The 72,089-nt window shown below is 40.0% G+C and overlaps 2 protein-coding genes across 2 annotated transcripts; one reads left to right on the top strand and one right to left on the bottom strand.

The window, feature by feature from the left end:
- Positions 1–15,298: 15,298 nt before the first annotated feature.
- Positions 15,299–17,428, bottom strand: tpbgb (trophoblast glycoprotein b). The gene has a single exon (XM_047362009.1). It carries the CDS (start codon positions 16,968–16,970, stop codon positions 15,864–15,866), a length of 1,107 nt encoding a protein of 368 aa, XP_047217965.1. The 5' UTR covers positions 16,971–17,428; the 3' UTR covers positions 15,299–15,863.
- A 10,780-nt stretch (positions 17,429–28,208) lies between these two features.
- Positions 28,209–52,580, top strand: ibtk (inhibitor of Bruton agammaglobulinemia tyrosine kinase). The gene is made up of 29 exons (XM_047361103.1): positions 28,209–28,370; positions 29,078–29,964; positions 31,025–31,121; positions 31,349–31,473; positions 33,910–34,020; positions 35,829–35,999; positions 36,102–36,219; positions 36,539–36,719; positions 36,820–36,943; positions 37,203–37,380; positions 37,926–38,079; positions 39,431–39,815; positions 39,994–40,250; positions 40,338–40,424; positions 40,512–40,594; positions 41,178–41,215; positions 41,326–41,422; positions 41,536–41,637; positions 42,633–42,750; positions 43,021–43,081; positions 43,416–43,543; positions 44,453–44,565; positions 44,733–44,878; positions 45,148–45,278; positions 45,457–45,555; positions 45,710–45,865; positions 47,897–48,097; positions 50,675–50,807; positions 51,195–52,580. The coding sequence occupies exons 2-29, from the start codon at positions 29,641–29,643 to the stop codon at positions 51,318–51,320; spliced, it is 4,044 nt and encodes a 1,347-aa protein (XP_047217059.1). The 5' UTR covers positions 28,209–28,370; positions 29,078–29,640; the 3' UTR covers positions 51,321–52,580.
- The last annotated feature ends 19,509 nt before the right edge of the window (positions 52,581–72,089 follow it).

Genomic DNA, 72,089 nt, shown 5'->3' with positions numbered 1-72,089 from the left:
TCCTTGGGAGTCACTGGTAGGAAGTAGTTTTAGTTAATTAAGAGATAAAAGTTAAGAGTAAAAGAATGCAAGCTAGCGGGGAAGAAAAGCATCGGAGCAAGCAGAGAGATGGAAGTCATAAGAAGAATTGGAGACCTAAAGGTCTTTGTGAGGTCACTGATGGATATAGCTCACCCTGAGGGAAACCTGGTTGTTTTACACTGGACAAAAAAATGAACAGCAACACCAAGCTTTTCTCGTTTCTTTAATCTTCACAGTCCCCATCAAATCATGAAAGAGATATCTGTGGCATAACACATGCCCCACAGGTATAATTTTACAACTGCTGCTGCCATGGTTCATTTCTAGACCTTTCAGTTTTCTACAAGTATATCCCAGATCAATTAATCTTTGACAAACAGCATCTCTGCAGGGCAGAGAAAATGAAAAAACAAGAGGGGAGTAGGGAGAAAGCATCACCAGAAATGGCCCATTTGGCTTCAGTCCCTGCATGCTGAAGAATGAGAAAGCTGTGACTTTGCAACATACCCTTGAGGGTACTGAACTGACACTTATTTTGACTGCCCAGTCATGGATGTCTAAACTACAGGACCAGTTGTCAGATCAAGTTCACTGTTCGTGTTTACCCGTACGCTGTTGGAGGGATTTGTAGGAGAGGATGGTAGAATAATCCTTCTCAAGCTGCAGTTTCTGCATACTTCACTGATCTGTGAGAACTTGGTGTCATCCAAAGACTGAATTTTTAATTCAACAATTTTAAAAAAATGAAAGAAAAGCCTTATCCTGGCATTTGATGCTAACTTAGAGGTATGGAATATGTGACCTGGCACTGACTGACAAAGGCTTTCCAAAGTTAATTGAGTTTTTATCCATCTCATCTCCAAATGGCTTGTGTACAGAAGGGTAACTGGAGAGATGTTAATTGCTCAAAGCACCGGCTTGACAAGGGTAACTGAGGTATTGTCTGCTACTATCTGATATCTACGTATGAAGCTCAGGTTACACAGTACTTTGGGAGCCCCGAGTGTCATCTGTCAGGGAAAAATGTCTAACTGTATCTGAGGCTTGATTCATTATTCGCAAGTGCTGCTGCCAGAGTGCTTCGGTGGCATAAAGGCTCATCTCGTTTCATATAGAGAATAAAAAGCGACAGCATGGAGTGCAATAAGGCAAGACAACGAACTTGACAATTGAAGGCCAAGATTGCAACTGGTGAAATATAAATGTGTGCATTTTCTTGATCGCTTTGACTCTGAGGAGACGTTTCCAACAAAACGTTTCCATTTAGACTTGTAACCTGAACATGATCTCCAAGTTATCAATCTATTAGTGGTGTTTGTTTACTTATACAATTACACTGCCCCAGTGATGACATTGCTCATTCTGAGGTGTTCAATAAACATCTGGATGTGGTGCATTATTTTAACACTAACCAAATATTTTCCAGTCTTTCCTACAAGTAAGGGGTTGCATCTGCGTGGCCCTGTGGAGAGGGTGTTTTTCAAACAAAGCCTACAGGGACTGCTTCACCATGACAAAATTGCAGGTTTTTATGGTAATAACTTTGAATACGATTGAATTAATGTATCTGAGAAACTGAATTTGGAAAGTGAAAGTTATTTCCTAAATAGATTCATTAATTCATTAAACACCAAGTATTAGATTTCAAGTATTTATTTCTATTAAATTGGATGACTGTGGCTTTTAGCAGTTGATAAAAAAAATGTCTAAAAATTATGTTATTACATAGCAGCAATAAAAACTGACTGTTTGCAGAAGTGATAAGTTACGGAGTAGCCTTCTGACTTGACAGCTGTCCTGCAGACAGTGATGAACGTCTCCCACAAGCAAAGTGAGCCACACAATCTTGTTGCTAAAGAAACTGTTCAGAGTGCTGTATCCAAGCATATTAATGGAAAGTTGATTGGATGAAGAAGGTGAGGTAGCAAATTATGAAAAATCAGCAGATAACCACAGACTAAGCATGGGCTACCGACCGTTTTTAAGATATGCCTGGGTTTCAAAATGTTAGAGGTGCCAAAGCCATAACATTATTCTAACTGACTCTTTCTGGGGTTTAAAGTATTTTAATAAAATGCCAGAGAAATTTCTGGAGTAAACGCAGCTTATAGTGAAGTTGTTCTCCAGTCAACACTTCCTCACCTGTTCTGGAGCGCAACATTCCGACCCCTCTCCCTACTCTCTTTTACAACAAAGACTGCGGGCTCCTTGGAAAGTCATGGAGTAAAGTATGCAGAGTGCAGGCTAGCTAACTGAGCCAATAGCCTGGCAGCTAATTAGCCAGCTAATATCAGCATTGTGTTTTATCACTGTGTACATGTGTTAAATAAATCTAACTGTTTCATCCAGTGGCGGCTCTGGGGATGGGTGTCGTTGGGGACTGGGGTCGCGGCGGAGAGGTGGGGTCCAGGCCGGGGTCGCTCAGGTTTGGTTGGTGCCGGCACTAGTCTGGGCTGGTGCTGGGGCCGTCTGCCCCCGGACCCAGGAGGTGGTCCGAGGGCTGGTTACCCCTATGGTGTATTGGCACTTAGACCTGGGAGTATAGAGTATGTATGGGGAGTGTGAGTGAGTGTACGACGTCCATTGTTGTTTGTCCTTTCGTTGGGTGCGTTGGTGTGAGTGTTTTTATGTGTACGTATGAGGGTCGGAATGTGTGATTGTGACTGTGGGCCTGTTTTTTCTGTCAGGTTAGGTCTTGGGCTGCTCCCTCTCCTGGATCAGTTTAGGCCCCCCATCAAATGTGGGGCCTATTTCCTCCCCGCCACAGTGACAAAGCATCTGAAATGGCTGTCAACACTCAGCTGTGTTCTTAATCACAATAATTGCTAAATGACATACACATTGTTGTTTCTGTAATAAAATAATATTTTAGTAAAGGTAGAGGTTTAAATAACAGCAGCTGGACTCTTAATTTTTGTGTTTTTTGTATTTGCTCAAGATTATCACACATGGAGAATCTCATACTGGTCCATGCCTATTGCTGACTTTAAATGATTGTGACGCTAATCCAATGGACTCAGACTGGGGTCAGTAACAGACCTGAAATAAAGTTGCTGCAACCTTTTAAAACCTTTTTAGGAACCTGAAGTACTGATAACGTCTAAAATTATTTAAATTAGCCATGGCCCACAGCAAGCATGTTCCCATCCTCTGCAGGAGATCTCTGCCTATATCACAGGCTGTGCTGAAGCTGTCAGAAAAATTAAACACAGAAGACATTTAACAAAATGCTCCATGGCCACAAAAGAAGGCAGAAATTTATTTTAAAATGAGTTCCTCCTCCTGTCTATGTTTTGTATCCTGAGGAGTGGAACCACAGTCCACCTCAATACCTCTTATTCCAACAGATTAATACCAGAACCCTGCTGTTGTGTTCAGTGTGGACCTTGTTACACTCTTTCTTCAATGCCTGCTGGGCATTCTCATTTAGAGGAAAGAATACTACATGTTTTTGAAAGGATGTTTTACACCACATGACCTTGTAAAGGCTGTGCAGGATATCGAGATCCAGCTCCTCCTGGCTGTGTGCTGCTGATGCTGTGCCACTGTGTTGCTGAGGTCATTACTCACTGTGACACCCTCTGCTGATCTACATCATATTACCAAGCATTTATTATCACTCCCTGCTGACCGTGTGGCCTTGCAAAAGCAACCACCTGGGGACTCCGGGGCTCTACAGAATGCATCCTGAAGATTGTTTAAGTGCTTCCTTCTGAAGTCTACCATGATTGCTGGTCTGTTTCTGCAAAGCTTCACAGATTTTGCTTTGCAACTTTGGTTTGACACATTGGTTGATTTGTTATTGATCACCTACTATGAGGAACTCTGAGGAAATATACAGGGTATGCATAAAAAAAAATCACTTTAGATTTTATACCCTGTAGCGTAAAGTTGCCAGAACCAAGTATGATGAACAGAGCTGAATTAGAGTATATCATACATTTCCTTCTGATTTCTTTGGAGTTTCTCTTGACAGTGCAGTATTGGAAAGAAACTACACTCGGGGACACAGACAGATGATTTTTGGTCCAATCCTAAGGCTACTGCATTTATTTGCTCTTCACTAAATCTGATTCATCTTTCCCCAGAGAAACTACTTAGATTTAAACCGGATGGCAAAATATGGCTTTGCACTTACAATCCACACAGGTTTACTGTACAAGCACATTTTTGGTAGCATTAATATTTGCATTGCATTTTTTATTCTGCAAAGAATTGCTGCTTAACCTACTTTAAAATTCTCCACAACTTTCTGCGTGACCTGTCTGGTGTATTCCTTGGTTATCATGATGCTGTTTGTTCACTAATATTCTGAAGCATGGGTGTTTTTGGGAAGGGTTAAATGTTTAAAAAGCTGTCCCTTTAATCCGCTCTTAAGCAGATTAACTTTGATTGTTGGTTCCCAAGTTATTCAAGTCCAAATCTTCATTTGTTTTAGTGCTTCGTCTTTGCATCTTCAAACTGATTTTAAGACATACTAAACAGCCAGTCTGTACAGAATCTGGTAAACTCTTTTAAATGACATAAAAAATTGGAAGGAGATAAACTTCTCTCATTTGAATAAAAACAAGACAGAGCCGATAGTTTACTTTCTTGCTTTCATCATGCAGCAGTGCTCTTGGTCTTTGAATGCTTGTACTGCTGTCAGAAATCTAAGTGTGTTTTTTTTTATAACTGTTTTAAATTTGATAAACGGCTCAGTGCAGTAGTCCAATGTTGCTTTTTATCATTTCAGGTTAAGTAGCAAAATCAAACCCTATTTAAGTGGCCTTGAGAGGGTGTTTTATGCTTTTATTACCTCTAGACTGGACTACTGCAATTGTCTTTATGCTGGGTTGGACAGCTACAGGGGTTGGACGATGAAACTGAAACACCTGTCATTTTAGTTTGGGAGGTTTCATGGCTAAATTGGACCAGCCTGGTAGTCAGTCTTCATTGATTGCACATTGCACCAGTAAGAGTAAATATTGAAATGCACACAACATTATGGGTGACATACCAGAGTTCAAAAGAGGACAAATTGTTGGTGCACGTCTTGCTGGCGCATCTATGACCAAGACAGCAAGTCTATGTGATGTATCAAGAGCCACGGTATCCAGGGTAATGTCAGCATACCACCAAGAAGGACGAACCACATCCAACAGAATTAACTATGGACGCAAGAGGAAGCTGTCTGAAAGGGATGTTCGGGTGCTAACCCGGATTGTATCCAAAAAACATAAAACCACGGCTGCCCAAATCACGGCAGAATTAAATGTGCACCTCAATTCTCCTGTTTCCACCAGAACTGTCCGTCGGGAGCTCCACAGGGTCAATATACATGGCCGGGCTGCTATAGCCAAACCTTTGGTCACTCATGCCAATGCCAAACGTCGGTTTCAATGGTGCAAGGAGCGCAAATCTTGGGCTGTGGACAATGTGAAACATGTATTGTTCTCTGATGAGTCCACCTTTACTGTTTTCCCCACAGCCGGGAGAGTTACGGTGTGGAGAAGCCCCAAAGAAACGTACCACCCAGACTGTTGCATGCCCAGAGTGAAGCATGGGGGTGGATCAGTGATGCCATATCATGGCATTCCCTTGGCCCAATACTTGTGCTAGATGGGCGCGTCACTGCCAAGGACTACCAAACCATTCTTGAGGATCATGTGCATCCAATGGTTCAAACATTTTATCCTGAAGGCGGTGCCGTGTATCAGGATGACAATGCACCAACACACACAGTAAGACTGGTGAAAGATTGGTTTGATGACCATGAAAGTGAAGTTGAACATCTCCCATGGCCTGCACAGTCACCAGATCTAAATATTATTGAGCCACTTTGGGGTGTTTTGGAGGAGCGAGTCAGGAAACGTTTTCCTCCACCAGTATCACGTAGTGACCTGGCCACTATCCTGCAAGAAGAATGGCTTAAAATCCCTCTGACCACTGTGCAGGACTTGTATATGTCATTCCCAAGACGAATTGATGCTGTATTGGCCGCAAAAGGAGGCCCTACACCATACTAATAAATTATTGTGGTCTAAAACCAGGTGTTTAAGTTTCATTGTCCAACCCCTGTATCTTCTATGTTGCCTGCAGCTGGCGACATAGAATAGAATAGATACTAGAAACACTGGTGACCAGTGAAAAATACAAAATAAAAGCCTGAGAAGTTTGGGATCCTGTTTAACAATGATTTTTATTTTTTACTTGGAACAGACTGTGCGAAGGATTAAACATAAAGCTGACAACATGTTGCTTTCAGAGAGAGGTCTTCTATTTAGAGAGACAAAGAATATATTTATAAATACTTTCAAAATATTAACTTAAATACATTTAAAATCACATGTAATGCAATTCTGAAAGTATCCAGAATTGCTAAAAGGTCCACAGTAAGGAGTAACTAAAACAAAGTTTTAAGGGCCCCAGAAAACTGTCATGATCCTGGTGTGTGCATGTTATTATGAATGTGGGTTGTATGAGTTTCCGTTTGAATAGAGGATCTCTGATGGAGGGCATGGCCGTGGGTCACATCTTCATACACCTGTCAACATATTGATCATCAGCTGCTGAGGATTTATGCTGCTGGAAGACCAGCGTTTGCCTGATGCTCAACCATCTGTATCTCCCTGAGAAACATTTCAGAACATAATTTAAATGTAATTTATTCTTCTCGAGCTCAAGTCTTGTCTTCTCGTGCCTTCAAGGTTGTATGTCCTCTGGTGTTTTCCACACCACTCCAAGACACTCTCTGTTGCACTTATGTCCCTCTTCCCTGCTCTAAATAAATCAGAATATTAAGTCTGTCTATGAGTTTGATTCTGTATGTGGGCCTACAATCATGACAAAAACTACCCTGGTACCTGCATTAGGTTCTTGTCATGGAACTTATAGATTACTCAGTCAGTTGGCACCTGTCATTTTGTGACCAAGTGATCTCAGGGAAGAAAACAAATGAGAAAAGCTGCTGTAACCATGAGCTAAACATTTATTAAAAAACCTTCCACAAAGAGTTGTTCTTGAATGGCAAAGGAGTGAAAGGTAACTCAATCTCTGTCCCTAGGCTTTGTAAACAGAGCCACAGTAGCAACCCAGAGGTGTGTGGATGTGATTATCAGTCAGCATAACACACTGATAGTGTAACTGAGCAGCAAAGCAACATGTTTCCGTGAACTCTGGGCCAAAGGTGTTATCTGGCCCCGATCACTTTTCCATACTTGCAAATCCAAACAGATGGCAGAGCTTGATCTGCTCATTAAAATGTAATTTCCTTACTTCCTGACCTGATTGTTATTCTGAGCGCAATAAAACCTCCAGTTGACTACATCAAATCTCTGCTTTTATATGTGAATGGATAAGAAGGATTATATAAGGTGAATATTTGGGAAAATATTACATCTGATTTTCTGAAAAGAACAAATCTTACTGTTCAGGAAGAACAGCATGAGAGGTTGTGCTTTAACTGTACATTTTTGCACAGGAAAAAAAAAATCTCAACTGGTTTATGTGACAGACACGGCAACAAGCTGCCAGAGTTTCAAGTTTGAGCTAAGAGAAAAATCTTTTCAGAAGCGAATGAGACTGGGCCAATTGATCAGGCAAGCTATTGAGCGCTGAGGAATCAATGCGAGAATCACCCATGTGTGCCTGATAGATTGTTAGTGGCTGAGGTATGCAGAATGAACACCTTTAAATCGTGAGATGCAGGCACAGATCTGTCATGCAGTGTGACGTATAGATTTATAACCAGGCGGAAGATGCTGCGTTGCTGAACTCGCTCTGAGGCCGAGCTGCTGTCAGCTAAGATCCGTCTTTGTTTAGGTGGCCGCTTGTTCATTAAGAATGGCGTAGCTCAACGGGAGGCAGGGCATCCATGCCGTGCTTGTGTGTGGCATCATAAGTCCACATTACAGAATGACTGAGGCATCTTACGTGCAGGCAGAGACAGGCCCAGATTGTATGGGGGTCATGTGCAGAGTTCAGTATGGGGCCCCACCTCCAGTTAAGCCCATCACCCACCAGCCACCCAATAATATCTTCTTTTAAATTTTCCAAACTTGATTGCTTGTGTTATGTGCAGCAAATTGACTACATACAGAAAAGAGCCACACAACATATCCAATCACAGTCATCATGCAGCATCAACAGATTGACTTGGAGGCAATATTTGGTAGGATGTATTGTTTCAATTGCCATACATCAAATCGCTAATTTCCAGTATTTGAGTACTTAGATGGACTTTCACCGTCCTTTGTGCCTACACCTGATATGGATCTTAGTGACCAAGGTGAGAAAGCTAAGGAAGGCTGGTGGGGGCAAAAAAACAAAAAATAAAGGATACTAGTGCACAAAGCAAAATATATTAAAAAAAACCTTTAAACTATGAAGATTTTCCTTTGTATGTGTGAAACTTTATTAGCTTTTTTAAATCCTTAAAAAAAACATCAGTTTGAAACTCAAAAGACTTTTCACATTTTGCTGTTTACAGACATATAAGTGAATTTAAAAATGGGCCTATTCTAGAGATGAAGCAATCAGAATTTTGCGGGACATGTGATCCACCCATTCCACTTTCTCTTTAAGAACTATAATAAAAGATATAAAATCAGCAATAAAAAAATGTTTTCTAGATTTCATAAACGGAGCAGAGACACTATTGTCTGAGCAACAAGAGTCGGGAGAGGCCGACTTAGGGTTAGGGTTTTGCTATTTGAAAATGAAGACATAAAGCTAAATGACTAATGATAAGTTTCTACTAGCAGTTAGTGCAGCTAGCATTACTAAAACAATAGTCTGCATCTGTATTTCATCAAGAATATAGATTCATATCTTAATTCTAAGATCCCCTAAAGGCTCCTATGTCAAAAGGTCAAAAGGATAAAACATAGCAAATGTGCATTACTCTGTCCAGTCATCCTGTTATCTGTTAGTCTCGTACTCTCCCTCCCAGCCTGAAAACAATTCAGACATATTTTTTTAGAAAACACAGTTTCCTTTTAAATAGCCTCTTACATCTCTGTGCTTCCTCTGCTTTCATTTTTAACACCTGGCTGATACCAAAAATAGCTAACTTTGAGTGTTCTTCACTCAGTAACAGTGTTCAAACCGAAGAGTGTAGTTATTCATACAACCTGGTAGGAATGAGGTATGGTGTCTTAGCGACCTTTAAAAGATCAGCTTTTGTGAGATTCCTACGGGTCCCGAAAGGTTCCCTGCTGACCTGGGGGCATCTATCAGTAGAAGGTGTATGCCTTGGGCTGGTAACTCTGAAGCAGCTCTGAAACAACAAAGAGTCAAAGCCCAGTGTGCACATGAAGATCTCACATGACTGTTTGTCCTGTGGGAATCAGGGGATTCTGTTGCCACACAAGACTTCCATTTACATAGCGGGAGTTTTTTCAAAGGGAAAGGTCAGGCGCCAGGGCAGCTCACCAGGTGTTTATGGAACAGCAGACCAGTGCAGCGTTGTGAATGTAATTACGGAACTCCGGCAATCTGATAACCTGGCAGTCTGTCTCACAACATGATGCAAGTACACGGGCATATTAAATGTGGCTTGGCAAATAGCAGAGAATAATCCATCGGTTTGGGCCACAGGGTACAGGAAGGAGCGATTTTAATGAGTATCTTTTAAACTGACCACATTTAGGACTCTCAGCTATCATTTGGAGGTGTTACAATGCCAGTCCTCTATCTTGGCAAAGTTCCAGTTGTGTCCACCCAGGGTGAGAGAATAACTGTCACTGCAATCATCTCCACCCTGCTGGTTTTATTACTCATACATCTCAAACGCCTCAGAAAAGCTCATGGCCTGACAATAATAAAGAAGGAGATTGTTTTCTTTCTTGCTCCCTTCCTGAAGGCAGCACTCCTCCCTCGGTTAGTATCCTACTTTTCTGAAAGGACGGTGAAAGTCGGAGTGGTGAGAGGGAGGGTCTCATGGGAATGCTAAAGCCACAGATTACATGACAGATAGTAATATAATTGGCTGCAGCCCTGCTCTGTGAGATGGATGTGATTCGCATCTTGCTGGAGCTAAGAGACTCAAGCAAGTATGAGCTAGCCACATGGAGAGGTGGGGAGGTCTTCAGAAGTGGTGGCGCTGATGTTTGAGACTGGGATGCAGAAATGCAAACGAAAGTGGATTTGTAAGAAAAAAAGTCTGACAACAGCATCTCACATTGCAGGAACGTCAAGACATGCTACTTAAAGCACATAACAGAAGGCAAAGATTCTTAAGAAAAGATGTGTATTTTAAACATTTACAGAAAATAAATCTTTGAACTTCTAATATAAAATGTAGAGAAACTGTGATAACACGGTGAAGCTAAATATTTAAATGCTACTTTATCCTTCAATTCCACTTGATCACAGAGGTACAGTTCAAACCAGACGTTTACATACAAAAACGACAAACTTTGTTTCCTGATGGAAAACAGCTTGCAAGCATGAGAACACCATCTCACCTATGAAGTTCGGGGGTGGCAGCATCAAATGGTGAAAGTGTTTTGCTAAAGGAGGGACTGGTGCACTATATTAAATAGATGGCATGATTAGCAAAGAACATTATGTAGAAATATTGAAGCAACATCTCAAGATCACTCAGGAAGTTAAAACTTGAGCACAAATGGGTCTTCCCAATGACCTGAAGCATACGCCAAATAAGTTACAAAGCAGCACAAGGACAACAAAGTAAATGTTTTTGAATGTAATCTTAAAGCCCTGATCTTAATCCCACAGGAAATTTGTGGGTAGTCTGAAACATTATGACTTCTATATGAAGCAGCGAACAGACTCATGCTTTAATGCAAATAATCTAAAGAAAATGATCAGTCATATTCATCCACCCAGAACACTTAGCCACACATGTTGCTACTGCTAATACAGAAGCTTTTCATTGCCAGGTGTTTACTTCTATAGATGGGATTTTCTTTATTGTTACATGGAGATGAGGTAGGTACCGGTACTAAGATTTTGAAAAGATTTAGTTTAAAACTTATAAGATTTAAGGTTTAATGTTTTTATTATTTCATGTCCTTTTAGTGTGATGCCAGAGTGACTCAGCAGTGCCACTCCCCATTTGTTGCTGCTTGCTGCTGCTGGCTGGCTGAAAGAAGACTAATACACTGCACCTACAAGACAAAACGAATGTGTCTGTTTGGTGATATTTTCAGCTGTGAATAACGCAGACAGATGTCATGGTGTGGAAACTAGAAGAGCGCCACCCAACGCTCTTACTAAGGTAACACTGCCATCTTCAAACAGCGGCAAGCCAGCTACCAGTAGCGTGTTGGTTAAGCAGCTGACTGGAGGCTCAGCTGCAGCAGATAGCCTGACCAATCAACTAGCCATTATCAGCCTGTTATTCTTGTTTTACTCTATAAAGAAATAATAATAACTACACTAATATTAAACTAAGTAAGATTTTAAGCTATATTTATGCTCAAGTCTATATGAAAATTGAAATAACAATTATGGATAACATTTTTAGAACTATGGGTTCTCCTGGCCGGGGGTCTTTCTGCATGGAGTTTGCATGTTCTCCCCGAGCATGCGTGGGTTCTCACCGGGTACTCCGGCTTCCTCCCACAGTCCAAAAACATGACCGTTAGGTTAATTGGTCTCTCTAAATTGCCCTTAGGTGCGAATGAGTGTGGTTGTTGTCCTGTATGTCTCTGTGTTGCCCTGCAAAGGATTGGCGACCTGTCCAGCGTGTACCCTGCCTCTCGCCCATAGACTGCTGGAGATAGGCACCAGCCCCCCCATGACCCACTGTGGAATAAGCAGTATTGAAGATGAATGAATGAATTTTTAGAACTAATTATTATTGTATATTCTCTATATAACAGAAGTGATAACAGTGAAGACATTCTTATGCAAACATGCATTTCCTTAAGATCTTTATAAATATTATTGTATATTTGTTTGAAATTATCTGTACAACTTTAGTTTCTGTCTTTTTCATCATGTTTTTATCTTTATGCTGTTTTCATGATGCAGTTCTGTGAACAGTATTACATAAATTCAAGTTAACTGCTTAAAAACAAATAATTGCTGTTATTTTCCTAAAAAGCCATTGCATCACGTTGCACATTTTTTTAAATTGAAGTGCAAATTTCATTTATATAAAACAATAGTTAGTTACTAGTTAATTAATAGTTAGTTTTACAGAAGGTTATTGTACCATGATCTCATACCGACACAAGCATGTCACTATATTTAGATTTATTTCAGGTAAAGGCATTTTAATTGTTTTCTACTGATCAATCATTCTGGACATAAGTGGTATTCATCTACATGTGCTCTGAAGAAAGAAAACCACCACACACATCCATCTGAAAAGATTTCATCATGAAGTTATAATGAGTGTTAAGACAAGAGGCGACAAATAGAGTTAAAGACTGACAGAGTCCCACATATTCCAGTATCTGTCTGTGTACCAACCAAAATCGATTTCAGTCCTGCTCCTGTCTGAAAATCTTTAGCCTTTATTAGGCGCTGACCCCAACAGCTGAGGAGCTGACTGAAACCCTCGACCTTCTGTTCTGGACCTCAGCTGACATCATGACTCAACTATAGCGTGGCTATTTAGACATCCAAGCTGTTTGGGGACTCATGTTTAGAGGGGCAGAAAGAGTCGGCAGATCGAGTCAGAAAAACAGAGAGCTCTCCTGGCGCCCATTTATTAATCCCCCCGCATCCCCCACCAGCACCACCTCTCATCCCCTCAGCCATTCATTTTCTCGCCTCTTTTTTTTCTCTCTGTAATTATACCTGCTCTGCCGAGCGTGGCTCGAGGCGTGGCTGGAGGAAAATCACTTGTTAATATGAATGTGCAGGACAGGTCATGAAGAGAAGGCCTCCTTGCTGCCTGTCTCTGTGGAAACATTCGGCTGAGAGCAGCCTGCACCTTTCTGTCCCTCCTAGGACTAAGAGGTAAGGAGGCCTCCCTTTGGGGAATAATGTGAGCATGTGAAGTGGGCCATATATTTTCATAATGTTCCTGCTACAATTAAAAATCCATAATGAGGGAACCAGCGTAACCATGTAACTATAACCGCCCTTTGTCTTGGGATTCTTTAACTGCTCAAATTAACCATCAGAGCTGTACAAGGGCGCGAGGAAGGTGGAGACAAATAAAGGCCACTTCCCTCGCTCATCCCCAAGTGAACCATCTGTTAGTGTTAAACTGAAGGTGCGATAACGTTTTTGTTAAAAAGCCCACAAAGTGTCACCGCGCAGAAAGCCCTTCTCTTTCTATTGTGGGAATCACAGAGCCGGCCCAAGACAAAGCCAACTAAGCTGCTGGTTAGCACCACTAGGCTGGCGGGGGGCCCCATTACAGCACTTGACTTTTCACACAGCATGTGGATCTCAAAAATGTTTATTTGTAGCTACTTTTATAAAGAATGAGATTTCTTTCGAATTCATTTTGAAGGTTTATGAATAGAAAGTAGACTGACTGAACTTATGTCAAACCAACCAAAGCATACATGTCGTTAAGCAACTTAGTGTTAGGTGCCTTGCCTGAGGGCACAGTGATATGTTTCTTTTTTTGCGAGAAAGAGTACTATTCTTTGTTCTAAAACAAATTTTATTTCACTAAGATTTTGTAAAAACTGAAAATCATGTGGATCATGTATTAATTTGTAACCACCAAGGTGATATTTGTATTTAACAACTGACAATTTAATTTGGTGATTTCAATAAGTATGATCTACCAGTAGGAAGTCACAGATGATAGAATTTAATCTCTCATATTGAGAGTCACTGTGCCAAAATAAGAATCAGAACCAAAACAAATAGGAATACAGTGTAATACAAACATGTAGGATATTATACAATTTATTTAAATTACCAGTAAGATTTGAGACTATTTATCTCCATAATTTAATGACATATTTAACTAAAGCAAATATTAAACTGACACATCATGGTTTAAGTACAAGGCTAACACGTCAGAGCAACTTCAACTCCATGGTTTATTTTCTGCTATTAAGGTCAAGAAAATCACATTCTGTGACAATTTTGGTTTGGACAATTTAAAAAGGTATTATTGGCATTAGAGCGGCTGGTATGCGATGGGCTGAACTGGTAGTGGGGCCCTCAAATCAAATTTAGCTTGAGGCTTCATATAATCTTGGGCTGCCCCTGGTCAGACAAATTGGAAAACTGTAAAAACTTAAAATAAAACTTACATTGTATAACTGTAAAAGCACACTGAGGTACAAATGATGCCAGATTGTGTTGCCGGCAGACACAGATGTTGCCAACAGAGTAGGGAAATCTGGGCTGCCCAGTTGCAAGGCATATTACATGCAGCTGCAGGCAGTGTGAGGCCAGTTGCAGAAGACGCTGTGGGTTTATGACAGAGAGAAAAAGGAAGAGGGGAGGACGGCAATTATTATGTTCATGCCCTATGCAAAAAGGCCAAGGAAGTTCACAGTCCTTCCTGTGCGGAGAAACAACAAACATCATTAATTAGGACTTCTAGAGAGCAACATGCATGGCCTACCCTTCAAAGGAATACCACACATGAATTATTAATCCCCACTACACTGGGCAGCATGAAACGGGCTCTTGACAGTTGGGTAGAAACGCGAATAGGAGACACTTTTTTTCTTTCTCACACAAGCTCATTCCCCTAAAACAGTGTGACACGAAAAGCCAAGTGGCTTGAGCTGATTTTATTATTACCACTGTGAGCCACTCGAGAACCTTGTCTTCAGTTTTGCCTTCATTTGCATGTGCCACAGAATGCCACACACCTCTTTTCTGTAACCAAGCATATTGAAAGTACACACCGACAATTAATCACTAAAATCAGATTTCTGTAAAATGTGCAAACTGGCAGCAGCTCGGATATTATATATATTATTCCGGAGGGATTTGCTGAAAGCAAAGATTTTTTTTTGTGATTCTCGCTACAGGAAGCAAATTGAACGGGAGGGAACAGCTGGCTACTTTCATCACCTATGTACATCCAGGTAGAAGCTCATTTAAATCCTCCAGAGAGAAGGTCCTCTGTTCAGGCTGACAGTTTCGACTACAACTCAGGGATGCTGCAACTTGTTCGTTAATGAAAATTTGCACCTAAAACTGTTACCGTGGAGATGAAAGTGTCACACATTTTACCCGTTGTTGACAGTTTGCAGAAGTAAGATTCAACGCTCGGCATGTGATTCGTGCCTCAGGAATGAGCATGATCCCCCCTCCCCAAAAAACTCCTCCTTCAAAGCCTGCAGATCACATTCTTTTCAGGCTTCTGATTAAAGACCTTCATTTTACACACATACCAGCAATCCAGATGCTTTTTATTTAGCTAAATATCCTTACAGAAGTAATGAGCCATCACATAAGTCTACTAAATTCAAACAGCATGCTATCTGTTTTATAATCAGTCCAAAAGGAATAGTCTGTACTGCATGTCACATCTTTACATACTAAAAAAGAACAAACTCAAGCAGTATGACATTTCTCTTTCGCAGAGTCATATTGTAAAGGATGCAAATAACATGTAGTAGTTGCAGCACACCTTTCAGTTATCCTTAAAAGGTAAGTAAAAATACAATGTGCAGAGATTTATTTTACAAAATTGCCTCGATTCATCGTCCATGCAATGTAATGGAGAGGAAAACGCAGTAGGCATGACAGCTGCCAAATATTTGTGCTGGACATGCAGCAGAGGCTGCAAAAGGGGTCGATCAGAAGCGTTAACAGAGGCAGCATCTGAATGGCATCATTGTGGGGTTTTGGGGGAAAAGAAGGAAGACTTTCATGCAAAGTTTAACAGCATAAAGGCATTTAATGCATTATTGCAGAGTCAATGACAGTGCCCCTCTCCCCATATTTGTCCTCCCTCACACGTCCGAGTTGATGCTCAGGTTGGCCAAACGCGGGTCAGAGTTTATCTCATACCGATAATGGTACCCCTCCAAGTGGTCCCTGCAGGCATCCCGGATGTTGTACATCCATCGCTTGATGCCTTTTCTGTTCAAGTAGAGCACCAGCAGGAATATGACGCCGATTAGGGCCAGCACCAGCCCGAGGAAAACGTACGATGTTTCCAGGACCCCCTCCATGTCGCTCAAACACTTCAGCTGGGACGGCTGCACCTGCAGAAGGGGCTGGTGCTTCATGGCCTCAGGATCTGCGCAGGTCAGGTTGTGCGAGTCTGTCACCTGGGTGGAGTTCTTCAGCCACACCAGCAGGTCGTCTATGAAGCAGTTGCAGCGCCAGGGGTTCCCCACCAGCTGGATGTGGAGGCTGGGGTTGAGGCTAAACTCTGCCATCATGGTGGGCGGCAAATCCTTGAAGTCGTTGTCCCTCAGGTCGAGGTCATACAGCAGTGGCAGGGTCCCGTTCTGGATTGTGATGAGGGAGCTGTTACGGAGGTTGAGGGTGCCCAGACTGGAGAGGCCTGTGAAGATGTTATCTGGCAGAATGATCAGGTTGTTGTTAGACAGATCCAGGGACGTGAGCTGCAGGAGCTTTGCATGGAGAAAAAAATCAAGGACTGTGTCTGTGAAGGAATGATTGTGAAAAGAACTGCTGAGGTTTAGGAACTTAAGTTTATTATCGTCAGGGAAAGCTTGGTCACTAAAATTCTTCATTCTGTTGTTACTCAGGTCCAGCAGTGCGAGGTTTGGCAAGTTTTTAAATGCCCCTGTGTCCACATGCTCCATCCCATTACCACTCAGATAAAGATCTGTTAGGTTTTCCAGACGGGTTGGGAAAGAGGCCTTGCTTATTTGGAAGATGTTGTTTCCTGTGACGAACAGGGATTTGGTATTGGCCGGTAAGGAATGTGGAATCGCATCCAAGTCCAGGTTTTGGCATTTTACAGTTCCTAAGGAGCACATGCATTTGTCCGGACAGCAGCGGCAGGACAAGGCGAGCATGAGGAGGAGAAGCAGGCTCGTCATACCGGACTTGTGAGGTCTCCCTGGGTCCTGGTGCGGGCGCATGTTGAGAGGCTCACAAATCAGTGCGCGCAGGAGAAAAAAATGCTTTTCAACAAGTCACCGCCTTGTCTTCCCGCTTGGAACAAAGTTCTTTAGCGGAGTTTTCCTCCTCAATCCGATTAAAAGCAGCTTCCAGTAACGCCTCCATATAACTGGAAAAACCGGAAAAAAAAAAAAACTTTTATAAGAAAAGTCTACATTTTCATGAAACGCGCAAAACTCCTTCTCTCCTTTTCGAGTGTTTTCTGAGACATCTGCTTTTATTGTTTAAAGCTGCGTGAGAATCCTCCAGGCTCAAGGGATGAGGGGGTGGGGGTGTCAAAACAAATCAAACGCAGAATGAAAAACGGTCCTAAAACTCACTCTGGCAGCTGGTTTCCAGACAAAGCCACCCTTCTTCCAGACAGAGGAGTCACATAAGTCTCCTCTATCTCTCATGCGTACTCCCACCCTTCTGACCGCCCAGCAGCAGGAGCGAGCACTAGATCACAAGGAGGGAATGTACCATTACTCAACGACAGGAGGGGGGGAACGGGAGCTTTATTCAGCTCTAACACCCAAATAAGTAGCTATATTCTAACGAGTCTTCCTTCTACAACCGACACATATCCCCTCATATCGCCTCTGTAAAACCATTCAGGTTAAACGGGGCAGAAACAGAGCTAAACGGAAAACCATTTTAATAAACCCAAAGACCCCCCTGAAGGAAGCAAGAAGCCAAAGGGCTGTTAAGAAAACATTTATCATCTGATTCACTGGTATTGTCACTTTTGAGTTTTCGTATGATGTTTATTTGAATCGGTTAATCTTGGGTTTCCTCTCGGGCTCTGGGCTGTAGATGCTGGGTTGGGGGGTGGGGGGTGGGGGGTGGGGTACACTGTAAAAACTGCTGGGTTAAAACAAACAAGGATGGAATATTTTACTAACCCAATCAAGCCCTGAGTTGATTTCAGATTAGAGGCCTGCGTTGGGTTTTTAAACTAAGACTTGCTGTAAAAAAAACAGCTTATTTTGACTCTTCCTAAATCTTTCTCACACATAGTAAAGTGAATAATATAATATAGTAAGTATATTGTTACAGTTTTGAAAGTAGAAAATACAAAGTAATACATTTCTTATTGGTGTGTTTAACTAACAGTAGTAAGACGGATTACTTACCATACCAACAGCCAAATCCCACTGGTTTTCAAACTTGCAACCGGAAAACAGTTAAATTGCAGTTGAGGTCATTCCCAAATTCAAGAACTGTTGTCAGAGGTAAATGGATCATAGCATTAGCAGCCACCAGCACTGGTTCCTGGTTCACTGTTATTCACTTCACTTTGTGAGTTCTCAGTTTTTTCCACTCTTCTTCTCCTTCTCTTCTGTTTGATGCTAAGATCAATTGAGCAACTCAACTTTTAGGTGTTGGTGCTTATTAATGCTACATCAAAATTAAGTCATTTTATTTGCAAATAATTAATGCCAATAATTATTCTGAGTAACTATAAACCCAGTTTAAGTGCCACCAGAGCTACCTGTCTCAGGAGGTGCTTTAATCATTTTGTACATTAGAAGAGTTTCAAGTTTGAAATAATCATCAGAAATTACCGGAATGTGTCATTTTAATCAGAATCAGAATCAACTTTATTGTCAAGTTTGTACAGACAAACAAGGAATTTGACTCCTGTACACTTTTCTCTCAATAATAAAGAATATATTTTTAAATGTACAAACATACACAATTGAATTTACAACAGAATATAGTGAGAACACCATGCATACTTGGACTGACCTCACAGAATATGTGAGATCAGTCCAAGTATGCACGGTGTTGTTCTTGAACTCTGACTGTCAGGTGTTCATCAGAGAAACAGCCTGTGGGAAGAAACTGTCTCTGTGGCAGTTGGTTTTAGTAGGCAGCGCCCTGTAGCGCCAACCTGAAGGTAAAAGCCTAAACAGTTTATGTGCAGGGTGTGTGAGGTCTTCAGAGATTTTAGCTGCCTTTTACCTGGGCCTAGACCTGTACAAGTCCTGGATGGAGAGAAGGTCAGCCCTGATTATTCTCTCTGCAGACCTGATTGTTCATTGCAATCTGGACCGGTCCTGTTTTGTGGATGAGCCAAACCACACTGAAGTGGACGAAGACAGGAAAGACTGAATTATGGCAGTGTAGAAGATGACCAGTAGCTCCTGTGGAAGGTTGTACTTCAGGAAGTACAGTCTCTGCTGGGCCTTCTTCTGAACATTGTCTATGTGTGAGGACCATCTCAGGTTTCGAGAAATGGTGGTTCCTAGGAACCGGAAGTGGTCCACAGCAGACACAGTGTTGTTGAGGATAGTAAGGGGGGTATGTTGGGGTGGTGTTCTCCAAAAGTCCACCATCATCTCCACAGTCTTGAGTGGTCAAAGGAAAAGTCAAAGGTTTCTCACCAACCTGACTTTTACATCCAACATGGCTTACTTCTATGTGAAACTTAGTGATAGCTGCCATTAGATTTTTTTTATTTGCACTTCTGATAATTTGGATCTGATTAAATCTTTTACACAATCATAAGTTAATAGATTCCTTGAAAGAGAAACTTTATTTTCAGCTAATTTTGTTAACACTAGTTATCCTGGTTAACATATCAATCAGCAAATCCCACTGGTTTTCAGACTTGAAACTAGAACATGATTAAATTGGATTTAATGTCTTTCCCAGATCCAAGTTCAAATTTCAGTAGATAAATGGAACATATGGAGCACAAGTAGTCACCAGCACTTGTTCCTGGGTCACTGTCATCTGCTCCATTTTGTACTGGAAGTTCTTAGCTGCTTGAGCAACTCAGCCTTGTATCTGTTGGTGCCTATTAGTGTTACATCACTGTTCATTCATGTGTATTCACTTTGCAAAGGATTGATGCCAAAATGTCTTGCCAGTACCACTAAAGGCAATTCAGGTACCAACAAAGGTACCTATAGAACAGTTTGATGAACCCGTTCATACTTAAAAATGTTATAAGAGAGATTATTATTGATATAGCTGAATGTTGACAAGCAATGTTTACTGAAAATATAAACTTCAGCCCTACTCTTTGCAGTACTGGCCCAATGACAATATTTCAGCAAACACTCTTAAAAACAGTACCTATTTGTTACAGATATTCCCTGTAAAAAGCCTGCATGCATTTTGGAATAAATGTCCGTTGGATTATGCAGGATTATACCACTAAGAAGAAACAAACTGTGGATGGATCTGTGCTTGAATGCTGAAGGAAGGCCTGCTCCTCCATATGTCAAATTTGGAAGCCCCTGATGTTGATCCATGTTGTGTAACCCTAGCTTTTTACCTCTGTCTGGTCCCTCTCGTATTCTTAGCTGTGGGTCAATCGGACAACCATCTGAGTAATTCCATCACACCTGGGTTGTGGCTGAAACTGATATCCTGGTCAACGTCTGTTGGCCTGCATAGCTTAAATGATGACACTCACATCTCCTGTTTACACTAAGGCAGGCGTGCTCGAAGGATTTCTCTTTTCAAAAAACAAAAAATCATCCTGTACTTTAAAAGCACATACTTCAACAGGCGTTGCACGGGGGTTGGACAATGAAACTGAAACACCATTCATTTTAGTGTGGGAAGTTTCATGGCTAAATTGGACAAGCCTGGTAGCCAGTCTTCATTGATTGCATATTGCACCAGTAAGAGCAGAGTGTGAAGGTTCAATTAGCAAGGTAAGAGCATAGTTTTGCTCAAAATATTGAAATGCACACAACATTATGGGTGACATACCAGAGTTCAAAAGAGGACAAATTGTTGGTGCACGTCTTGCTGGCGCATCTGTGACCAAGACAGCAAGTCTTTGTGATGTATCAAGAGCCACGGTATCCAGGGTAATGTCAGCATACCACCAAGAAGGACCAACCACATCCAACAGGATTAACTGTGGACGCAAGAGGAAGCTGTCTGAAAGGGATGTTCGGGTGCTGACCCGGATTGTATCCAAAAAACATAAAACCACGGCTGCCCAAATCATGGCAGAATTAAATGTGCACCTCAATTCTCCTGTTTCCACCAGAACTGTCCGTCGGGAGCTCCACAGGGTCAATATACATGGCTGCTATAGCCAAACCTTTGGTCACTCATGCCAATGCCAAACGTCGGTTTCAATGGTGCAAGGAGCGCAAATATTCGGGTGTGGACAATGTGAAACATGTATTGTTCTCTGATGAGTCCACCTTTACTGTTTTCCCCACATCCAAGAGAGTTACGGTGTGGAGAAGCCCCAAAGAAGCGTACCACCCAGACTGTTGCATACCCAGAGTGAAGCATGGGGGTGGATCAGTGATGGTTTGGGCTGCCATATCATGGCATTCCCTTGGCCCAATACTTGTGCTAGATGGGCGCATCACTGCCAAAGACTACTGAACCATTCTTGAGGACTATGTGCATCCAATGGTTCAAACAATGTATCCTGAAGGCGGTGCCGTGTATCAGGATGACAATGCACCAATACACACAGCAAGACTGGTGAAAGATTGGTTTGATGAACATGAAAGTGAAGTTGAACATCTCCCATGGCCTGCACAGTCACCACATCTAAATATTATTGAGCCACTTTGGGGTGTTTTGGAGGAGCGAGTCAGGAAACGTTTTCCTCCACCAGTATCACGTAATAACCTGGCCACTATCCTGCAAGAAGAATGGCTTAAAATCCCTCTGACCACTGTGCAGGACTTGTATATGTCATTCCCAAGACGAATTGACGCTGTATTGGCCGCAAAAGGAGGCCCTACACCATACTAATAAATTATTGTGGTCTAAAACCAGGTGTTTAAGTTTCATTGTCCAACCCCTTTATATTGTAAGCACAAAAACTAATTCCAAATGAAACACGGTAATGCATTCTTCTACGGATAATTAACAGTAAGGTGTACCCACTGCAGCATCACTATATCTTAAATTTAATAACATTTTCCAAATGACGGTATATAGGATTGTTTTAATAAAATTCTTACAAAAATATTTTATACAAATGAAAACAGGTGAGAAATAAGAAAAAGAAGCAAGCAAAGGAATAAGGGAGGTAAGACTTACATACCCCTTTAACTTTTTCACATATTGTCACGTTCCATCCACAAACTTTATTATATTTTCTTGTGATTTTTATGTCATAGACCAACACAATATATGGTTTCAACATTTGTTTCTACAAATAAAATTCTTAAAGGTGTAATGTATATTTGTGTTTAGCTCTAATAATTCATACTTTGTACAACCACCTTTTGCTCCAAGCACAACTGCAAACCTCTACCAACCCTGCAAAGTTAGAGACTAAAACTGGAAACTGCAGTTTTTCTTCACTGCAAATTAGTTCAAACTCATTCAGTTTGGATAGAGCATGTCTGTAAACATCTATTTTCAAGCCTTGCCACAGATCCTCAATTGTATTTAGGTCTGGGTTTAAAGTGGGCCATTCTAACACATGAATAGGCTTTGATTTAAACCATTCCATGGTAGCTGTGGCTGTCCTGGTTGGGAGAAGCTAAATCGCCTAGGATGGCTCTGTATTTAGCTCCATCCATCTTCCCATTACCTCTGATCAGCATATCTGTCCCTGCTAATGAAAGGCATCCCCATGATTATGCCACCTCCATGTTTAACATTAGATCATTTGCATTAATAATTACAGTTTTGCATAAAGTCCAAGTCTCACCAGACAGCAGTCACTTATTCCAGGTTTGCTGTGTACCCTACATGACCTGTGGCAAAGCTGAAACTGTGCCTGTCTTTAAACATAGTTTTTCTTTGAAGGTGAGATTTCTGGAGAGCATGACTAATAGTTGTAGCTTTACCAAATTCTTACACCTCTGCTGTGGATCTCTGCAACTCCCCCACAATTACCTTTAGCATCTTGGCTGCTTGTCTGATTGATCCTCTTCTTTCCATTTTCAGGTGGTGGTGTCAGGATCTGCAATTTTGGGTTCTGGTTTGTGCTTTTGTTCTGTGGGGTTTTGATTTTATTTTTATTATTTATTCCTAAATTCTTGTATTCATGTGTGTGCTTTATTTCACAATCATTAGCTGTTTGGGATTGTTTACTTTTCAGTTAGGTTTTCCTCTATGTCTTCAGGTTACTTTGTTAGTTCTTATTTTCCAGATTTCTGTATCGTAGGTTGTTATAGTTTTCTTACATCTGTTTCCCTGGGTTTGATATTTAATCCCTTCCCCCATGGTTTAGTTATGTAATCAGTTTCACCTGTTCCTCAGCCTCCCTACATACCCGGTCCACACCTGACTCCAATCCCTGCTGACTGCCTGCCTCTCATTCCTTTGTTCCACACCTCAGTTTAAAAGCTCATTGTTTTCTCCTGTGGCAGGAGGTGGTTCCTCCTGTTCACTACCCTCTTGTGTTTTCTGCTGGCTTTATGTTTCCTTATGGGAAAATTAATGTAAAGATTTAAGAAACCTTTTGATTAAAGAAAGAAGCTTGCTCTCATCATGCTGCTGCCCTGTGCTTGTCTGCATTTTGGTCCTCTACAGCCACAGACCGTGATAGATGGATTAAAAAGCTAAAATGGGCTGAATCTGGCTGAATATGTGGTGAATGTAGACAAAGCAACAGAACATGAAAAACAGGCCTCTTAAAGAAGCATATTAATTCCTGATGAAACAGCATAAAACAATGGTATTCTGCTTTGGGCTTACAGGACATTTTAGTGGCAAATGAATTCTTGATAAAAGGTTGCTTCTGATTTAGGGATAAATAATTTGAATAGGATATTAAACTGAATCTTTGGATCTGTCAGCAACAATCCAGTCTTTTTTCGCAGTTATCCCTGAGCCTTCTGCACCTTTGTCTACCATCTTTATCCATACATTTTTCCTTCTACTTAACTTTCCGTTTATATACTTGGATAAAAGAAAAGACAAATTGGGGAGAGGTGTTATGCGAATATATACACACAGAATTAAGGAAAACCTCTAACTTCTTTAGCGATGATCTTTTGTGACTGCAGTCTTCTCCATGATTGTGTAGACATTCCATGGTGATAACATTGCTCAGTTCATTTTTTTTATTTGCTTTATGCAATAATCTAATTTTAAGAGAATTCTTTTTTTTTTTTTTAGCTTTAAGCATTAACCATTAAAAGTAACAATTATATATACTTAACACCTTTCTGAATTTCAAGCTGCGAATTAACTCACTCAAACTGCTGAAATAAATTACCTGTTTGGTGATATTCCAATTTACTGACATACAGGTCCTTCTCAAAATATTAGCATATTGTGATAAAGTTCATTATTTTCCATAATGTCATGATGAAAATTTAACATTCATATATTTTAGATTCATTGCACACTAACTGAAATATTTCAGGTATTTTATTGTCTTAATACGGATGATTTTGGCATACAGCTCATGAAAACCCAAAATTCCTATCTCACAAAATTAGCATATCATTAAAAGGGTCTCTAAACGAGCTATGAACCTAATCATCTGAATCAACGAGTTAACTCTAAACACCTGCAAAAGATTCCTGAGGCCTTTAAAACTCCCAGCCTGGTTCATCACTCAAAACCCCAATCATGGGTAAGACTGCCGACCTGACTGCTGTCCAGAAGGCCACTATTGACACCCTCAAGCAAGAGGGTAAGACACAGAAAGAAATTTCTGAACGAATAGGCTGTTCCCAGAGTGCTGTATCAAGGCACCTCAGTGGGAAGTCTGTGGGAAGGAAAAAGTGTGGCAGAAAACGCTGCACAACAAGAAGAGGTGACAGGACACTGAGGAAGATTGTGGAGAAGGGCCGATTCCAGACCTTGGGGGACCTGCGGAAGCAGTGGACTGCGTCTGGAGTAGAAACATCCAGAGCCACCGTGCACAGGCGTGTGCAGGAAATGGGCTACAGGTTCCGCATTCCCCAGGTCAAGCCACTTTTGAACCAGAAACAGCGGCAGAAGCGCCTGACCTGGGCTACAGAGAAGCAGCACTGGACTGTTGCTCAGTGGTCCAAAGTACTTTTTTCGGATGAAAGCAAATTCTGCATGTCATTCGGAAGTCAACGTGCCAGAGTCTGGAGGAAGACTGGGGAGAAGGAAATACCAAAATGCCAGAAGTCCAGTGTCAAGTACCCACAGTCAGTGATGGTCTGGGGTGCCGTGTCAGCTGCTGGTGTTGGTCCACTGTGGTTTATCAAGGGCAGGGTCAATGCAGCTAGCTATCAGGAGATTTTGGAGCACTTCATGCTTCCATCTACTGAAAAACTTTATGGAGATGAAGATTTCATTTTTCAGCACGACCTGGCACCTGCTCACAGTGCCAAAACCACTGGTAAATGGTTTACTGACCATGGTATCACTGTGCTCAATTGGCCTGCCAACTCTCCTGACCTGAACCCCATCGAGAATCTGTGGGATATTGTGAAGAGAACGTTGAGAGACTCAAGACCCAACACTCTGGATGAGCTAAAGGCCGCTATCGAAGCATCCTGGGCCTCCATAAGACCTCAGCAGTGCCACAGGCTGATTGCCTCCATGCCACACCGCATTGAAGCAGTCATTTCTGCCAAAGGATTCCCGACCAAGTAATGAGTGCATAACTTTACATGATTATTTGAAGGTTGACGTTTTTTGTATTAAAAACACTTTTCTTTTATTGGTCGGATGAAATATGCTAATTTTGTGAGATAGGAATTTTGGGTTTTCATGAGCTGTATGCCAAAATCATCCGTATTAAGACAATAAAAGACCTGAAATATTTCAGTTATTGTGCAATGAATCTAAACTATATGAATGTTAAATTTTCATCATGACATTATGGAAAATAATGAACTTTATCACAATATGCTAATATTTTGAGAAGGACCTGTACATCTTTATATGTTATTTCATATAAAACACCTATGTGGGCGAAAGTTGTGTTTATAACCAACTTGTGTTTATAACTGATTGATCATGCATGCTGTCCGAGTTACCGCACCCTGTTGGCGGTCAGAGGCCTCGAAGCTCCTCCGGTCATTGGTCCCCATGAAGCGATAACACACTCTATCCATATACTCTTAAACGAACGACCCTCAAACAGTTTTTAACTTTTAACCCCTTTAATCTAAATTAAGGCAGAGGAATGATTACAGAGATCAGAGCTGAGGCTCCCATCTCAGACCGTCGCCGTCTGTTAGAGCATGATGAAGAGCCTCGATAGAAGGTCACATATACAGGGGTTGGACAATGAAACTGAAACACCTGGTTTTAGACCACAATAATTTATTAGTATGGTGTAGGGCCTCCTTTTGGGGCCAATACAGCGTCAATTCGTCTTGGGAATGACATATACAAGTCCTGCACAGTGGTCAGAGGGATTTTAAGCCATTCTTCTTGCTGGATAGTGGCCAGGTCACTACGTGATACTGGTGGAGGAAAACGTTTCCTGACTTGCTCCTCCAAAACACCCCAAAGTGGCTCAATAATATTTAGATCTGGTGACTGTGCAGGCCATGGGAGATGTTCAACTTCACTTTTATGTTCATCAAACCAATCTTTCACCAGTCTTGCTGTGTGTATTGGTGCATTGTCATCCTGATACACGGCACTGCCTTCAGGATACAATGTTTGAACCATTGGATGCACATGGTCCTCATGTATGGTTCGGTAGTCCTTGGCAGTGATGCGCCCATCTAGCACAAGTATTGGGCCAAGGGAATGCCATGATATGGCAGCCCAAACCATCACTGATCCACCTCCATGCTTCACTCTGGGCATGCAACAGTCTGGGTGGTACGCTTCTTTGGAGCTTCTCCACACCGTAACTCTCCCGGATGTGGGAAAAACAGTAAAGGTGGACTCATCAGAGAACAATACATGTTTCACATTGTCCACATCCCAAGATTTGCGCTCCTTGCACCATTGAAATCGACGTTTGGCATTGGCATGAGTGACCAAAGGTTTGGCTATAGCAGCCCGGCCGTGTATATTGACCCTGTGGAGCTCCTGATGGACAGTTCTGGTGGAAACAGGAGAGTTGAGGTGCACATTTAATTTTGCCATGATTTGGGCAGCCGTGGTTTTATGTTTTTTGGATACAATCCGGGTTAGCACCCGAACATCCCTTTCAGACAGCTTCCTCTTGCGTCCACAGTTAATCCTGTTGGATGTGGTTGGTCCTTCTTGGTGGTATGCTGACATTACCCTGGATACCGTGGCTCTTGATACATCACAAAGACTTGCTGTCTTGGTCACAGATGCGCCAGCAAGACGTGCACCAACAATTTGTCCTCTTTTGAACTCTGGTATGTCACCCATAATGTTGTGTGCATTTCAATATTTTGAGCAAAAGTGTGCTCTTACCTTGCTAATTGAACCTTCACACTCTGCTCTTACTGGTGCAATGTGCAATCAATGAAGACTGGCTACCAGGCTGGTCCAGTTTAGCCATGAAACTTCCCACACTAAAATGACAGGTGTTTCAGTTTCATTGTCCAACCCCTGTAGTTTTTATATCTGGCACTGCAATGGAATGGATGTGTCCTCCCTCAGTGATTATCAGTAGACTATGTGGTGTCTATCTGTTAGGTTGTGTAGTAGCGGGTATCCATACTTAATCTAAGTTTTTTGTGGCTTTCTAATAAAAACCAGTAATACCGGCTGCTCCACTATCTACCCCAGTGCCCCAGCCACAGGTCATTCATGACAACCCTTGGGCCATTTATCCTTGTAATGTGTGCCAATGAGCATTCTTATCCTATTCTAACAAAAGGGAAACATTAGAACTTATATTTTATATCACTATGGTATAAATGGGAAAAAACAGCTATGAGTCATATTAATAAAGGTCATTCCTAACAATCTACAGCATTTTTTTCTTAAATAAAGTCACCTTTTAAAGGGTAATCATAAGATTACACTCAAACACTAAAGGAAAATCAAGGTCACTTTCTAGGAAAAAACAAACTGCAATGAAGAGAGAAGAAAACAATTTTAGCAAGTTAACTTTGGAAGAGTTCTTTACTGTAGTGAAATCTATTATATAAAGTCCACCTTTACAGTAATCATTCATCATAGCTGTCTTTTTTTTTAGAAAATAAACCCTATTCCTCTTAAAAGTCTAGAAGAGTTCATCTAATTTTTTGACGTATTTTGAATACACAAGATTATCAAAAACAAAAACGTCATATGACATCATCTAGTAACAGCATCCCTGACGTACTTCACGTGCCCTAAAAAAGAACCAATTAGAGATTAGTGTGTATCCGTTTAGACCAATCAGAAGTCTCGGTATTAAGTGGGCGTTGTTGCCTAACCTGCAGGATTTAAGCCCTGTCAAAATTAACCACACATAAAAAGCCATTAAAGTTTTATCTAAATTTGCAATTATGACACACTGGATGTACGTCGCTAAAGTTACTTTCTCAGTATTCGCTTTTTTCTTCATCTAGCGGAAGGTAAGAGAAGACGAATTTTAACTCTTTTTTTTTTACCGCAGTAGCCTCTTCAGGCTAGCTAGCAATGTTCTCCTAAAGCAAGCTAACGCAGCAGTGCTATTAGATGATAAATGTTAACAAGGAGAACAGTACAAACCCTTAGGGGTGTTTTTCTGAATGGTGGTCGGGTTTGCTTCTACATTTTAAATTGGACAACATTCTGAAACATTTTGAGCTATATAAGCTAACAGCTAAACGTTAGCTTGTGCAATGAGTGGATAGCTAGTTAGGTTGCGGCAAACATTTCTCATTTTATATTCAATAAGTAACTTTTAAGTTGCGTTTCCTTTAAGTGGAATCTAGTGTAGGAACATTTAGAAGTCGTGACAAGATGGCAAACCTTAAACTTAATGATTGACGGCTTATTTAGCCTGTTACATAATGCTGAAATTGTGCTAACATAACTCCCCATCATACTTAGCAGATCTAAACTTTTAAAGTTTATATTTAAGTCCAAGTTGTTATTACCTGAGTCATTTTGACATCCCTACTACCCATTATGTTCTAGCATCTTACTCTGCTACACTAAATGCCTTACGAGAAAGACTTACTGGTGTTAAGGATGCAGCAAAAAAAAAAAAAAAGCAGCATTACTGCACACGTTGTTCTCACACACAACGTGGCATTAATAAATGCTATTTTTGTAATAACCTAATTCTTCTCCTCAGGTACATCCTACAATTATGGAGTTTTAAAAACCAAAGCGTGAGTTTGTGAGGGGGAAGGTGGCCTTTCCCCTCAAGTTGGATGGTTGGACTGCTGTACATGAAGGTCAGGGTTTTTGAAATTGTTGCCTTTTGTAAATGATTGGATAGAAAAACTATTTTTGCAAATCTTGAGATGTACAATTTTGTATCAAACATATGTTAATTTTTGTATTTATTTAATTCATGATGCCGTTATATGCTGCAAGCAGCTTAGTCTGTGTTCAGTACTTGGTCGAGATGGTGGACTGAGACAAGTCAGGAAAAGTCTCTGGGGTCGCTAGGGTGCAGTGGAACCTCAACACAAGCACAATTCTAGCACTCCAAACCAACTCAACCATTTCTGGATACTTTACTTTCCTCGAGGAGCTTTTTTTGCTCTGGACAAATTAAGCCGCAGTGTTCTTGGTTTGTTACAACGCATCCACAAACTTTTGAGATTGTTCACAATTGTGGGTGGTGGGCTGTCAGAAGGACTCTGTGACAGAAGTGCAACAGACTTCAGTGAGGACTTTGAAGAGGCCAGGATGAGTCTGGCACCTCCAAACTGCACCCCAAAATGCCGGTCCCAGCAACACGCAGACCAGGTTGTTGCTGCCCTAACTAGCGGCTCCGAAGGGAAGCTCCGGGCATTCCTGACTTTACACTGCCACAATGCAACCAGTTTGCGGGATGCCTTCGGTCGCACAGCCCTTCACCTTGCGGCCTCTCTGGGAAAGAAGGCCCTGCTAGAGTGGCTGCTGGACACTAAAGGGGCTGATCTGATGTTGAAGGATAAAGAATCTGGCTGGAATGCCCTGCACCGCAGTGCCTTCTATGGACAGATCGACTGTCTCGTATCATTAGTCAAGGTACGTCTTAATTGATCCTTAACAACAGTGCTGATTTTTTTGTTTTGTTTTTTAAGCAAGGATACATGCAGTTCCTTGTAGAAGTATCTGTACCTCACGTTTTGCATTGCTGTAACCATAAACATCAATGTATTTTATGTGATGGGTGAACACAAAGTAGTGAATCATTCTTTAGTGAAAGGAAAATGATGCATGGTTTTCAAAATGTTTGGAGATTCCAAAGCGCTATATGAAATTAAAGTATGACTGGACTGAAAACCTACCAAGTTATTGCTGTCCTGCTAAAATGGTAGGCAGGGCAAGGAGAGGATTAACCAGACAAGCAGCTATACTCAACACTCCTCTAAATACAGTTAAACCATGGTTTGGTTTAACACAGTTAAACCGACAGCAGCATTCTGTGGAAATGCTTTTCTTTATCAAGAACAGTGAAGATGATAAAAGCTGGATGCAGCTAAATAAAGGGCAATCCTGGAAGAAAACCTGTTAAGAGTATGCAACAGACCTAGGAAATGGTCCAAAGTTCACCTTACAGCAGGACAGCAACCCTAAATCTAAGTCCAAACCTACAAAGATCATTGATTAAATCATATTCCTGTTAGAATTGCCTAGTCAAAGTCTGGATATGAATCTAATTTGGAATCTGTGGTAAGACTTAAAAATTATAGTTCAGTCTCCAGGTTTGCATATCTGGTAGAAACATATCTGAAAGACTTGCAGCTGTAGATGCAGCAATAGGTGGTTCTGCAAAGCATTGACTCAGGTGCTGAGAACAAATGCATGCCGGACTCTTTAGAACTTCATTTGTGAAAGAAATGCCAACCATGTATGATTTTCCTCCTCTTATTTTTGCGATACTTTGTGCTGGACTATCACATAAAATACCAACAAGTTGGTGATAAAAGGACAAAATATAAAACATGAAGTTAACTCAAGGTGAAAAAACTAATGAAATGAATCCACACAATAATGTTGTAACACACAAAATTAGTTTTGTTGGACAACGTTCTACAAAGGTGAATAGGGTAATTTGTTCATGGTAATTTTGGTTCATGTGCAGCATGGTGGACTTTTGTCTGCTCATGACAAGGAGGGTCTCTCTGTCCTGGACCTGACAATGAAAGACAGACCAGCACATGTTGTCTTCAAAAGTACAGGTAAGAACAACTGAAAGATGAAACCTATGTGAGGGTGGGGGGTAATCAGACCTTCTACTTAGTCTGGTTTTGTATTTTTGAACAATAAATTGCTCTTTCTGTCTAAAGGAACTAATGTGTAATAATTTCTATACACACTTTTGACTCCTTTTTTAATAGTTTAATAAACCCTCATGTAGAGACAGTGTTGTGGCTCTTCTTCTCGTAGTGTTTTTCTTTTAATGCAGACCCAACAGAAGTGTACATGTGGGGAAACAATACTAATTTTAGTCTGGGCCACGGCAACCAGGAGAGCCGACAGCACCCTGAGCTTGTGGACGTGTTTGCCAGGACTGGAGTTTACATCAAGCAGGTAAGGAGACGGCACACTCATGTTGTGTCATCCCTCAGGAGAGATGGAGTCATCTTTTCCTGCAGACTGGACTGAAAATGGCTTCTATAACACCTCATTTATCAAGACATTGCCAAAAAATGTTACATCAGTGTTTATAAAAAAAGGCACTTGTGCTGCAGAGATAAGTTGCAATTGAGGCAAAGCTGATAACCACTCCCCTCCTGTGAGTCCTGCATTACATAACCTTCTCCTTAGAGTTCATCAGCAGGTTTTTGTTTCCCTTGACTCATAGCTGTCTTGAATTTGCAATAACTGGAACTCTAGAATATTTTTGGAAAGTTGTGATGCTTTTTTTAGATAGCTAGCAAACCACAGACATATCCTCTAGTTGAATATGACATTTTAAATGTGTTGTGTGGTCTGTTTTCTCTTGTCTGATCTTAGTTTATGACATGGTAGATTTGAGTCGTACTGTAATCAGAAGCTGTAAGGCCGTGCTGACCAGGCTGTTTACATGGAAACACTTTCAATGTACCAGGGTTCCTATGCTGTCTTTAACAGGCTAGAAACGTATGGCGATTGCTTTTGTTGGTGTCCACAACTGAATAAGTTTGAAAAAAGAAATTTGAAGTTTGAGTTTTTTACATTTTAAGCTGCACAACTTTCTTTGCAGAGATGTAAAAGATTTGGCGGTATTGCTAAGAGTGGTGATGACTGGAAGCCTTTGGATCAAACACTTTATAACTGTACCTGTTGAGGCAAAATAAACGACTTATTTAAGCAGTAAACCAAAATGTAAAAGATTTATTTTGTAGGTCAATAAAATGTGAGTCTCTAATGGCTAAATCTAAGAAACTTCCGAAAGGAGGAAAATGCTCAAGGAATCAAAGTTGCCCCTTAGTGGTTCTAGTGTTCAACAAACAGCATTTGGATCGTTAATGAGTTAATTCTTCCTGACTGCGTAAAATTTGACTTAAAGAAATCCCAACGCTTGACTGTGACTGAGGTCGGTTCTGTTGCCTCTCAAACACTTCCAGACTCTCTTTACACCCTAACAAGGTAACAGATTTCTGTCCTGACTGACCACCGCTGCTTCAGACTGGTATAGTCTACGCCCAACTGGGATCATGGGTGAGATTGGGCTGAACATTTCATAGTGTGTCCTAAGCTTTTTTTTTATCAGTATACAATTTTTTTTTATTATTTACTAAGATCTTACTGATAATGTACAATTCCAGAGAGTACCATTTTACATTACTTTCTAGAGATCTAATTCTTGCACTGTGTTTTATAAAAAATCTAAAGAAATATCTTAAACTGCCAATTTGTTGAAGTATTTGCAATTAAAATAAAGGCATCAAAGCTGAGAAATTGTGCTTTGGACAACACGTAATTTAGACTTTAAACTTTTATTTGTCCTTTTTAGGGAGATATCTTGTCATAGCGCCATCTCCATCTCACAGATAATGTGAAAAACTTTACAAAAATACAAAAAATAAATTGTGCAGTAGGTTAATCCATGCCTGATTTGACAGGTTTAATGGTGTTATGTATTTTGAAATGGAGCTGCTGGAAGCTGGTCTAGATGCATATAACGCAGTGAAATGGCTCTTTACCAGAAACGATCTTTTAACTTATCTTGTTTCAGGATTTGTGGAAGTGTTTCGAGTTAAATACTTTGCTTGCAAAAATCCAGGCTGGTTTAAAAACTCAGGAAAGATATTCTAGAAATGTGAGTATAGAAAAGAAAAGTATTCTGACTTGAGATGTTTGGGGTAACCTTGTGTAAAACATGGCTCTCTGAGCTCCATTCTAATCTCTTAAACAGGAGCCAGTATTATTAGCTATGAGTTTTGCCTTTTGTGAATTAAATAAATAATTAAGCTTTAGTTGTTTTTATGTCCCTTTTCATACAGAATAAACCTTTTGTGAAGGTTTTTTTCTTATTCCTGAACTGCAAAGTAATTTCATAATATCGGTGTGGGTCGGGCAGATCCGATATCATGACCACACAATGACCTGGCGACACTGAGTGTAGGCTTTGTCTTCCTAACCTAATCCAGCAGGTGCTAGAGGTTAAATATTAATTCCAAAATGACATGCTTTTAATTAAATGAGCTACACTGATGTGCATGCATGTGTGTAAGAGTCCACATCAATGAGATTCTTCAGGAAACATCTCTGTGGTCTATTGAAGGCTTGAGGGCACAATTTATTAATAATGATGTTTGCTTTTCCATTTGTGCCCTGACATTTTATTGGTGTAGCGTTTTTAATGTTGCTACAAGAGAGCTTGGCTGAATATCATGGAGGGGGATGCATCACAGCCTCAGCTGTGAGGTCAAAGTTCTAAGTCTTTCCCGGTACAACCCGGTCATTCAGAATATTGCTTGTTAAAACTAAACGAAACAATGGAAAATCATAATTATGTGTTAATTGTCCTTCTCCCGGTAGGTGGTGCTGTGTAAGTTCCACTCTGTGTTCCTGTCACAGAAAGGCCAGGTGTTTACCTGTGGACATGGACAAGGTGGAAGACTTGGTCATGGAGATGAACAGACATATCTGGTGAGTTATGTTTCATTTTGCTGTGTCACTTTATTGTAACTGCATTAGTTCTCCATGACTCAGCAGTGTCAATAACTACAAGGCAAAGCCTATTCTGCTCAGTCACTGCTTGTCTTTTAAGCACATAAGGCAGATGTAGATCTGGATATTCTTGTTTTGAGCTTCTAAGATTCCTTAGAAGTTGAGGCACAATATGAAGGAAGTCTTGACTCTAATTTATCCTCGGTATCATTAGGTCACCACAGTAACTGAACCTGGGCTTTTGCTCTGAAGTTATTAAAAAAGCCGTATGGTAACCACAATCGACTTGGAAGAGGCACACAGTACTGGTGTGAAGCTGTATTTATCAATACCACTCATTACTTAGTTATGATACTCCTATACGTACAGTGCCTAGCAAAAGTTTTCTTATTCATTGAGTTTGAATGTATTTTATTGGGATTTTATTTAGTAGGCAAAAATAAGGTAGTGCCTAATTTTAGTTGGGAAAAAAAAGATACATTGTTTCCAAATCTGACAAATGTGGAGGGCATTTTTATTCAACCTCCTTCTCTCTGAGCATTCTAAATAAAATCCATTGCCAACAATTACCTTTTTAGATGTTGCCTTCTAAGTAAATTGAGTCCAGCCCTCTGTTTTTTAACCATTGTATAATTCCAGCTGTTCTGAGAAGGCTTCCGACATCTCTTAGAATAGAAGAGTAAAATAATCCCTTTTATATTTGTCCCTCAGTGGCGAAATTCAAAGGGTTTATCAAGATTAAGGTTCATTCAGACGGATCAGGGATAAGGTTGTTTCGAAGTTTAAAGCTGGGGTTTGTTCAGCAACAATATCCCAAGTTTTAAACATCTTAAGGCCCAGGGTAACTCATGGAGAGCTCAAATAAGTCCTTTATGAAAGAATGTCGAGAAGAATGCCATTGTTGAAAGAAAGCTATAAGAAGTCATTTAATTTCCAAAGGCTATATAAGGAACATGGCAAACATGATGGTCAAACCAAAATGTAAACTTTTAGCCTACATGCAGAACTCCACTCGCAGTATAAAATTAACACTGGACATCACCCCAAACTCACCATCCCCCTTTGAAGCATGGTGGTGGCAGCATCATTCTGTGGAAATGCTTTTCTTCAGCAGGGACATAAAAGCTGGTCAGAGCTAATAGGAGGATTGGTGGAGAGAAATGCAGGGCAATATAGGAAGAAAAGCTGTCAGCATTGCAAAGAATTTGAGACCTTACAACGGGACATTGACCCTTAACATGCAGCCAGAGATGCAGTTAAATGGTTTATATTAAACCATGTGTCACACTGGTGTGTTCAAAAACCTAAATCCAAGTGAAAATATTTAGTAATGGCTTTTCAACTATTCTCTTCATCCAATCTGACTGAGCTTGAGCCTGAATTTCAGTCTCTATATATGCAAACATGGTAGAGGCACACCTAGAGCAACTTCCAGTGGTAATTAGAACAGGTGGTGGTTCTCCTAAGTGTTGCCTCAGGGGCTGAAAACAAATACAGGGCACACTTTTCATAAATTATATTAAAAAAATATTATTTTCCCTCTAGTTCACTGTTACACATTGCTCTGTGTTGGTCTATCACAACAAATCCCTATACGATACCTGAGGTTTGTTCTTGTAATGTGACAAAATGTGAACATTTTAAGGGGTGTGAATACTTTTTAAAGGTGGTCTTTATGCAACTACATAATAACTTTGGGGAAAACAAATGCAGACATATCTGTGATTTTTATTTATTTATTTGTTTTTATAGTTTTTTCTTGTATTTTCTTTCTCTGTTGTTTTTAGGTTCCTCGCATGGTTGAGGGTCTGATGTCCCACCACTGCTCCCAGGTGGCAGCAGCTAAAGACCACACAGTGGTGCTGACGGAGGAAGGCTATGTTTACACGTTTGGTCTCAACACCTTCCACCAGCTGGGCCTGACTCCTCCTCCTGGCTCAGCACATGTTCCTAAACAGGTGGGAAAATCTCCCGATCTTTTAAACCAAAAAGCTCAGATCATGCTTTGTTTATTTTTTTTATTTGAGTCTTTCACATCATACATCCCCTGTTTTTATCAGGTGTTCTCCAAAATGCTGAAAGGAAGGGCAGTGATTGGAGTAGCTGCAGGGAGGTTCCACACAGCGCTGTGGACCAGAGAGGCGGTGTATACTGTGGGCCTGAATGGAGGGCAGCTGGGTAAGGCTCGGCAAAACCATTAAAACATGCTGCCTCTATTTTCAGATGCATAACAGTCTGGTTTAATGGATTAAGATGAAAGCCTCTGCATATAGTACATAAAAGCATACATGCAGCAATACATAGAGACTAAAATATGCGTGTAATGGAGTCTCGAATATTGAACTTTAAAAAAAAAATGTTGGAGGGAGGTTTTGTTGAATGCATTCATTACAGCATCACTGGTGAAGAACATGAAATATTAACTAAATAATATGATTCTGTATGTGACTAAATCAGTAATCCCTAGATGTAACTGTACACTGTGTCTTTACTGTAGGTTACCTGCTTGACCCAAATGGGGAGAAGTGCGTGACGACGCCCCGCCAGGTGTCGGCTCTGCACCACAAGGATGTTGGCATCGCTATGGCAGCAGCTAGTGATGGAGCAACAGTGGTTGTGACTGAGAAAGGGGATGTTTATCTGCTGTCTGACTACCAGTGCAAAAAAATGGCTTCGAGGTGAGTGAAACAACCTCCCAGTAGTTTGTTTACAGATGGCAGCTATGAATGAAGGAAACCAGTGGGAAAAACTAGTTTTGAAAGACTTTTGTTTTTCCAGGCAGCTGAACATCAGAAAGGTCCTGGTCAGTGGTGGCAGTCTGGACCATCGAGTACATCAACAGATCTTGAATGACAGCGGAGGGGAAAAGATCAACATCTTGGCATTAGATGAAGCAGGGAGAGTACGTTATGTGTGTCTTTATATACATATCAGCCATAATTACAGAGCCCAGAAGCTGTAGATTTGTAATGCTGTCCTACCAACGGAATGTATCCTATTTATATTTTTATCACCGCCTCACTATTCCTATTGTTATCCAACCCTTGCTGTACAGGTAACAAGAAAACTCTGCAAAAAAAGCCTTGCCTTTATGGTATTGTGCAGATGGCAGTGATGACTAAGAGTTGGGTAACTCCTTGCGTTGATCCCGTTTCCATCAGGTGTTTTGCTGGCGTTCCTCTGGCAGCTCGGTGAGACAATGCCGGTGGGCGTATCCGAGGCAGGTCTTTATGTCGGACATCGCCCTCAGCAAGAACGGCATGATGTTTGTGACTCCTGACGGGGAAGGCTTTAGTGGCGCATGGGCTGGCGAATTTAAAAAGTACGGAGAGAAAAAAGGTGAGAAACTATGTTTTGTCCCATTTAATTGCATTTTATAATCCACTATAGAGGTGCTAAAGTGTATAGAGAGCCTAATTTGCTTAAGTTATTTTCTTTTGTGTGGTTTCTTTGACTTTGGTTTCCGTTTTAAGAATAAAAAAAACCCCAAAAACCTTTTTATATTTTCTGCATGAATAAAAAAAAAGGCCACAAAACGTTCAGATCATAAGTAAAAGTACTTTCTCAAACAGGCCAAAGTTACAGTGCTATCTTTCTCTGCATCAGTTTAATAAAATCTACAAAATACAGTGAAATTCAGCAGGAGACAGGCTTTTTAAAAAACCTAACTACAAAGAACTGCATTATTGCACACCTCAGAAATGTAGAGGTGTGTGTTATCACAATTTGTTTCCCTTACAAGCTCTATTGACACCAGTGTCCACTTAGTAAGGAGAAGAATAGCAGAAGTAAAATATTGAGATTTAAAGGATGTAGGGATTTTGAAACAAAAAGCAAATTTTATTTTTACCTGGTTTATTTTGTAAAACTCATTTGATTTTCAGAGGTTAGCGTGGAGGTGTGTGGTCCTTCGGACGCCGGCACCATGTATGAGCGAATCCGCCTAGAGAAGCTCCCTTTTGTTCACAGAGCTGTGAGCATCACAATGGACTCCAAGGGACGAAATTTTGGAGTCCTTCAAGCTGACCCCAAAACCAGGTATGAGCTCTGCTTAGACGCATTGAAGCATTACTTTTACACATCAGATTAGTTAACACTCTTAACTCAGTGATGATTTGCTTTTTGGGAGATTTATTTACAGATCCAAGGTAAAAAAGGTGGTGGAGGAATCTGTGACTTTACTGACCAGCTTTTTTAAAATGAACATTTAATGCTGATTATAATGAAAGTGTGAAGGGACAGGTCACACACTTATTTGCATCCCATGTTTGCTTCTGTTCTTAAACTCAACTTTGGTTTTTAGGTTCTCTAAAACTGGGTTGGTTTTAAAATAAATTGCTTGTAAACTAATCAAACATCTTAAAATTTTTGTTTCAGTGTAGAAAACACTGGATGTATAAGAGTAAATTTGTACGGTCTGCATGGTTGTATTATGTAGTTTAATCAGATTATATACATTTCTGGACATAAATTTAGACCCATTTGACTATTTAATACTTTTTTTAATTACTTTTTAAATGAATTGAAGTTTTATTAAAATAGATAAATTACAGTAGAATGAAGTAGCTTAAGTATAAACGGTTCTGGAGCTAAAATAACCAGGAAGAGAAATGGGGAATTTATTTATTAGTTTTTTGAGGAACAGAAAATGTGAAATCTGATCTCCACCATCATTAAAATGTTCGCTGGTAGCCGTGCCATCTAGAGGTGGGAACACTATTTATAAAAAAAATCTTAAAGTTCTGCATGATATTAGGGAAATATACCATTTAGGATAATATTAATAAACGTCGCAATAACAATATGAACTGTTACGATGTGTAAACAAACAATTTAAAGGTGGTAATGTCTTTCTGCTTTGGGTTCATAGCACATAGACCAAAGATAATGAGCAGTCCATCCAGCTACTGGCAAACAGTGATTATTTCCATTTATTAATAAAGTTGTTTCTTGCTGATGTCTCTGTTTTGGCCATGAAACAACTTAGTTGTAGTTTCCTAATGACTTTAACAGCTTGTTACTACTGTATCGTCTAAAACGGTCGTGCTGCGGTAAACAAAAAAGAGTCGCTGAATATTTTACAGGCATAGAGATCATGAATGCCTAATATTTATTATTTCCTGTAGCTAACACTTAACTGCCGTCAAGGCAAATCTCAGAGAAATGAATTCTACAGTAAATCTGCGGTCATGATGATATAATCACTCGGCACCAAATCTTCATGTTTTTTGACCCAGTTCTAAATAATCTTTAACCTTTCAGAAGCACGTACTGATGTATTGGGGGTTGATGAGGTTTTCAAGTTTTTTTTTTTTTTTTTCTATAGTGTTAGACATGTCTAATAAACCAGAAAAGTAAATTATTTTTTTTGGTTATCTGCATCTTCCAGTTTGTATGAGGTTCCCAGCATCTCTCCGTCCTCTTTCGCCCAACATTTCCGGAGCCTCTTGGAGGAGGCGGACGAAATGGACAGCATCCACGATGTGACGCTTCAGGCTGGTGAGCGCAACTTCCCCGCTCACAAATACATTCTGTCCATGAGGTCTGAGTTCTTCCGGAAACAGTTCATGTCCGAGCGTTGCGGGGTGAACGAGGAGCTCGATAAGGAAGTGAGAAGGAGCGAAGATGCTGTCGGATGCGACTTACTCATTTTGGAGAAAATCCCAGCGGACATGCTGGAATATGCTCTGCACTTCATCTACACGGATGCTTGTGAGCTTCTGGTGCACGGGGTTCAGCCAAGAGGCTCAGGGATGTCAACAAGCCAAAACCAGGTCGGTAGAGAGTATTTTCTTCTTTCTGCTAAAGGTTTGTGCTATGCCACGGTCTATTTTTATTTAAGCTTAATAAAGTTCTTCTCCAGTCTGTCTGTGGAGTATCATGGATACACAGTTTTCTGATTCAGCTGGGCCTATTTCATTTAGACTGTGTTCCTCTGTCTCTTTTGGCCAGGACTTGGAGCACGAGAGGCTTATCAGCAGTCTGCAGGACCTGGGTCTGAGAGGTTGCTCAGCCCTTGAGGTGTACCATTCCCTTTCCCCTTCAACCAAAGGTGACAACGACAAAGCAAACAACAAGGGCTCCAAGTCTAGCAAAAAGGGGAAGGGGGGCAAAGGTGACAAGCCAGGAACCAACGAAGGAGGGGCCAATCCTGTGAAAAACTTACAGGCTGTTGCTAAAAAGCTTGGCCTAGGGAGCCTGTCTGCACGGTGAGAAGCTGTTTGCTGCTCTAAAGCAAATGCAGAATCGATTTAATGTCAGCAGCTCTAATGATTCTTTTGTTTCCATCTCTTCAGACTGGATGGCGTGAAGTACGAAAATGGAAAAATCAATGTGATACAGAAGAAAATTGGCAGCAAACCCACGTTTTTCCAGAAAAAAGGGTATTAATATTGGTTAGTTTTAGTTGTAAAAAAAGGAAAAAACGGGTGACAAAGAAAGAAACATTTCTAAATTGTTTTTGTTCACAGCTCCTATCTATGTGATGTCACTTTAAAATCGGATGACGGGAAAGAGTTTCCATGTCACAAAAGTGTCCTCTGTGCAAGACTGGGTAAGAGGCTAAGACTAGACTAGGAAACAATGGCTGCTGATTGGTCCATTATATCCTGTATCAGTTGGTAATATCATGTGTGTAAAATTGTAAACTATATTCTTTTGTAGCAACATCTTTGCCTCTTTTATTTTTAAACATATTGCCATATTAGAACCACAGACTTTAATTTGTTTTACTGGGATTTTAGGTGATAGATCAACACAAACTAGTGCATAATATGAAGTGAGAGAATGAGAATACATAAGTTTTTAGGTTATTTTTACATGAAAAGTGTTACTGGCCTTTGTATCCAGCCCATTTTACTCTGGCGCCCCTAAATATTGACCAAACTGGTCAGGGGCTGAATATAAATGTACGTCACACCTCAGATTTGTGTTTTTAAATCGTTTTCAAATTTGTGCTTTCCTTCCACTCCACAAATACACACTAGTTGGTCTTTTCCATAAAATTACATTAAGACACTAGACTACTTCAACAGGTTATGAATACTTTAGTGAGTTCCTGTAAATGTTATTATCCTCATGGAAATGCACATCCAGGATGTTTATGCTTACGTGGTGTTGTTTTTTCCCCGGATCAGAATACTTCAACAGTATGCTTGGAAACCCTTGGATTGAGGTAAAGAAATTTGATGAAAAATAAATGATTGCTGTATTCTCTACCCAGTGAACTTGTTCACATTTACACCCATGCTCTAGTTGATAATGCTGTTGCGTTCCATCCTTCAGGCAACATCATGTTCTGCACTAGAGATGCCCACCAGCTCAGAGATCCTCCAGGTCATTCTCGAGTATATTTATACAGACGAGTCTCCCACCATCAAAGGTAGTGACTTGGGGTTTTTTAGAGGCTGAAATCACATTTTGAGTAATTAATGATCTTCCATTTAGGGTTAGTCATAATGTTTATTGTTACTTGTTTTCATTTTATCTCAACAGAATCTCCCAATGTTGAGTTTGTGTGTAACGTGCTTGTTGTGGCTGACCAGCTGCTCATCACGCGGCTGAAGGAGATGTGCGAGGTCGTCATCACTGAGAACCGTACGTTGTTTGATTACATTACATATTAGCCATTCAGTTAAGGCAGCATGGATCTTTGAAAATATTACTTTTAAAGCTTATTGTTTGTAATGTAGAGCGTGAAGAAATCTTCTGGTTGTTATCAGATTGTAAAATGAGAATTAATAACCTTAGATGAAGCAATTATGTTAATTTGTTTATGGAACAGAGATAAAAGACAAAGAGAGGAAGTCTGACTTTTAACTGTAGGATAGTTTGGTTTACAGAAGAGTTCATGGCTGATTCAATAACAGCAGGACGCTCTGGTCTTGTGGTTTCACAAACCCAAATCATCAGCCCTCCACCACCGTGCTTTGCAGTTGAAGTTGGTATCGATATGAAGCATTTGTTTTTTGCAGGGGTTCGGGAACTTTAGCACCCAACATGCTGACTGAGGGTTTTCACCACTATGACTTTTCTTTTATATCTCCCTGATCACTGCACAGTATGTGCTTGCGGTGAACCTGAAGGGACATCTGGTGTTGGAGGGAGGGTCAGTGCAGAGTTATCTGTTGTCTTAAGACATTTCCTTTTTCACTGCTGAATGGTGGCCTGAAATTAGCCTTGAAGTGATGTTTTGAACCCCTCCTGCCTTCCTTACTTTGACCTTCCTGGATGGTGGGTTACTTTCTGGTGACAACAAATGCTTTGCTGTGATTGTTGTTAATGTTTTCCTTTCCTGGCATCATGTTAATACACATGCTTCAGACCAGCTAACTGCCTTTTTATTCTTTCCCATGAACGTTATAATAGTAGACTGTTTGTTTTTGAACTGCTTATAGTTTGGCTCACTATTTCTGAAGAAATATGTTGGGAGTGTTTGTTGAAAAAAGGGGTATTTACTCTTTAACGCGACTGTATCTTGTAGCACTACAGATATAGTATGATAAATTTAGTGAGGGAGGATCTTGGACGGATACAGAAACACAGTTGTTGGATTAATAAATATAACACCCCCCCCCCCCCCCCCACCCCAGTGACCCTGAAGAACGCTGCGGAGCTGCTGGAATTTGCCGCCATGTACAACGCAGAACAGCTGAGACTGTCCTGCCTCCAGTTCATCGTCCTCAACATGGCCGCCTTGCTGGAGTCAAAGTGAGAGTCAGTTATTACGAGTGCTTGCCAAAACTAACTCGTACCATTTGAACAAGTGTTGTTTTTTAATATCACAGCAAATAAAGCTTAGAGCTATTTAATCTTGTGTTATTGTGGTATTTAACTAAGATCAGGCATGTGGTTGCTTGCTTGATGTCCTGTTTATATTAGTAAACCTTTCTTTCTATATATTCTAATCTGTGTGATTGATGCTAATGTTGGAAAATAAAGGTTTATGTGTTAGCGCCTTTATTTGAATGTTGTCCTCAGGGCTCTGGATATTCTTAGTGATGAGGTCCTCGTGGAGCTTTCTGCAGCTTACAGGAGGATGGTGAGTCACACCAGTGCTCCATACTGCTCATGATTTCAATGTTTGCTCATCAGGCTTGTTGTGGTGCACAAGGAAGATGATTGTTTGGACTTGGTTCTGGAAAGCTTGCAGGCTGAATCAATGCCTTGGGCTTTTTCTCCTTGTCCTTAAGTCATTCGTTTTCAGTATTTGCAGTTTGGCAGAGAACATTGCTCCACTCTGACATACACAGCACAGGAAGGACAGGCTTATTTTAACGTTTATGTGGAGACAAAAATACCCAACCTTCTCATCCATTACTTGGATCAGAAACCAGTGTCACCCATTGAATGTGTGTTTAACTGCTTGTTTTCAGATCCCAGCAATGCAAAAGCGGGTCATCACTCCATACCCTGGTGCACCAGACCTCAGTGCATATGAGGAGGAGGATTTGGACTCCTCATTCAGCCCCAAACCAGAGGGAGAACTTGTGCAGTCTTGCAGGTATACAAAAGAATGAATATACTAAGTAAAACACTGTCCCATTTTAGAGGTCTAGGAAGTGTCTTTTAATATGAACATGGCTTTGATTAAGAAAGAAAGCAGAAGGAAAGGTCTGCAGCCTGTACAAGCTGTAATGTGTAACAATAATGTCGCAGGTATATTGGTGCCATAAAAAACAAAACCCCAAAATAGATCCCGTATAAACACACTCTTCATGGGAATGAATGTTATTTTAATGATGCATTGTAACAGTTGTGATTCAGGGTGTACAGATGGCTACCACATAGATGTTTTTTATTTTATTTTATTTTTTTTATTTAGGTACAGATGTTGTTCTCTGCACCTAGATGTTTATTGTTGGTTAACCGTTCTTCACAAAGGGTCAAAATGATACATACAGCTTAAAATATATACATGCATCCCATTAGAGTTTGTACAAATGTATTTTGTTTATTAGCATGTTGCGTCTCCACCACTCCCCTTTGTAGCCATCAAAAACCTTCTACAGAATAGTGGCTCGATAGTTGACCACTGTTTTGGCCAAATTGGGGGAGCTTCTTGTAGCACTTTATAAATGGTAAATGCAATCCAGTCCAAACATTAAATTAGTTTAATATAAAACAGCTAAATAAAATAACAATTTTGATTTAAAGCCAGAGATCTTCCAAAAACCACAAACAACCTCGCATGGAGAAAATAAAAGTTCCAACCTCGTTCAGTCCAAAGACTGTCAGCTGGTTATTCATGGTTCTTTTGAAGTAAACTACAACATTAATGCATTTTGTTGCTCTGTACTTGTGACGTGTGTAATGACAATAAATTGAATCCTAATCCTAAAGAGGTCTAAATGTTTTTAATGCACTTTCCATGATAAGATTCTGCTTATACTTATTTATCTTCCATTCTCAGGGAAATCCTGTTGAAGAAAGCAAAGGTGAAGGCAAAAAAGAAACCGAGGAGACGCTCTGACAGTTCAGGAGGCTATACTCTCTCTGATGTCATTCAGAGCCCTCCTGTTGCGGGTACACACACTCAAAATATACACACACAAAACAAGACCTCAGCATCATCATATTTTGCATTAAATCTGCTTCTATACATTCGGTTAAAAAACTCTTCATCGGTGCAGGTCTGAAGATGGCAGCTTGTTTTGGTTAATCTTACAGTAGTGTGCCATCCCTTTGTCCAGTGGTGTCTCCTATTCTGGTTAAGTCGGGGAAGGCCAACTCAACAGAGTCTCTACAGGAGGTCCTCACATCTGACTCAGAAAGCAGCTGCGTAGGAGTCGGCAGTCCCCGAGACGTGCAGTCTCCTGTCTTTCATGACAAACCTGAGGTTACTTTACATCTTTATCATGTAACTTATGCTCATAGATCATCATAGGAGTCTTAAGTCTTACCAGTTAATACTTTGATTTCTGCTCATCGTTAACCTTAAGCTTTTACACTAATGTACAGTTATGTTTTGAGTAAATGTACTCCTTGACAGATGCTTTAACTTGTACAAATATTCTAAGGTTTGCACAGCTATAGTACAAATTGTTAAAGGTATTGTTAAATCAAATGATGTATTCATTTTTATTGTTTTTAATTTTCTTTCCGCAGGATGAGCGAACATTCAGCCAGAAACTGAAGACCCCACCCAGCACTCCAAGTTCCCTGAGAACCAACCTTCCTAGTCTCCTGCCAACTCCCCCAAGTTCCAACTCAAAAAATATCCTCAAGAGTAGTCCTTGGTAAGGATGCTTTTCTCCACCATTTATGCAATTTAAGATAAAGTTCTTGATTAAAAAGTGATAAAGTAACTTAAGTGCAGGTATAAATAAGCAGCACTTTAACCTTCTATCACACCCCTTCATTGTCTTTGAAATAAGGGAATGTCTCCATCATGCCAATATATTTATGGTTTTACAGTCCTGCTCATGCACCTGCAGTCTTGGATTTGAGAGCCATCATGGATATGGAGGCCAGCTCTCTACAGACTCTTGGTGCCACCCATAAAAACGCTGGAATGTAAGAGGATGATTACTTCTTGTTTTTATTAAGCAGATGCGTGAACACATATTGGACATAATGCCTTTTGAGCCTAGTAAAGGCATTTGTGCCACACTACATGTAGATTGCATTCTACTACTACAGCTGAGTGGATTTTCCTGTCTGCCTGCAGGGTCACCTCCCACATCAAGCACTCCCCTGTTTCCTCCAAACTGTCCCAGAAGCAGAGGAAGATGTTAGCAATGGTCAATAGGGAGGCCAGTGTGGATTCTCCACCATCCAAATCAGCTCCCATAGTGACTCCACCCAAAAGCAGCGAGAAGACTTGGTGAGCTAGCTGATAAATAACAGATCATAATGCTTTTTAAAATTGTGGTTCTATCATTGTTAATGTGATTCTTTTTCTTAGCTCAAAGCCTTCAACTGGAATGTCAGAAAATTCATTCATCTTCTATACAATTATTCCATAGTGGGTCACGGGGCAGCTGGTGCCTATTTCCAGCAGTCTACGGGCGAGAGGCGGGGTACACCCTGGGCAGGTCGCCAGTCCATCACAGGGCAACACAGAGACATACAGGACAAACAACCACACACACACATTCACACCTAAGGGCAATTTAGAGAGACCAATCAACCTAAAAGTCATGTTTTTGGACTGTGGGAGGAAGTCGGAGTACCCGGTGAGAACCCACGCATGCACGGAGAGAACGTGTGTGTGTGTCGTTTTAGCTTTCTGTTTGGGTTCTTTACTGGGATTAAATACAAATGCTGTTCCCTGGAGATGCATTAATCAAAAAACTGCTGGGCATTTTCTGACCTTATTTTTGTAAAACCTTCCAATACTGATTTTAGCCGATTCCCCTTTTTTCTTGAAGAATAAAATTATAACAACAGAAGTGAAACATTTTTCCGGGCATCTTGGCCATTAAGAATTTATGTTAGGAACACAGTTGACGTCTTGCTACTCTGTGAAAAAGCGGGTGCTGTTTAACCTTGTTTTAATAGAAATAAAAAGCATCATATATAAGCGCTTAGTATGGCTAGCAATACAAAAAAACAGCCGTTTCCATGTGTACTTTCTAGCGTATTTAGGTCCGTACTCTACCCTGAAATTTCCAAATCCTGTCTGCCACCATTTCCAATGTTTCATTAGTCTCTTTAGTTTTCTTGTTATCTGCTGAAAATATTGCTCTCACTCACTCTCATGCACCCTGAATAAAGTGCAGACATTTCTCAACAAAGCTTCATAATTCTCTGCTTCTTTTGACCCTAAGCACCTCACTGATACTAACAAGAAGTCTTCTTCCCATCATTACAACTTCCACACAAAGGAGTGTTGTCAGCACGCCCTGATGTTGCAGAGTATGGTGCTGTCACTGATTAAAGATAGGATTTTTGCTTTCCAGCCTCCGGTCAGGTCTGATTAAGTTGAAAGTCGGCTGATTTCAGTACCCAGGTGTTTTACTCATTTCATATCTGGTTCTTCTGAAGTATGATGTGGGGATAAGAGGTTAGTTTGAAATCCTGTTTCACATTTGAACAATGCAAATGATCAGGACCCTGTCCCAATACCCGCACTTCCACCTATGTGTCCCTGAATTGCGCGTTCCCGTTGATGGGTTCGAGTGCGTAGTGTGTCCCAGTTCTCCAGAGTCGTCCTTTGCCCCGCCCCCTTTGTGCCCCACATCCGCCCTTCGGCGAAGCCCGCATCAAAGCGGACTTCGCCGAAGTATATTACCCACAATTCACTGCTGCAGATGACGTTCTGAGCAAAAACCAATCACAACCGTCAACGTAACCAGCCATCAAATCAGAATAATAAGAACTGCATTTTCTTTAGACAGCAAGCCGACAAATATATTTTTTTACTGGTTTTTCAGGTTCAACATTATAAGATACCAGTGGGTTCAGAATGAGTCTGGGCAGTCAGTAGCCCATAACACTTTAGTTACCTTTCAAACAAACACTGGCGTGGCGAGAGTCTGGTGTAAAAGCCTCCTTCACTTCCTGCACTTTCTTCTCCTCAAAACAATTGCTTGTTGCAGTTTTAAATAGTTTTTTTAGCAGCAAGACTGTGAAAACAGCGTTGATTCCCGCCATTTTTGATGTTGCAGTTACGGTGCAGAGGTGCAAGTCAATGACGTAACCCCTATTGTCCCAATTCTCCAATTTTGCACACTTGTAACCTGCGCACTTCTACCCCTACATGCACTTGTACAAAGTACACACTTCATAGAGGGGCGTAGGGTGGGAATTGGGACAGGGCCCAGTACTGGAAACAGAGAGGCAAGTCATTCATTTCCTTTGGCAGTAATACTCCAACATTTTCTTAATTTGTTTCACTGTATGGTTTCTGCAGGGCAACAGCGGTCCAGTCCCCACCTTCTTCGTGTTCATTTCGGGCCCTCATAGAGGAGGAAGAAAGCCGTTTAATGAGAGAGGGGCAACCAGGAGCACAGAGTGTCCAGAGCGCCCTGGGACCCTCTGTCAGCGCTACACCTGCTGCCAGGAGGGTCACTTTTAAAAGCTCTGAGAGCGGCGAGCCAGAGAAGCCCATTGGGTGAGCAGAGTAACATTATGTAATTCATTAGTGCTTCACTAAGCATAGAAAAATGAGGTTCAATGAGGCTTAATTAAAATGTTTTAATGTGCAGGTCATAGATCAAATGAATAAAAATGATCTTCGGCATTCTTGAGTTTTTTTTAAATAAGAGGGAGTTTTAAAATGGTGAGTTTCTCACTGCCTGTTTTGTAATTTCAGACTGAAGCAGAAACAATTAACCAAGAATTTGCTCAGAGCTTTTTTTTCTGATCTGTTCTGCTGATTTCCACTAGAAGGCACTGTCGAGGTATTTATTGTGCTGTCATAGTTGGCCTTTTTTTTGTTTGTTCATTTCAGTGTCATATTTCTACTTTATATTATTGCTGTAGGTGGAATAAAATGCTTAGATTGATTGAAGTTGGAAGTTAAAATGTTTCAACCAAATTTTCACAGGACGGGAAAGAAATTATGTAAAATTGTTTCGTATCTTACTGGTTAAGTTGTTGACTCAAAGTGCTGGGGTACTCTGCTTGGATGCATTGAGTGAGGCAGGATACTCCAATCTGGGTGAGCTGAACTGCTCTGAGTGACCCGATACAGCTGGGTTGTCCTGCCCGCAGAGACTGAGTCACTCTGACCTTTACAGCCTCTCTTGACAGCTGGATAAACACAGTATACACACACAGCTCTGGAAGCGGTGTTCTCTGCTGTTTTATACACTGTCTGCCCCGATGTGTATGTGTGTGACCCAAAAGAAGTGTGTGAAGCATGCAGCCATCTTTGATTATCATTCATTTACAGGATTTAAAAGCAGTGTATCCCAAGCTTCATCCTGCAATGTAAACAGCAGATTTCTGGATATTAAACAGTGATGTAAATCAGAAATGATAAGGGCAGTCCTCATGTCACAGCCAATCACACAGAGCAGAGAACAGGTTTCAGGTTCTGCTTGGCATTTGCATGAGCAGAGAGAGAGAGATGAGTTTGAGGCTCAGTCAGGAAGCAGGGTAAGAAGCCATCATTGCTCCTGCTTTCCAGATCCCGAGTCAGATTTAATTGAGATGCCTCTCTAATCTGTGATTTGACAGAATGTCAGACATTTTTTCCATCTTAGGTCTTCAGCAAGTACTTCCAGAGGAAACTCCTGGCCGTACCATTACACTGGCCTGGCCCCACTATCCATATGACTGAATGCTTTTAGACACATTTACAGTGCTTTGCAAATACTAGAATTTTTTTAACTTTCTTGTGACATTACAGACACAGACGTTAATGTATTTTATTGGGATTTTATGTCAAAGGCCAACACAAAATACAGCCTAATTCTGTAGTGGAATGATAAAAAAATGTGAAAAGACATTAAGTTTGATGTGCGTTTGCATTCAGATCCCCTGAGTGAATCATTTTTAATATCAATTTTAAATTGCATTACGGTCTGGCATTTAGCTAGGCCATGCTAACACATAGTTAGGGTTGTTTTGCTGGAAGGTGAACCCCTGCCCCAGTCTGAAGTCATTTGCTGCTTCTAATGGTTTTTCTTGGTGTATTGCCATGTATTCCCATCAACTCTGACCAGCTTTTCTGTCCATGTGAAAGAAATGTTTTCCCCGCATCATGACGCTCCCACCACCCTGGGTCACTGTGGAGGTGGTGTTCAGGACAATGCAGTGTTAGATGTGTTCAGGCCAAAAAGTTGACAGCTAGGCTCATGGGACCAAAGCTCCTTCTTCAACATGTTTGCTGCATCGCCTGCATTGCCTTTGACAGACTGAAAAAGGGACTTCTTATGTCTTTCTTCTCACATGTGGTTCATAAAAGACCAGATTTGAGGAGTGCACAACTAATGGTGGGTATCTCCAAAAGATTCTTTCACCTGAGCTCTGGATCGATGCCACTGCTTTTTTTAAAATGTGTCACTGACACTGAAAATGGCTAACCTGAGGTCTTCTCCCAGTAACATCTTCCATACAGTATCTTCCATTCTGGATATGCGAGACCTAGATAGAGATGTGTGGCCAACATTTACAACACCATATATGGAGAAAAAGAAACTCTAAACGAACACCTTACACCAACTTTTAGGCATGGTGGAGGTGTGGTGATGATTGGGGTGACATTGGATCCACTAGAGCCTGGTAACTTGGTCTCTTATTTGATACATTGCCTCATGAGATAGAGGATCATGAACAGGACATTGATCCTAAGCCCAGCAGCAAATCTGCAACGGACTGGCTGACAAATGGGTAACATTAACAAAATAATCAAGGTGTTGCCAAGCCCCTGTCAAAGTCCAAACCTCAACTTGATTCAGATATTTTGGAGAGTTATACATAAATGAATGCCTGATATTCTAATCAACTTAAGCGAGGTTTGATAATAAAGTTACGCAGAAAATCATGGGAAGTACCTTTTTTTTTCTCCTCATGAATAAAGGAATTTTGATCAATCAGGAAAAATGGAGGTTACAGCAGGTCTCTTAAGTGAGTTGAGTTTAAAGCAAAGTAAAAGCCATAGATACAGGCATGTTAACATGTCCTCATAGCTTGGTTGGCATCTGGCATCTAACCGTAACCCATCCCGTGTGTCTCCCCTCAGGCCCTGGGTGCTGGCTGCAGTGGGCAGCCCTCCCCTCTCCTCCACGGTGACCTTTGCTTCCATTGTGGAGGAGGAGAAGCAACAAGAAGCCGCGTTGATCCGCAGCCGAGAGAAGCCGCTGGCGCTCATCCAGGTCGACTGCACATGCACACACTCACTCTCATTGTGACTGAATGCAGACCTTGAACTAGAGTACATAGGGGTGGAATGTCTGCTATCCTTTCCAGTCTGGCTGATTATCTGTTTAACATCACCTTCTGTACAGTGCTGCACGTTGTGTTGCTCTCGATGCTTCCCTCCAGCTGCTGCCAGACGTCTGCCACTGCCTTCACTAACCACTTTTCCCTCCATGTGGCTTTCTGGTTGTCATTATCTCAAAGACTCACACCACCATTAGACTTTCACCGTCAGCGTTTCCTGTTTTCACCCACAAGTGAAATGTACTTTTGCTGAACACATTATTCCATCCCATCAACTGCAGGATCTGTTTTTTTTTTGTTTTTTTTTATCCCCTCTGCAGATTGAAGAGAGAGCCATACAGGACCTGCTGCTCCACTACGAGGCCCGGGACAACCCCGATGAGCTGATACTGGTTGAGACAACAGCCAGAGGTCCCATGGCAGCCCCAACCTGGCACAAACACTAAGGATGACTAATCATCTGTCACCACAACATCAATATACCATTGGAGTGAAGAATTAGAATCCAGATCCCACTTTCTGGTGAAACAACATAACTCGCCTATTCCATTTTGTAGCTGATTTCCCCACCGTGTTGCTTCTTTATTGTTGCATTGTGTCTTGTTTATTGGAACAACTGGTTTGTACGTCACAAAGTGCTCCTAATGTGCTGCATTTGCTGTTGTATTTCTCAGCAGAACATTTATAGTAAACAAACTTCCTCAATAAATCTCATCGTGTGAAGTTGCCAAAGAATTGAAACTAGGTGGAGAACTTTAAGCTGTAAAGTCTTGTCCAAACTAAATAATGAGGGCTTCCTTGTGACTAACAAGTAAAGGTTCTCAGGTTGATTGTGAAATTTAAGATTGCCAAATATCAGCTTGCAGAGCAACAGCTTTAATAAGTGGGATATTCTGTAGAGGTGCACTGATCAGGCTTTACCTGGCCAATACAGATTTTTGGTTTTCTTTGGGGTCTGATCTGCTGATTTGGATTTTTATTATTCGCCTTAAAACTATAACACACAAAGAAATGTTCTACAGGTTTGTTAATAGATCCAATGAAAAATGAAGGAAATGTAAGATTGTTCTTTTCTGCATCATAGCACAGTTCCCTCACCTTTAACAGAGTTTTACTAAAGTCTAAACGAAGTGCTTCAACTTAGATGCCATTTGATGGATTTATAAATGGAAGATAGTGTGAGTTCTTAGTTTTGATGCATTTAATGAAATGGGAAGGAAAAAATCCGAATTTTCAGTATTTGACCTGCTGAACAATGAGAGATTGGCCAATTTTGATCTTGTCCAGTTCATGGGTGCATCTGTTTTCTTTTTGTTGACAGATTTCCTTAGCTGTTACGTCAGCAGTAAACTAGTACTTACAAGATCAGTATCTTTAAATGGAAGCTATTGGAAATATACATTGTCTGATGTAGTTACAATGAATGCTAAACCACTGCTCTAGTAGGAAGGAATATTGTGAAGCTGGTTATAACTAATGTTATGCAGAGACAGTGATCTTCAGATTTAAATCTTCTTCAGCTCAGTTATGTTCTTTTTTTTGTCTCTGCTCTTTTCTTGAAGCCAGTGTGAGTTTGGTACCTCAGCTTTAGACCACATATTCTTATCTCAACATACCTATTTTTTGTTTTGTTTTTGTGTCTAAGACTTAAGGATGTGAAAACAAACTGGCATGCAATAATAAAAACATCTCATCTGTGCAATAAACTTGTCTCGTGTTTTATATAGGATGTAAGTGATTTAAAGACTACCTCTATTGTCTCAATTTGCTATCTTAGTTGTCATTTACTGTCAAAACTTCTTATTAATGTTCTTTTCAGTATCCAATAAAAATACCATTTATTCCCCACATCTCATCATGCCACATCAGCCCTGAATGAGAGAAGGACCATTATGAAGTCTCAGTCTGTGATTAACTGTGATGACCCTGATCTCAGCAGAGAGGATGGGGATTGAGGGATTTTATTGGCTGTAATTGAACACAGAGCGTCACATCGGAAGTCGGAGAGACAACTCGTGGGGAAAAATGTTAATGACAGATTAGGATGTATTAGCTGAGGTAGAGATGACACATTGGTTACATGAAAAACGTCTTCCTTTTGACCTCGCTCTAATGCAATGTGGGCAATTTTTACAAATGGGTGCTCATTGTGTTTGTGCTCAGAATAAAAATGTGGTCTGTGTACAAAATGTCTGAAAATTGGTTTATTGAGCACAATATGGAAGTTTCCTTTAATGTGAATGGCTATTTTCGGTTGTTAGATTTTTGGCATTTAATAAATGTGTTTTAAGGTTTTAGTCACAGCTCATTGGGTTAAGTTAAACCTTTTATTAAGACCTTATGTTTAAAATATCTTGATATTTTGTTTGTTTAACTATCAAAGCAAGCAGGTAGGCTGCCAGAAGTTCGTGTCTCAAAGGCCACCAGTCCATCAATGTTCTTGGGTTTATTTGCTGCAACCACATTTTTCAAATCCCATCCAAATTCTTTAGCAAAGTTTAAGTCAAGTACGTAAGATGGCAATCTTCCAGCACATCATTTAAAATCACGCCTTGGTGGACTTTGAGATATGCTTGGGAACATTGTCCAATTTTAGGTCCAAAAGGATGAAGGTTCTGCTTTGCCACAGATGGTATGAAATCTCCAAGGATTTCCCTACACCTGCCTTCCACACAGTGGTGGATCTTGCATGAATGCTGCCTCCATTACCGGCCAGTTTGTGAAAAGTCATTCGAGCAATGTAAAACGCGAAAGACATAAGTTCTTGTGCAATCACCCCACATCCCCTTTTGCTGCCCTGGGCAACTGCCTTTATGAAAAGCCACCACTACCTCCACATACTGCAGCTCTCTGGTGCCAAATGCAAATGCTTCTCTGTAGGCATTGAGTTCTTTTCAGCACATAATTTTTTCTCCCCCAGACATAGGCCTGTCCTTGATCCACAGGCCAGAAAACTCCCTGAACCTCTTTGGATTATGCATATAGCTGTGAGTAAATTGGAACTGGCCCTGTTGTTAATGCCTTGTTCAGGTATGGAGCCCTTCAGTGTTAACCATGTGTCTTACTGTGGAAACTGAAATCTTAGTGGCTACTGCTACCAAGTTCTGATGATGTGCCTCCTCAGAAATATGGTTGCAGCCGTTGATAGCTTCCTCTTTCTATGTCCAGATGGCCTAGCCGCTGTTCCTGTGAGCTTAAACGTGCAAACCCTGCTTCCGACTGTTTGTCGAATCATTTTCAGGGCCTTTATTATTTTTTTGTTTCCTTTTCTTTGATTTTACAAGGCAGTGATTTCTTCTTTGAACTTTTTGGACAGTTCTCTCTAATTAGCCATATTCCTTACATCCAATGAAATGTAATTTTTAGAGTTATTTGATGTGTTCGGTCTTAAACAGACCTAATGTTACTGAGGTCCTTGATTGGTTGCTTCAGGTGGTTTCTGAGACCACACTTGATTTGCAAATGTGTGATCTAATGAGGAATATTCAGTGGGTTGAATCATTTGGAGACTGCAGTAGCCTTAAAAGTTTTTATTAATCTAGGGTTACATCTGTTGGAAACAATTAATACTATTTAATAATAAAGTACCATCACTTTTCACAAAAAGCTATAAGAAAATTGTAAAACTTTACACTCTGTGCAGTCAGAGAGTTGTCACGGTGTAAATGTTAAAGGCTTAATGTGTGGATTTATATTACACTTCAAGGAGACAGATTGTCTTGTGCTTTTTAAACATGTTTTCATTAAGAGGTTTCCAGCCTTTTAAAAGTCTTTTGAAGTTGTTCTTTGGAGACTGACTACCTTTCAATTGATTTTTAAACCACATTTTGCAAGACAATGACTTATGTAAGCATATTTAAGACATCTGAACAGTGTAACATTTTCTATATCTATAGAATGGAAACATCATCTCACTGTTTGACTATTGAGCTGATTTGACTATTGATATCTTGCCTCCTACTGGCATCTTTAAAATGCATTTAACATGAGTCTAAACAACCTTATGTGAGGAAATCAAGCTTTGGAACATTAAGTCCTGTCACGTCTATGCAGTATGTGAGTCACTCAAGATACACCTCCATGTCTCTTTTAGGATGAAGGGCGCCTGCTGCTGCCTCAAGTTGGGGTAAGTTCTTTTTGTCTTTCTTTTTTGGGATTTGTTATGTTTTTTTGTATAATAAATGATCCGGATGAAAGTTCAATGATCAATACAGAGTCAATGACAGCCCGAGTTTTTAACTATCGGCAAAATAAATCTGATTGAACCTAGCTGAAGCCACTCCAAGCATTTTCTGTGTTGAGGTGAGTAAATTGTTCCCAGCGCGAGTGTCTGTATAGTGAAGCAGGACGTTGATTAATGTTATTACCATTTGCCATTTTAGCAAGAGGCTGAACATTTATTCTATACTTTGGAGCGTTAATCCAACATTGTCAGTTATATAAATCAGCTTTTTGTTCTATTCAGATTTTTAAGCTAGCGTTGCTTTCCAGCTTTTAAAGCTGCAGTAGTTTTTAGTTTTTTTTAACATATTTGTTAAAACTGTCATTGACCAAACATATATCTTGCTAAGAGTATAAAGCAGAACACTTTGGGGTTTGGTTTTTGATGTTTTGACTTTCATTTGCTCAAACCTTTAGTTTTTAATGTATTATTTATTGCTGCATATCTTTGCATCATTTTTAAATATTAAACCTAACTTGATATAGATGTAGTAAGTATATCAAGGTTCTTCCTTCTTTCCATCTTTTCAGAATATCTGTCCAATTCTACTTTCCATTATTTCCCAGGTGAGCTGTAATAGTATTTGAGAGCCCTGGTGGGAATCACTGCTGTAGATTTCATCAAGTAGAAACTCTCTGAGATCAACTGAGCATTAGGCCGTATTTGAGAAAGGCGCGCCCCTTCCTTTTAAAAGTAGAAGGAGGATAAGCCCTGGTCATTCAGATTTCCTTCCAGGCACATGGGAAAGTCATAGGGCTGTCCTCCAGATGGTGCGGATAACTCCAAGATTAATTTGTTTATGGAGAAAAAGTGACGTTCCAGAAGCCTCGTGGAACAGCTGTCACGTTTCCAACCTTCTCTGACTGGATAGTGCCAGGGTAAAGCAAATGATCAAGGTTAAACCATTATTTATACAACCATCACTTATCAGGTCAGTATCAGACATTTAGTTTAATAATTATAAACAGACTTTAAGTGAATCTCCACCTCTGAGATGTTACCCCCTGCCCAGGGATTCAAAAGAGTCACATTCAACACTGACTGGTAAAGTTTTACACTCCTTTCTAAAACACTGCACCATTCGTTTCCCCTTAGTACAAATATGCTGAAATCTCCAAACACATATTAATCCTGATTTTCTATAATAAAATAAAAAATTGGGTCTAATTGGAATGAAATAATGGGAACTGGACCAACTTTCTCTAAAATGTTTTGTCGAGCACAGATCTGAAGATGTGTTCAGTGTGTTCAGCGAGAGACATATACAAAATCCACTTTTTTAGCTTACATTTTGTTTTGTACTCGGTGTCTGTAGGAGTGCACAAAAGTTTAATTTAGTCTCTCCAGATGTTGCAGAGATATCTCTATATTCTGTTTAGATCATGTTTTTCAATCCGTTCAGTTTTCTCTATCATCTGCTGCGTTTTTTGAACTGTTACGTCACAGTATTTTCTGATCAATTTTGTGTATGCCATATTTATTTCTCGCTGCGATTTTGTAGTCCAAGCTCAAGTATGCCTATAGTGAAAGAGGATAAGTTTGATCGGTGAATATATCCACACAATTCATTACACCATCCCTCGGCATCAAAACCTTTTCAAAGTGCCTGGTCAAATTTTTATTTTTCATGATGTGGGAACATTCGAAGCACTTTGAGGATAAGTGCCTCCAGCAACCTCCGCCATTATCAAGAAGGATTTGAAGAAAGACTTAATCTGACTGAGGACTCAGTTCCTTCTGTCTATGGAAACGAGGGACACAGCAAAGCGGTAAACTGCAAATAACGCTAAAATGACAACAAACTTTATTTTAGACATGAATTTATTGTGTTGATATGACATCCTGGCCATTGTTTTTATAGCAGTAGCAATGTTCCTTCTGCTTATGTTAGCGCTGTGTGGTGGACATAACCGTACTGCGTATTTTGAATAGTATTATTACATAAACAGTTTTGTATTGTTTTTTGCCGTTTTGTCTTGTTTCTGCAGCGCTACATGATTATTATCAAACTACAAAAATGGCTAAACGGGTCAAAGTGGAGCACTCCATGACCTGGAGGGTGGCGGGGTGGGAAGCACCTCAATAACATTTAAAGAGACCACGCCAACACGAGTTGCTCTCAGACGCTCCTCAGAACAGGAGTAAAAGAGGAGCCTGTGGAGCTACAATAACAAGGAGTTCAGACCAAAGCATTGCAGCTCCACTTTCTATAGACCACAACTATATGATTTATGGGTAAAAAGGAAGGATTTAAAACACGGCATGTGCCCTTTAAGATATTAGGGCAAATTTGTTTTCTATTACTATTTATGCTGAATTTAATCAAATGCTAGTTTTCATCAAAGATGTAAGTTGAATTCATAAACTGTTGAAAAGTGAGTTTAACTAACAGAACTAAACTAAATAGCAAATAGATTGAATCGAAAACCTAGATAAGGTTTCTTCTCCACACTATTTTCATTAAATCAAGTCTTAGCTGTAATGTCTGAAGTGGGATTAAACCCCATGTAAAAGAATAACTCCAATTAAAAAAATGCCACCAAAGTAGGTCTTCTGAGGTGGAGGATTTTTCACCCCCTTTGTCACCGGAGATTGAGGGAGGCAGTATGGAGCCCAGTGGGCCTGAGCCTTATCAATTCGAGTTGCCGACCCAAGTCGCTGAGACAGCAATGCTCTAAGCATGGTGGGGGCCACCCGGCGCGTGTCGCAGTACTAAGACGGTTTTAGGACAAAAATTGCAGAATTAAACAAATTTACATGAAGTTAAAAAAGTCACACAGTAACAGAAAGATAGCACCCTTAAGGCCCACTTTATCTGCAAAAAAAAAGTTGATTTGAGGTTCAGTTCCTCTTTAAAATGGAATATATTTTTAATGGAAGAGGAATCACTGTTACTCCCTACATTACATGTGTTGTTTATATAATATATACCGTACATCCCTTTCATGCATAGAAGTCACTATAGTGTACAACTGTTTAAAAGTGTTTTTTTCTATTTATGTGCCTGCAGTTTTGGGCACTGCTGCATATAGTCCACTCTAGTGGAAGCTATTGCATCATCCCATACAAAAAAATCCCATTGGCTGGTCATTACAATGGGAAAAAGTAGTGAGTGAAACCAAGATGGCTGACAGACAGGGAGAAAGACCAAACACCTCGGCTATTTCGGTTTCTACCTTCTATAAAAGATGCCACTGCAGGTAAAAAAAATATAATTACATCAACATCTAAAGTGACATATTATGGAAAGATTTTCCAAGTTTTGATTTTATATTTGGAGGAAATACAGATTAATCATCTGTCCACTCAATTGTAAATCATGCATCACCAGCTATGTTTCAACTTCAATGCAATGTCAATTACTACCAATGTTCTTGAAAATAATTCATATCCTATAATGTTTTGGATGTAAATTAACTTATTTATGTTTTTATAATGTAATTTGAGTTTTTTCTATATATCCTTATATTTTGTAGAGCTCAAAACGACAGGCATACAGGGTAAGAGAAGTTTCCAGACTCAAGTGAGGAAGACTGTGCTTCTTGTAGCAGTGATGAGGAAGGGCTGCCAGTACATACAGGTGCAAGCAGAGAAGTAGGATCACGCAGTGATGGTGAAGGTGAGGAGTCTGAGGAAGGAGATGAAGCTGATGAAGGAGAGCTCAGGGGAAAAAAGCAAAAGAAAAGTTTCAGAAAGGTCTGGAAAACTTAGGATAACCGGTTTGAGGGAGACCTGCCTCCTTTCTTAGGAAAGAGCAAGATGAATGTTAAGGGAGCACATCCAAAAGATTTCTTCATGCATCTTTTCACCCAGGATATGATCGACGACATTGTATACAATACAAACCTGTACGCTGTCCAGAAAGGAAAAGACAAGCTGGCATTGACCTTAGAGGAGTTAATTTCTTAGAATTAATATGGTAATATCATATGTCAGATGTCCTAGATCCAGAATGTACTGGTTATCAGAGACAGGACTTCGTCGTGAACTGATAGCCGATGCAATGCCAGTGAACAGATTCAAGCAAATGTTTAGTTACGTGAACTTTGTTGACAACTACTCACTGGAACCCTGAAAATGCTGACAGGTTTGTCAAAATCAGACCAGTCTTGGATGCACTCAAGGAAACCTCAGTGCTTGATCCAGAAGAATTTCAGTCAATTTCAGATTCCCTACAAGGGATGCCTGTCTATTAAACAATATGTCCCCAAAAACCCAAGCCCTGGGGAATTAAAGTGTGGATGCGAACAGGATTCTCTGGGTACATGTACAACTTTGAACCCTATCAAGGTCCAACTGGGGGATGAAGTGAGATCAGTCAGCTGGGAATGGCTGGAGATGTAGTCATGCACCTTTGTAAAGACATTCAGGACAAGAATCACAAGGTGTTTTTTGACAATTTCTTTTGCACCATTCCTCTCCTTCAGGCACTGGAACACCAAGGGATCTTTGGCACTGGCACACATAGGAGCAACAGGCTCCATGGAGCACAAGTAAAGCTGAAAAGAGAAAAGCAAATCAAGCAAGAAAGAAGAGGATCTGTCTCTGTCATGACCAATGCATAAAACATCACTGTCACACGCTGGTTTGATAGTGTTGTGACTATGAATCTGACAATATTATTTAATATTAATATTTTATCAAATAATATTTCGGTCGGTTAAGGGTTGTCCTGTGAATACCAGCCCAGTAAGGCGATGGTATTAGGACAAAATAGAAAGGTGTGAGATGAGCTCTGACATTATTGAACAGCATAAATTCTGCACACACATGGAATGAATTCACACAATTTCTTAAAATACAAGAATTTGTTAACAAAAATAAGTCAACTCCAAGTCAAACATATTTCAATCAACAAACTCTTTACTATGCTAAAACAATCCAACTAAACTACCAAGCAGAATTAAAGAATAACAAGGACTAATAGGCTATGTACAATATAAACAAGTTGATTAAAGATGATTGAAAACCATGACTGAAAGAGTGATGCAACATTACCATGCAATGTTTATGTTTGAGAACCAAGGATTATCTTGAAGAATCTGGAAATGACGTGAAGTTAGTCTTGGAACCAACTTAGACAACCATTCACAATGCAAGATCAGATAAAATATTATTTTAATAAAATAATGTTTTAAATAATGATCTGCTGAATAAAACCAACCTTCTGGATGACTAATTCTCAACGGTGTCTAATTAGCTGCCTTTATTTATTAAAATATTTAAATAAATATTATTAAGGAAATGGTCAAATATTTAAGGAAGTATTTTGGAAAAGAACCAAATCTTTCTGGAGAAATGGGCCTAAGTACAGGGGTTGGACAATGAAACTGAAACATCTGTCATTTTAGTGTGGGAGGTTTCATGGCTAAATTGGACCAGCCTGGTAGTCAGTCTTCATTGATTGCTCATTGCACCAGTAAGAACAGAGTGTGAAGGTTCAATTAGCAGGGTAAGAGCACAGTTTTGTTCAAAATATTGAAATGCACACAACATTATGGGTGACATACCAGAGTTAAAAAGAGGACTAATTGTTGGTGCACGTCTTGCTGGCGCATAAAGTGACCAAGACAGCAAGTCTTTGTGATGTATCAAGAGACACGGTATCCATGGTAATGTCAACATACCACCAAGAAGGACGAACCACACCCAACAGGATTAACTGTGGATGCAAGAGGAAGCTGTCTGAAAGGGATGTTCGGGTGCTAACCCGGATTGTATCCAAAAAACATAAAACCACGGCTGCCCAAATCACGGCAGAATTAAATGTGCACCTCAACTCTCCTGTTTCCACCAGAACTGTCCATTGGGAGCTCCACAGGGTCAATATACACGGCCGGGTTGCTATAGCCAAACCTTTGGTCACTCATGCCAATGCCAAACGTTGGTTTCAATGGTGCAAGGAGCGCAAATCTTGGGATGTGGACAATGTGAAACATGTATTGTTCTCTGATGAGTCCACCTTCACTGTTTTCCCCACATCCTGGAGAGTTACGGTGTGGAGAAGCCCCAAAGAAGCGTACCACCCAGACTGTTGCATGCCCAGAGTGAAGCATGGGGGTGGATCAGTGATGGTTTGGGCTGCCATATCATGGTATTCCCTTGGCCCAATACTTGTGCTAGATGGGCGCGTCACTGCCAAGGACTACCAAACCATTCTTGAGGACCATGTGCATCCAATGGTTCAAACAATATATCCTGAAGGCGGTGCCGTGTATCAGGATGATAATGCACCAATACACACAGCAAGACTGGTGAAAGATTGGTTTGATGAACATGAAAGTGAAGTTGAACATCTCCCATGGCCTGCACAGTCACCAGATCTAAATATTATTGAGCCACTTTGGGGTATTTTGGAGGAGCGAGTCAGGAAACGTTTTCCTCCACCAGTATCACGTAGTGACCTGGTCACTATCCTGCAAGAAGAATGGCTTAAAATCCCTCTGACCACTGTGCAGGACTTGTATATGTCATTCCCAAGACGAATTGATGCTGTATTGGGCGCAAAAGGAGGCCCTACACCATACTAATAAATTATTGTGGTCTAAACCAGGTGTTTCAGTTTCATTGTCCAACACCTGCTAGCACCAAGATAGCTGAGTTCAACACAAACAAAACAAAACTTCATAAAATGAAAAAAGTTCAGATCATAAATCTATAACTGCCCAAACTCTAACCTTGTATGAACCATGCTAAGGAGTAGTCCGGGCGACGACGAAGTTTGAAGAGAGCTCTGTGAACAAAGTATTAGCTTCCAGCTAACCTCCGGAGCAGTGGCCGGGCAGCCCGTTCTGTCCGCTGACCACACTGCACGTTACCATGGTGATACATCTCCTGTTGTCGTCCTTTCACACCGGGAAAAACCGCTCCACTCGGCTTTGTAGAGACAGCGTCTCTACTGGGGACTTCTCTGGAACACAGTTTGCTTCTGCAGGCCTCAGAGAGAGAAAGTAAAGCAATGCTTATTCCTTAATTTCCCCTTTTTATGAATGAATACCGAGTACACAAACAGTAATTCATCCGTACTTTACTTAGTGCATATGATCGATGATCGTATGACACCTTTGGATCCAGTTTGAAGAGTTTATGTCTGTTTGCCAGCAAAGAGACATTAGCGCGCTGTGCCTCCCCTATCCCGATGATCACCGGTGTGGAAGAGGCAGGATGTATTTGGACAATGACGTCACATGACGTCCGCAGTTACCCCGTTTCTTGGCTGTGCCGGAAGTAGGTTAATGCAATTTATTTTGAAAGTTCCAGGAAAGTCTGTACTGGCCTTTCACGTTGTAACCATGGCTGTGGTCCCAACAATAGTTCAGTAATTCACTTGGCCTCTTCCTGCACTGGCCTGTCCCCAACAGATGTGGCACAGAGATGGAGCAATAAAGAGAAGCAAATGCTCAACATCCAAAGGCCATTTTCCGTGAAGCTGTACAATCAGCACATGGGTGGAGTAGATCTCATGGATCAATGTGTTGCCATATATCCCCACCGACGCAGAAACAAACGGTGGTACATCAGAGTGTTCTTTCACTTTCTTGATGTCACATCTGTGAATGCCTGGCTCCTTAATAGAATGTCTGGAAATGAAGCAAAGGATCTGCTGCACTTCAAGGCATCAATAGCTCGTGCTCTCATCAATACAGGATCCGTGAAGATACACACCAGAGGCAGACCCACTGCCACTCCACCACCGGCAAAACGGAGAGCAGTGTCTAAGGCCCCCCCTGAGATGCCCCTGGAAACCACTGGCCCCAACTCAAGGAAGCAAAAAACGCCAGCAGATGCCAAGATGTTGCGTGCACACGAAGAACCAAGTACATCTGCATACAGTGTCTTGTAGCTTTGTGCCCTGGACGCTTTGGCAACTGTCATAGAAAAATAGTCTCAGAAATGACCACCAAGCATGATTTGACAGATAATATGATACATGGTATAAGATACTATGAGAGAAAATGCGCAGTTCAGAAACTTAACAGTTCAGAGACTTGACAAGAATACAGTATGATAAACACCAGTTACAGTCAAAATTCTATGAGGATCTAAAGTTCAGAGACTGTTACTTGTGCCACACTATCCTCCTCAGTTCGAAGACACTATATCTTTATTTTGTAACCTTGTTTTACATCCCTATAGAATATTAAAAACGCCTAGTGAAAAAAAAAACATTTACGTTTATCAATAGAGCTCAAATAGAGAGGCCTACAGAGTAGTGGAGGAACCACCATTCCAACATAATACTATATTACAACTGTATAACTAAATTACAACTATACCTATATAAGTACCTTGTTGTTATTTTGATATTTTTTTACAGTACAAAATGCATGAAGTACACCTGAGAGGACAGATCTTTATAGAAAAAAGATAGAAAAAAAATTATATTGCTAGTGCAAGCCCCGAGCCCCATAGATAACACTAAAAGTCCATGATAACATGGAAGTGAAAGAAGAGGTGCAGGGTGTGAGATTGGAGCTCGTAGCTATGCAGGTATGAGGTGCTTGCATACTATGATGTAGTGTAGGCTAATACTGGGAGTGGTTTAGGTGTCTTTGTCCTAAAATGTTTTAAATTTTAAAGGTTCTGGTGTAAATACATTTTTAATGTTGTTCTTAACTGATTGTTTTGATTCTGCTCAATAATAATTATTGGTAAAGTGTTCAGGGTTAGTGTTAGTTTGGGTCAGTTTACTCTTTCCATGTTAGAATATCGGATTGAACAGCTCTCCTCCAGATGTCCAGGTCTTGGGATACGTTTTTTAACCTTACCTTCTATTACCTTCTCTATCTACTGTTAAGTTAAACAAAATCTGCTCACAAGAATTCATTTAAAGTTATTTTGGACAGATCCAAGGTCATAATCTGCCATATTTTCTCAATGTCAGCTGCTCCAAAGGAGGATCAGAGCCAAATGAAATAAGAACGGAGTAACATAAAATAACTACAAAAAAGATAAACTAATATGGCTTGCAACAATATGCAACACTTTCAGATAATTTATAAAACAGCTGGAAAACCAAGTATGCGTTTTCTTTCACTTTACAATAATGCCTGCTTTGTTATGGTCTATCACATAAGATTCCACTAAAATACATTGAAGTTTGTGGTTGTAGCGAGTCAAAAGGACCACAATGTTAAGAGGCATGACTTATAAGTGATAGCATCAAGAACAAACTTCCAAAAGTGATGCTAAGCTAAACTACCAACATGTTTTGATGAATTTAACCATTCAGCCATGAGTATTCTTCTTTTAGTGCTGTTAGCATACCTGGGACCTGTGGGTTTATTGGATAAAAACATAAATGTAACAAGCCCACAGCCACATGATCACACAGATGAGAAAAATACTTAAAAAAAACCCAGTAATACAGGTGTGGCTGTTTGATGTGGATGCCTTCCAGCATGGCTTCAGCTCGCTTTGAGCTTTCAGCTGGAAGAAATGCTGTCACGACAGCAAGGTAATTCAAGAGACGAGCAGCGCAGTACTGAAACCTTGAGTGTCTGCAGCATCTATTAGTTGCTCAAGTGCTTTAGCAGCACCATTTAACTGCTTTACTGCCCCCTGTTCTGAAGCCTGTGAGATCACACAGAGGAAGATTAGGTGAGATGGGCCTCATTATCTTGTGAAACTTAGGCCTATTTTGCCACTTACAGTTTCAATCTGCCAACATGGTTTAAACTGAACTCTAAACAGAAGAAAGCAGTAGAAATAAAGGGTCATCTGCAGGCTGCCTCTCCACTCTGGAGAGCCTAAATAACCTCTGATATTCACCTGGAGCATCGCTTGGGTAGAATAGCAGTGTCAGAAGGAGACTGACTGAAATGAGATGGAAATTTCATTGTCATTATGTCTTTATGATACACAACCAAAACGAACTGCAGTCAGATGGGGGAATGTCTCTCCAAAAGCATGGCCAAACTACTGGGACCTTCCTGGAACACCAGTTAGATAGAAAAGGGATAAACGTGGAGAGAAATAAAGACATTCTTAAACCACATGAAGCTTCTCAGTCATTTGTTGGGATGTTTTTATACTGCAGAGACTCTGAGGGCAGCTGTTTCACATAAAAACCCAGTTTTCCATTATTGTATTGTCTCATATTGTCAACTGTACCAGAGAAAGACATTTCTATATCTGTTGACAAGTTGAACATTAAATTTGTTTCCTGTGATATTTTATTTGTAAATCCTCTAATGTTGTAGGCAAAATTTAGCAACAATGCAAGCTGACTGTCTTTGTAAATCACATCCATTATTATTTCTTCCAAACACTTGTATGGCTTCATTTACTGGTTTGGTACTGCAATATAGCACACTTTTTTCATATACTAGGAGGTGATTAAGTCTGTAGATAGTGGTCAGATGCCAGCATATCTATGGTTAAACACAGCAAATGTCAGTCTAAAATGCAAACACAGTTTAGATAAATTTAGGTAAATACCCAAAGATATATGACCTTTATGTGAAATATATCTGAAATTATATTTAATTAATTAATTTATTATTTGTACATAAATTAATAAATGTGTCCTTCACCGAATATTATTTTCCTCACAGAATAATTTCATGTTGTCATCTTAGTGTTTGTTTACTTATTTACAACACATGTTCTTAACCTTTTCACAATGTTGTGAAGAAATATCAATAACAATAAAATAACTTCAACATCAAAAAAGATACACACACCCCTTCACACGGGTCAAAGTCTGCAATAAAGCTGATTTATAGCAACCTATTGATACTGCTAATACTATTAACATGGCATCCTGCTGCTGCTCTTGCAACAACAACCCACCAAACACTACAAAATAAAGAAACTCACCAATCCCAGACCCCTTACACACAGATATAAGCCTACACTACTTTACAGCAGTAAACACTAAACCCCATGTAAAAGTAGTAAAGCTTCACCCCAACCTCCAAATTGTACTTAGTCTGGTTGTTAGGAGACGGGGAGAAGTTGTGAGTTGTTTAGGCTGCAGTTTAGGCTGCTCACAGAGTTTTAATTCAACTAAACAATAGTTGCAACCTGATTCCTAAACAATTTCAGACCCTTGGTGCAAGCAAGTTCCTAGTGCTCAGTGAAAAACCCCAAAAATTGTAATTTGTGTTGCTGATCCCTTCCGACTTGCCAGGGTTTGTTCACAAAGCTTTGTAATAGGTTAAAGTTTTTGGAGTTGCACAGAAAATTCCCTCACCTGCAACATCTCGTACTGACAACCTAATTAAAAATTCTGATGGTGTTTCGTTCTCCACTGCAAGGCCGTTTAGAAGCCTTCCATATTCACAGGGCATTCTGTAGATTTGATACTTGTTGTATTTGGTTTGTGACAAAAATGAACTGGTTATTGGTGAACTACTATGGTGCCTCTCTTGCAATTAATTGGAATGAATAGGACCTGCTGACCTTTTGTACACAAAGAGAAGACTTTTGATGGGTTTTCTTTCTCTTTATAATGTTCTTTTCTTTCAATTTCCTTCCAGTTTTATGTTCTTTCTCTTTTTCCCTTTTTTTTCTTTGTTAACTGGAGTTGTTCAAACCCTAAATCACACAAAATCGTCAGCTTTCCCCCCAAAAAGGATCATTATTTGTCACGGTCCTGAGGTGTTAGGCTAGGGTTTTCATTTGTGTTCATGCTTTTCAGCATTTTCTTTGTTATGTTCTACAGGTCTTGCAATTTTCTTTTATTTTTGCCATCTGGGTTTTGCCATATTAGTTTATTTCCTTGTGCTCATTATTCTTAGGTGTATTTCATTAGTTCGTTCTTTGGTGTTTTTCTTGTGATACTTCTACATTTATAAGGTTTCCTGTTAGATCTCTGTTTGGCATTTTTCCTAGTGGTTCTTTTCCAATTCCATTCATGTTCATTTTTCTTTTTCCCCCTCTCTCCTCATTTCTTCTGTCTCAGCTGCTCCACATGTCAATCAGAGGACATGTGGAGCTGCAATTCGTTCCCTCTGTTTAGCTCTTCTTGGTTGGCTGTCATTTCTCTGCTCCTGTTTCAGTATTTACATTTAACTGTTCTCTTTGTCCCTCACTGATTCCTTCCATTTTTGCCATTTATTTAGTTTCTCTGATCCATGCTTGTTTTCTCCGTGTCTCCTGTTGCTCCTGCTAGTTTTACCTGAGTTCTGCAGGTTCTTTTCATGTATGTAATTTTCTGTTAAGAGTTCTCACTTTTAGTTTGCTCTGTATTTGAGTCACAGTATTAAAATACTTTATTGTACAGTTTGTTTACCAAACCAAAGCACTGTTTCACAAAAAGCTTGATGAAGATATATGTTTGTAGATATGCCACAAATAAAAAGAAACAAACTCTAAAGCCAAAATTGGCAGGTAAATATTAGCAATCATAACATTTTAGTTTATGTTTTGGGAGTCAGTTTAGAATCCTTTCGGAAAATTGTTTTAATCCTTTTGGTTGTTTGATTTAGTGAATTCTTACAGAGGAAGTCACAGTTACCTAAAGCCAAACTGGCTGCAGATTTTTCCACATTATTCCTCGAACATTCTGTACAATCTTCTATCATCAAGATCCCAGACAGACAAAAAATCATCCTTTGTACCAGAAGCTGTAAATAAGCCCCATAGCTTTATGCTCCCATCCCTATGTCCACATGCATGACTCCCTGTTTTACATAACAAAAGCAATGCTTACTTGAAATACACATTGTTTCTCAACAAAGCAAAAGATTATTTCCCAATTTAAATTTTTACAAGTATATGGACAAAAATTATTCTTAACTTGAAAATACACCTCGGTTTATTCTCAAGGTGATGGAATGTTGATCAGATGATTATCTTGAATGCCACCAAAATGAACATTTTTAAACTTTCAAGACCAGGCTCATCTTTGCAAAGATTTTAATTCTTTATGTCATCTGCAGGATCACATTTTCCAAAAACTTTCCCTCACTGCTCTCGTTTTGCATGTGCATCTCTGCATACGTTTCCGTTTCAGAGCATTTCCTACAACTTTGCAAAAATAATACAGATAAACTGAGCTGCTGACAGCTACGTTTGTAAAGAGGAGAGATCATTTTTAATACCAGAAAAGAGTGTTGAAGGGAGCAGTTTTCTTCATATTGATAAGAAAATAGTAGGACAAGGAGTTTTGACCACTTAAATTTCCTGGATAGATGGATTGATGGATTGAAATTTGTAAACTATTTCAGATTTTGTCATGCTGCAGCCACATATTTCAATGTATTTGATTGGATTTTTGAGGTGACTGATCAAAAACACACCCGATTGTGGAGGGAAAGGTAAATGAAACATGATTTACAACTTTTGACAAAGAAAAACTTAAAACTTATGTACATTCTTTTCAGCACCCAATACTCTGATACCGCAAATGCAATCCAGTACAACCAACTGCCTTCAGAAATCACCTAATTATGACACACAGGTGGACTGTAATTAGAAAATACACCTCATCTGTAGAGGGTGTTGGGAAGCTAAAACTGCACATCATCATTCCAGTGGTGAAATATGGTGGTGGCACCATCAGGCTATGGGGTTGTTTTCTTCAGCATGGACAGATGGGTGGAGCTAAAAACCCATAGAATCCTAAAATAAACAAGAAATAAACCTTGAAAGTTTGTTAAAGCTGGAGGAGACACACAACACTTGCCACTGTAACTGCAGCAAAAAGTGGTTCTACGAGTTACTGATTTGGGGAGGTGGAATACAATGGCACATCACACTTCTCAGACTTTTGTATGTAAATAAACACTGAAAACCATGTTTTCAGTGAATTCCACAATTATGCAATACTTTTTGTTGGTCTACAACATACAACATACACATGCATTAAAGATGTGACAAAATGTGACAAAATGTGAGAAAGTTATAGGGGTATGAATATTTTTCTAGTGCTCTGTGTAAATATCATCAGACACTGTTTTGTGGCAGTATAAAGCATTTGATTGGCAGCTTAAAATAGCAGTAAAACATTTTGATTTGATTTTCATTCTTGTTAAAAAACAATTACGTTCAACTAAAAGAAGCAATGTTGATAACAAATCAAGTTTCAAAGTCTTAATGTTTAGGTTAATATACTGAATTCATTATAAACTGGGAATACTTATATTAAGTGATCAAATTGAATTCTGTTCATCAATAAAAGGACCCAGCTCTGATCTGAGGAAAAAACTTATTATACATCTATTTCTCCTTACTGGACTTAACTGTCCAGACAATGTTTCGTAGACTCCAGGGACAAACATTGTGCGACTGTAAAAGATTGCTTTATGAGTAGAATAAGACCCTCTACTAAGGGCAAGGAAAGCAACGTTTGGCTTTAGATACTTATTGTCTTTTTTATGTTGTCTTTCTTTCTTTGTTTTTGCAGAAAAACACAAACTCATTTATTCAGGAAAGAAATAAGCAGAGAGAGAAAGCAAAGATTCATCTCATTCCTGTCTATCAATAATCTGCAATACATGAAGCACTTATTTCACGATGAGTAATGAGGTGCCAGGTTGGATTTGCACAAAACATCTCATCAGTGGGGCTCTGTCTGTGTACCTGCCGTTTCTTTTCATTTGGCTCTGAGCTGACGGTGGGACTGGGTCCAATCCAAAGCAGCTGTGCCTCCACACCTGGGAAACACATTAATGAGCCTGCTTTAGGTTCATTGTAACTGACTAATAGTTCTATGTACATTTCCAAATGTGGGATTCAGTTTCAGAGACCTGTTTTCAACCTGTCTGATACAAGCCAAGCTAAAGTAAGAAAATAAAACAAAGATTATAAATCCTACTGAAAGGAGGATACTGTGAAAGAATTTCACTGTCAATGTCATTAGCCACAGGCATGATCAATGTCTGACCTGAAGAATCAAGTAGGCAAAAAAAAATCTAATTAAATCAAATCAAAAAGCAATACATCATGTTCTGATCTAAAGAGATTCAAGAACAGATGAAAAAGTTGACATTTATCAGACTGGATACAAAGACTTTTCTGAGGCTTCGGGGCTTCAGTGAACCACAGTAAGAGCCATTATACACAAATAGAGAAAACATGGAACAGTGGTTAACATTCCCAGGTTCAATATTACTCCAAGAACCCAAAAGAGCATCTAAAGTGCCGCAGGCCTGATTGAACGTGTACAACAATAAGAAAGAGCCTGGGCCAAAATAGCATCTATTGGAAATCCAATGGAAAAGCCACTGCTGACTAAAAAGAATAAAAAGGGCTGGCTTACAATTCCCAAAAAACACCCTGATGGTCCTCAAGACTTTAGGAAAAATGTTCTATGGACTTGCAAGGCAAAAGCAAGACTTTTTGAAAGGTGAGTGTTCTAATATATTTAGAGTAAAAATATCAAAGCATTTCAGAAAAAAAAACCCATCCTACTAACAGTAAAACATGGTGATAGTGTGATGGTCTGTGTCTGCTTTGCTGCTTCATGACCTGGACAACTTACTGTAATGAGATGAAGCCATGATTTATTTTGTCTAGCAGAAAATCGTGGAAGTAGGATGTCTGACCATCAGTTTGTGACCTTAAGCCAGAGCACACTTGGATTTTATAGCAGAACAATCATCTCCAGCAAACCAACAAGTACACCTCTGAATAAAAGGTGAAAGTGAAGGTTTTGTAGTAGCCCATTCAAAGCCTGGACTTAAATCTGAATGGGATGCTGTGGCGTAACCTCAAAAAGTCCATCTATGCTTGAAAACCTTCCAATGTGAATGAATTAAAACAATTCTGCAGAGAAGAGTGGGTCAAAATTCCTACACAGTGATGTGAGAAAATCAATGTCAGTTATCACAAATGTTTGATGGTATTTATTCCGCCAGTGCAGGCAGAACCAGTTTTTAGGTTAAGATGGCTACTTCCTTTTTACATAGGACCAAATTAGGTTTGGATAGCTTTCGCTTAGAAACACTTGATGGTAGTAAAGGACTGCATAACAACTGTATTAGGTAAAGGGAACAATTTAGTTTTTCAATTGTGGCCAAGTTAATTTGAATAACGTTTTTCCCCAAATAAATTAAATGATTATTTGAAAACTGCATCTTTGATCATCTTTGATATTATAAAATTGATGTTAAATTTATTAAAAAGCAAAAACAGAAGAAATCAGTAAGGGGGCAAAAACAATTTAAACTGCTGTAGTTCTTGATTGAAGCTTAAGATAATACTAAATCAGATAAACAGGGTTCACAAGTTAATAGTGGCTGCAGTGATGCATCTGCTAATAGAACATCTGTGAGAGCAGTATGTGTATCCCTGATTCCTCATCGACCTTTGGCCTCAATTGACCCCTGACCCTCTTAAAGGCTGCTCGTCCCAAAGTCCGTCTGAAGAGTTTTATTAAACATCAGCTTCTACAGTCAGACATTGCAATTATCACATAAATTCTCTGCCGAACTTTTTTAAAATTTTGAAATAAATAAAATAATACGTGGTTTTCAACATATTTTCACCAATGAGAAACTATATATGCTGCGATTAAATGCTAATTTCATTTTAGTATAAATATAGCTGTTTTGAAGGCCTCAGATTGTCAGAGAACAGATTTCCGATTTACAGTGGCTTGTAAAAGTATTCATACCCCTTGAACATTTCCACATATTGTCACATTACAACCACAAAAATAAATATATTTCATTGGAAATGTATGTGAAAGACCAACACAAATTGGTATAATTGTAAAGTGGAACAAAAATTATACATGATTTGTTTTTTTTTTTGTTTTTTTTTTTACTAATTTACAAATTTCAGTCACTAGATGTGCAAATCTGGTAGAGACATACCCTAAAAGAGTTGCAGCTGTAATTGCAGCGGATTGTGTTCGATGACTACCGTCATGGAAATAGCATCGTACACCTCAATCCAAAGTTGTATGTATCAGTTAATAATTAAATTATCTGGTCTTCATCAGGCACTAAAATTGTTTTAATCTAACATGAAGAACACAAAAACATTGTCATTAAATCCCCCAACATGTTTTTGATTCAATTTAATTAACTCCTCTTTATTG

Source organism: Girardinichthys multiradiatus, chromosome 3, assembly GCF_021462225.1.
Source record: "Girardinichthys multiradiatus isolate DD_20200921_A chromosome 3, DD_fGirMul_XY1, whole genome shotgun sequence".
Taxonomy (NCBI): Eukaryota; Metazoa; Chordata; class Actinopteri; order Cyprinodontiformes; family Goodeidae; genus Girardinichthys; species Girardinichthys multiradiatus.
This window is presented reverse-complemented; position numbering and strand designations above follow the sequence as displayed.

Bases quoted from the DNA above. Each gene is read 5' to 3' on its own strand.
- tpbgb (XM_047362009.1), bottom strand. From the start codon at position 16,970: ATGCGCCCGCACCAGGACCCAGGGAGACCTCACAAGTCCGGTATGACG.
- ibtk (XM_047361103.1), top strand. From the start codon at position 29,641: ATGAGTCTGGCACCTCCAAACTGCACCCCAAAATGCCGGTCCCAGCAA. The intron at 43,544-44,452 runs GTATACAAAAGA...TTCCATTCTCAG, and splicing joins GAACTTGTGCAGTCTTGCAG to GGAAATCCTGTTGAAGAAAG. The intron at 45,866-47,896 runs GTGAGCTAGCTG...TGGTTTCTGCAG, and splicing joins AAAAGCAGCGAGAAGACTTG to GGCAACAGCGGTCCAGTCCC.